Source organism: Primulina tabacum, chromosome 16 (genome assembly GCF_025594145.1).
Source record: "Primulina tabacum isolate GXHZ01 chromosome 16, ASM2559414v2, whole genome shotgun sequence".
NCBI classification, from domain to species: domain Eukaryota; kingdom Viridiplantae; phylum Streptophyta; class Magnoliopsida; order Lamiales; family Gesneriaceae; genus Primulina; species Primulina tabacum.
The window spans coordinates 30,133,207-30,202,091 of NC_134565.1; the positions used below are offsets into that span (position 1 = coordinate 30,133,207).

At 35.1% G+C, this 68,885-nt stretch overlaps 4 protein-coding genes and 2 pseudogenes across 7 annotated transcripts; 2 read left to right on the top strand and 4 right to left on the bottom strand.

Annotated features, from left to right (window-relative positions):
- The first annotated feature begins 501 nt into the window (after nt 1-501).
- On the top strand, nt 502-1,266 carry LOC142528479 (uncharacterized). Its single transcript, XM_075633528.1, has one exon. It carries the CDS (start codon nt 502-504, stop codon nt 1,264-1,266), a length of 765 nt encoding a protein of 254 aa, XP_075489643.1.
- A 29,203-nt stretch (nt 1,267-30,469) lies between these two features.
- Nucleotides 30,470-32,637, bottom strand: LOC142528480 (nuclear intron maturase 3, mitochondrial-like; annotated as a pseudogene).
- Nucleotides 32,465-41,889, bottom strand: LOC142529303 (putative U3 small nucleolar RNA-associated protein 11). Of its 3 annotated transcripts, none has more exons than XM_075634808.1 (9): nt 41,746-41,889; nt 40,227-40,289; nt 40,029-40,119; nt 39,833-39,924; nt 39,636-39,729; nt 39,461-39,540; nt 39,157-39,240; nt 32,849-32,948; nt 32,465-32,761 (listed from the first exon to the last, which is right to left on the bottom strand). In XM_075634808.1, exons 2-9 carry the CDS (start codon nt 40,280-40,282, stop codon nt 32,669-32,671), a joined length of 690 nt encoding a protein of 229 aa, XP_075490923.1. In that variant the 5' UTR covers nt 40,283-40,289; nt 41,746-41,889; the 3' UTR covers nt 32,465-32,668. The 3 variants fall into 3 exon arrangements, with proteins under 3 accessions (XP_075490923.1, XP_075490922.1, XP_075490924.1); XM_075634807.1 differs by lacking the exon at nt 41,746-41,889 and adding an exon at nt 40,499-40,649; XM_075634809.1 differs by lacking the exon at nt 41,746-41,889 and adding an exon at nt 40,499-40,614 and having other exon boundaries at nt 40,227-40,282.
- Nucleotides 41,890-43,270: 1,381 nt separating this feature from the next.
- Nucleotides 43,271-46,447, bottom strand: LOC142529964 (putative U3 small nucleolar RNA-associated protein 11; annotated as a pseudogene).
- Nucleotides 46,448-47,793: 1,346 nt separating this feature from the next.
- Nucleotides 47,794-52,070, bottom strand: LOC142528807 (triacylglycerol lipase SDP1). Its single transcript, XM_075633990.1, has 3 exons — nt 50,045-52,070; nt 49,038-49,181; nt 47,794-48,904 (listed from the first exon to the last, which is right to left on the bottom strand). The coding sequence occupies exons 1-3, from the start codon at nt 51,473-51,475 to the stop codon at nt 47,966-47,968; spliced, it is 2,514 nt and encodes an 837-aa protein (XP_075490105.1). The 5' UTR covers nt 51,476-52,070; the 3' UTR covers nt 47,794-47,965.
- A 6,456-nt stretch (nt 52,071-58,526) lies between these two features.
- LOC142529492 (protein EARLY RESPONSIVE TO DEHYDRATION 15-like) lies at nt 58,527-60,707 on the top strand. Of its 2 annotated transcripts, none has more exons than XM_075635047.1 (3): nt 58,527-58,752; nt 59,457-59,824; nt 60,321-60,707. In XM_075635047.1, the coding sequence occupies exons 2-3, from the start codon at nt 59,485-59,487 to the stop codon at nt 60,473-60,475; spliced, it is 495 nt and encodes a 164-aa protein (XP_075491162.1). In that variant the 5' UTR covers nt 58,527-58,752; nt 59,457-59,484; the 3' UTR covers nt 60,476-60,707. The 2 variants fall into 2 exon arrangements, with proteins under 2 accessions (XP_075491162.1, XP_075491163.1); XM_075635048.1 differs by having other exon boundaries at nt 58,625-58,770.
- Nucleotides 60,708-68,885: the final 8,178 nt, after the last annotated feature.

Below are 68,885 nucleotides of genomic sequence, written 5' to 3' on the forward strand. Positions count from 1 at the left end.
ACACGTGTTGCTCACCCGGTGTTGCTACACTTCGGGACAACACGTTGCCTTGAACTCCTGCACATGGATCTAATGTGACCAATAGAAGTTGAAAGCCTAGGCGGTAAGAAGTACTCATTTGTTTGTGTTGATGATTTTTCACGCTTCACTTGGGTAAGCTTCCTTAGAGAAAAATCTGAGACATTCGACGCCTTTAAAAAACTGCATGCAAGAATAACCAACTTATTTGATTTAAGTGTGGTTAAAATTAGAATTGATCATGGTAAGGAGTTTGAGAATTCCCACTTTTCATCCTTGTGTGACAAAAAGGGAATAACACATGAGTTTTCTGCTCCTAAAACTCCTCAAGAAAATGGAATAGCAGAAAGGAAAAATAGAACTCTTCAAAAAATGGCTCGGGTTATGCTTAGCTCCAAAAGTGTGTCAAAACGCTTTTGGGCCGAGGCTTTAAATACTGCATGTCATATTTCGAACCGAGTCTTTTTACGAAGGGGATCTACTATGGCCGCCTATGAAATTTTGATGGGAAGAAAACCAAACCTTAAATACTTTCATATCTTTGGTTGTGTTGGCTATGTATTGAATGATCGAGATCATCTTGCTAAACTTGACTCCAAAAGCGATAAATGTCTTTTTCTTGGATATTCTATGAATAGTAAAGCTTATCGTGTCTACAATTTGAGAACTAGAACAACGATGGAGTCAATCAATGTGGTATTTGATAATTGTGCTGATTTGACAGGGAAATCAAAAGACGATGATACTGAAGGACTGCGGGAAACTAATACTGGTGTTGAGACTGGTGTTAAGTCAAGTACGGCAACACCAAGCACAACACCATCTCAGGATCCTACAGAATCTGTGGAAAATGAAGAAGTTGAGGATGCAGTGATACTGAATGATGGGAAAGATATTCCTAGTAAAATTCAAAAGAATCACCCATCGTCACAGATCATTGGTGAGGTGCACGAGGATGTGCAAACAAGGAAAAAGGATAAGGTTGACTATCGAAAGATGATCGGTCTGGTATGTATCAGCTCCACATACTCTCAGGTTAGTCACTCCTGCTTTGTGTCATTAATTGAACCCAAAAATATAACCGAGGCACTTAAGGATGAATTTTGGGTAAATGCAATGCACGAAGAACTTGAGCAATTTGTGCGCAACGATGTGTGGGATTTGGTACCGAGCCTCCCAAATACTAATGTTATTGGAACAAAATGGATTTTTAAGAATAAGACTGATGAATCTGGTAACATTTGTTAGAAATAAAGCCCGGCTGGTAGCTCAAGGGTATACACAGGTTGAGGGCGTGGATTTTGATGAAACCTTCGCACATGTAGCCCGTATTGAGTCTGTTACTTTGCTATTGCTTGTCATATGCATATGAAATTGTACCAAATGGATGTTAAAAGCGCATTCTTAAATGGGATCTTAAATGAGGAAGCCTATGTAAGTCAACCAAAAGGATTTGAAGATCCACACAACTTCGACCATGTCTACAAACTGAAAAAGGCTCTGGATTGAAACAAGCTCCTCGAGCATGGTACGGTAGGTTGGCCGACTACTTGATTAACTTGGGCTTCAAACGAGGTGAGGTTGACAAAACCCTCTTTATTCAAAAACTCAAGCATGATATTCTGATTTGTCAAATTTATGTCATGTGGATGACATTATATTTGGTGCATCATCTCAAAATCTGGTTGATAAATTTGTAGATCGCATGTCCTCACAGTTTGAAATGAGTATGGTAGGGGAGTTGAATTTCTTTCTTGGATTACAAGTTAAGCAATTGCATGATGGTATTTTCATATGTCAATCCAAGTATGCAAAAATTCTGATCCAAAAATATCTCATCTTAAAGCTGTGAAACGCATACTGAGATACATTGCTGGGACTCTAGAGTTAGGTTTGTGGTACACAAGAGAAACAAACACTAATCTAGTGGGTTTTTCTGATGCTGAATGGGCTGGGGATCTAGATGATAGGAAGAGCACTTCAGGAGGATGTTTTTATCTAGGAAACAATCTAGTGTCATGGTACAGTAAAAAGCAAAATTGTGTGTCACTATCCACAGCCGAATCTGAATATGTCGCAGCAGCATGTTGTAGTTCGCAACTTGCTTGGATGAATCAAATGATAGAGGACTATGGCTTTCATAGTGACATGATGATAGTTTACTGTGACAACTCAAGTGCGATTGACATCTCTAAAAACCCTGTTCAACACTCTCGAACAAAACACATAGATATAAGACATCATTTCATTCGAGACTTGGTTGAAAAAGGAATAATTCGACTAGAGTTTGATAGAACTGAAAACCAGCTAGCCGATATATTCACGAAACCTTTAGACTTTGAGAGGTTTTTCAACCTTCGGAAATCTCTCAGCATGTGCATACAATAATCACACACATGTTGTCCCTGGTGTTGCCAACACCAAGGACAACACCTTTTTGCATGTCTGTTTTTAGAATACTAAGGCATGCTGCATGATCATAATCATCCTATTTTTGTGTCAAGTCTAAACAGTGAAGGCAATTTCTGGAAGGCACCCTCTGAGTGGTCATACTTCCAATCAACTGTTGAAGAGCAAATTATGTTTAATCCAAGGAATCGAGTAGTTGAGGATATTCATGGAAATCATGATTTTGTCCAATACGACAATGTGACTTGGGAAAAGTACGCATAAGGAGAAAAACAGAAAAGAGAAATATAATACGAAAAAGATTGGAAGAAAATGGAAAAAGCTACCTAGAAGAGTCCATTGAAGACCGTTCTTCTAGTGTGGGAGCTACCACTTCTAAGGCAAAATGGGAATGGAAAAAGCTACCTAGGAGAGCCCATTGAAGGCCGTTCTTCTAGAGTGGGAGCTACCATCCCTGGGTCAAATAAAAACTTTATGGAAGATTGACTTAAACTCAGTGGTGTTGCCAGGAGGTGTTGACCAACACCAAGTTTAAACACATCACATTTTATACATTGCCTGACATTTCGCTACATTCATCATATAAAGGCATAATTAGGTCATGCATATTATATTTTGTTTCGTGAAGTCATCAAAATAAGCTGGAGATCAGTATTGACAAATAACAGTTGATTAAAATCCTTTGAACCAAAATTTTGAAGTTTTGATTGTCTTGTGTTCTGTGGGTTACAAATCGAAGTGGGTCATCAGTGGTTTCTTTAAAATTCTGAAATTGAATCCGGGATAGAGGCAAACTGGATCCTTGTCGAATTTTTACCGTTGTCCCATGGTGAATCGGTTACTTTTGTTACCGTTACTATTGCGTCCCTTCGATTCAAATTGTTACCGTTGTTGCTAGGGTTTAAATACCCTGTTATTTGATTTCTCGTGAATTAATTTTCCCTCAGCCTTCACATTTCTCTGAACACTGTGTCTCACGATGACTCACTAATATTTGGTACTTCTCTGATTGTTTTTGTTCCAAAGCAAAATCATAATCGTTTATTCTCTCGTTTATATCCACAAGATATCCGGAGTGAAATGGAGGCAAGTCGTAGTGTTTCCCAACGGGAGACAACACCACCACCAACACCACCGCCTGAGAACCCTACCGACAATCCTCTGCAAATTGTGCATGTTCTCCCCCAGCCTGCTCCGCTTGAGGAAATTGCTCCAGGAGAACCTGGGAATCCATGGTACCAAGGCATGCCAATCGACTACGAAGCACTTAGACGGGCTTTTCCTCCACAGCGCTCAACCTTTCTTCGATGATCAAAAAGGCAGGCAGGGTATAGCCCCAATTTTGATGCCCCAAAGAAACCGCGGATGGCCACATACTTCACTCTGGACCCAGATTTTTCGTCCGGAGATGATTCGAATGATGATTCTTTTGAGTTGGTACATTGGAAGCGCTCTGCCCGTGTGAAGAAATCCGCTGCTCCGTCCATTTCCTCTGCTCCACCGCCTGTCGAATCTTCGGAAGTCAGGTTTTCCTCAGAGGACGAACAATCCCTAGCTGACTTCCTTAACAGCTTACGAGATGCAAAAACCAAGCGTGCTTCAGTACCTCAAAAGGATGAAGACCAACCAGAACCCTCTGATAATTCTTCATCTGAATCCGTAACTGAGTCTGAATCTCAAGAGTCTGGTGCTCCCTCTGGTAATTCGTTGACGTTGAGGCAGCTGCTGACGATGTTGGCACTGGTGCTGCACCGGGTGTTGACAACACTGTTGATGAAGACTACAACCTGGCCACTTCCTTCGCTCCTCAATTCTATTCCGAGACTGCTGTGGGCCAATGGTACCTGTACGCAGATAGGAATTTTGTTGAAGAACGCAACATTGATTTTGAGGCGTATGGAAGGTACAATCTCACCACGTTTCTCAACATCAGCAGGCTGAGTTCCACAGTGAACTCTGTAATGCCTTATGCTCGACGACCTGTTCTTGAATTCTATTGCAATCTGACCACCAGTGTTGGAGATAAAAGGTCAGTTAAGTACGGGCGTGTCTTTGTTCGGGATGTCATCTATGATTTTTCCCCGCACACTATCAATGACTTCTATCACACTCCTACCGACGACGATGTGGATGACCTGCCGCATATTGACTACATCACTTCGGTCATTACAGGAGGACTGATGACTCAGTACCCCCATCTCCCCGAGCGTCTAGCAGCCGCTAAACTGACATCCTTCTACTCAGTTCTCCACAAAACTGTCATACGCAATTGGACCCCATCTACAAATACTACAGTGGTCACTCGTCTTCAAGCTGTCACCCTCTTCACCATAGGCACGGGCCGGAATTTCAACTTTGGGCAGTTAGTGTTTTCTACTGTTATGTAGTTTGCTGAAGGGCAGTTGAAGTCTGTGACACTCCCGTATCCATCCCTAATTTTTGGTATCCTTGAATCCCAGGGATTTGTGAAAGCAGAGGATGAACATCTTATCGAAATTAGAGAACCCTTGAAAATTGCCTCCGCATATTTCAGAGAGACTAGGGTCCTCGATCTTCCCTGGTCCGCCACTGGGGTAACTACTAATGTTGGTTCTTCCGCTCCCTCATCTGCCACTGGGACTGCCCCTGCTATGGTCCCGGACATCGATGTTGGCCCAAGTGTTGGCCACACCGGCTCCTCTTCCTCTACACCAGCAGGGTTTATCAAGCTCACAACTGCTGATATCCATGCTCAAGTCGCCTTCGGTATTACACAGATTCAACAAGCCCGTGACACCATTGTTCTTGCCAACCAGCTGATCTCCCAATCAAATGCCACCATCTCCTATTTCGAAAATCAAATTGCTGCTTACAACATGTTACTTGGGGGAGGCGTGCATTCTGACCAAAAAGGGGGAGTATCTGATGATGATGATGATGATAGTATGGGTGGTGAGGAAACCAAAAGTGATGGTGCCGATGGAACTGCTGACAAGGCAGACTAAGTTTTTTTTTCTTTTGAATGCTAGTGTTTAGCTTTCGTATTTGCCTAGCTCCGTGTTTAGGTTGATTTTGTTCTCTCCATGATGTTAACACAAATGCAGGCATGTTTGTTTATCTTGTCTCCGCTTGACACTACCTGAGACTGTCATATGGTGTTGTGTGACAGTGTTTGCCAACACTAGCCACAACACTGTTACCCAGACGTAACAAATTCAGGGGGAGTTACACGAAAACAACTAAGGGGGAGTTATGCACTGTTGAATCATCACTTTTGGAAGTTTTGCCCAGAAATGCAAAAAAGGGGGAGATTGAAAGGAATCTGATTCCACACTTTTATTGATATGTTTATTTTTGTATTTCTAGATTATACAAATGATTTGTTTCCTTAGACATAGATTTTTTATTTTATGGAATGATTATACTCTGGGAAAATATCTATAGGATAGACCATATCTTGATAAGTGTTTGATACCTTTTAAACATTTTTGTTTCCTCGATTGTAGAGATAGAGGATCAAGGAAGATTGAGATGGAGAAATAAATAAGGAACGAGATCAATCAGTAGAGTCACGACCGCAAGAGAGAAAGAAGGAGGATCAGGCCGCAATATATGAAACTTCTTGAGCAGCTGCTTTGACGGATTGACGAGTTGCAGATAAAAGGACTCCTTGTGCTTTGGTTTATTTAATATATGCTCAGTCATAGCATCTAGTTTCGGTGTTAAACATTCAGTTGATACTGTTTTAATTCCTTGGTGTGTCAAGGAATTTAGTTTTGTTATTTCACTAGTATTGTTTTATGTGTCAACGATTTATATATTTTTCTAGTGAATTTGTTGCCTTGAGGCATCGCACAAGTATTCGTACTTGTGCATAATTGAATTCTGGTCTCTGGTTATTTTACTTAATTTATTCGTATTTTTGATCAATCAATTTCCGCTGCAGTGTTGTGTGACAGTGTTGCCAACACCGTAACACAACACCAAAATTCTGATTCATATTTAATCAATATTTCCTGTGAACTTATGCGCAACAGCTCTTACAGGGAGAAATAACCATGTTACACCAATTGATTCCCACAAGTAAAAGTAACAGTGGGATCATATCCTGCCAATTGATTAACGAACCTCAGATTTTAGATTACTTTGAGAATCAGAAATACCACACATAAAAAGTATCATTTTTTTTTCGTATCCAAAACGCTCGAAAGTTTTAAATTTTTGTTTTGACATTTAAAACTGTTCTTGAGCGTCGTATGATTTAAAACTATTCATAGGACGTTTAGAATATTTACCTTTGTGTTTTAAATACTGGACACCAAACTAATCTGGATTTTAAACGGAGACAGTCCTTCTTTTTTTTTTACGAGAAATCTACTGGAATCAACTACCTTCTTCAATCGCTTGGATCGGGTTCACGACCAGAAATTGGGTTCATCATATAAATCGCATTAGATATCTAAACAAAATTTGCGTCGAGAGTTTGTAGCCAAAATTCCCAAAATTCCGTCGACGTCGGGACAGCGGTGCAGTGGAAGAGGGCGACGGCCAATGGTGAGGGAGAGAGAGAGCGGACAAAATTTTGTGTGTAAAATATTTATAAGTTTTAATTCATGCTCAAATCAGGAATCCTATTTGAATCAGATACTGTAATTTCATTATTCAAAATCTATCATTTATTTATATTCTACTCTTGAAAATTCATTAAATTATTATCAACTTTTGATAATAAATATATTAATTCTTTAAATTAAATAATTTTTATTTAACTACTCAATTAAATAATTAATCTATTATAGACACTTTTAAAATGTTTCATGATAATTTTGCACTTATCAGTCATCACTACTAATATTATTATTTATTTAGTATGTTTTAAATTTACTAAATTAATAAATTCGAACTCATTATAACCTCAATTGACTATCAGAAAACACTGATACATCGATAGTACAAATCTCGTTCACATAATGAAAAATAAAAATTTCAAAGGACAAAATTTTTACTGATCCATATTTGGCAGCTGCCAGTTTTGTGAACTATTTCGCTAAAACATAAGGTTCCACTCTTCTCACTTGATTAGCTGTTAAGCTAACTTCCACATGGAATCAATTTATAAACTCTTTTATAAGTCATCTGTTTAATCTTCATCAAACTACAGTCGTCAAATTTAACTCATTGAACTTGACTATCTCAACGGAAACACAAAATCAAATACTTGTGTGACTTTCACTGGTTTAGGTATACAAATAGTCATTGGTTCACAATTTCATGTGTTCAGAACAACATTTGTTCTTATTCGAGCTTACTTTAATTAACTTCATTCTTTTCATCAACCCATTGAACAAGAATGTCTGAACTAAAGTCTGATTGCATCAATCGGATCATGGTAAGAGCTTCTAGTAGCATCGCCTCATTATCCCCTAGGTATCACTGATAGTGCCTGCAAAAACCTTAAGTTATGGTTTGCATACACTACGGTCTCGTCCCTTCAACTCATATATCCCAATCTAGTTTGAAACAATTGGTATATCGAGAGTTGCAAATGAATTAGATAATGATATGATATATCTTTGAGTAATAATAGTGACATCATATGTGAAGCTAGAAAAACACATTTCCCTAAATCACATATCATCATCTGACCAGAGACTCCTTGCACAATTAACTCATCAGATCACATATGATATCTTAAGTCATAGGTGAGCGGTGAATTCCCGACTACAATGCATTGGCTCCTGTGTATTTTGAAATTACGCACAACCTCGCTACACTATGACCCTCAATAGAGTGGGTAAACAGATCAAAGTGCATACTAGTACGTAGAGTCTCTACGTTGTGCTGTGTCAAATGACTAATGGTGTAAAACAATAACCGTAAATTATTCCACTGAATAAGTGATAACGACTTGGAAAGTTCGAGTGAGAGTTGTTCAGTGTATCATCAAATGATCACTCATCTGTATAAATGGATATCTTTACGCCCTTACTAATGAAACATGTCTTTTACATCACAAATGCTAGTCTCAAGCTCAACTGATATTTATCTTTATTTTATGTGGTTGAATCAACTAGAAGCATGTTTAGAATATATGGTACATTTCCTAACGAGTTTCATTATCTTACGTTGTGAGACAGACATCATGATACATATTGTATATTCAATGATTTTATCTATGCAGCTTGCGTTAGTATACAGATAAAATAAATGTCACAATTGGATTAAAATAAAAAACTGTTTTTACATAAAAGTCCTCGCTGGACACCTACTCTAACTATACTAGCTACCTACCATATGTGATCGCTAGACACCTACTCTAATAACATATGCTACCAATGAAGTCTCATACCTCATCCTATAGACATTTCATTATTGAAGCTCATACAGTTTTGACTTGTTGAAATGATGTCTGAAAGACAACTAAAAAGAGAAGAAAATAACGTCGACCAAAAAAATATAGGTATTGATTGTATTTATGTTTTAAAAAAGTCTTGAAATGATGTCTTAATGCTAAATATATTTCAAATTCACCACTTATTAATCTATATAAATGTAATAATAATTAAGATAAATTTGGAATACAAGATATGTGTCATTATGAATTCATCATTCCAATCAATTTCTCATCCAAGAAAAACCTTAATGAAATGTTGATAACGATTTCAAAATTATTTTGAGGGAGAGACTATGATGCACCAGAAATAAATCTCCAGTTGCAGTAAAATTCTTGGATTAATGTGGGCCCCGTATATTTTTATGTAGGGCCTACTAATCCAAGTGTCTGTTGTCCATCGGGTGTGGGCATAGTCTATATTATTTTGAGTTGTCTTCCATATGCCACATCCAAGATTCTCAAAATATTATCTTTGTTTGAATGACACTTAGGTATTGTTTGGTGTACATGATAAGAGTTTATTGATTTTTAATCTTTCACTTATCATGTGTTTGGTGTGCATGATTACGATTGTGATAAACCCGTTCAGCCCGCATCCGGCCCGCACTGTATACATTATTATCCTCTTGTTGGTGGTTATATAATCTTTTGGGGAGAAGGGATGATGTTTGATTAATTAAAATTTTCATTTATTAACCTAAAATTTAAAATAATTATAAATTCAACAAATTTAATAATATTTAAACATAATTTTTAATTTGACTATTATTATAAATAATTTAATTATTATTGATCATATTTTAATTATTATTATATTATTTTTAACCGTAATATTATAATTGTTATTAACCGTTATTTAATATTCAAATTGTATTACTATTTTAATTATCACAATAAATGCATATTAATATTTATGTTATTATCAAATTTTAATTATTTTCTATAATATTAATCGATTTTTTTGTTTTTTCCGGGAATTGAAATTAATGAAAATTTAATAATTAATATAATATTTAAATTTTATTTATAATTTTTTAAATAAATTAATTTTAGAAATTTTATTTATTTATTCAATCATTTTAAGAATATATATCTAATTAATATATGATGAGAGCATTTTAGTAATCATAATATAATTAACAAAAATAATCAAGCAAGTTAAAATCATGTCAAACATCATATAATTTATCATATGTGTTATTTATCCTTACTTTTTTATTTTATAATCACTCTTATTACATATTATTTATTTATCTTATCACACGAACCAAACGATGCCTTAGTGTCGACGTTGACATTTGGGATTCTCAAGTTATGCTCAGTGAATGAGTAACCTTATGAGTTTGGCAAACTTCTCTTAAAAGCTCGGACATATGCACTTGTCGGTCTTGTTAATTACTTAGCTTGTATAGGAGGCTGGAAGACTTTGGTAAGTATATATCCTCATATATATGTATCTAAGCTAGGGAAATCGGCGCGAATGCTATAATACGATATTCTTTTGGCCCGAGTGTTGAGGTCTGGAACACTCAGATTAAAACTCCACCAACTCGAACTGAGTGAGAACATCAAGTGGACAATTTGGAGTGACTAAGAATTTATTGGGTATAATAATTGTCTCTGTTTGGTATAACAATCGAAACGTGGTGTTTGTGTTGCACGGTTTAAAATGTTTGAGTTGCACCGTTACCACCAGCTATAACTTTTGATAAAACGGGAAACAAGTTCTCATGCGTCAAACTGTCTGTTGAAGTTACGCCGTTTGATTTTGTTGGCCAGGTGGACCGTAAAAGAATGATGTCAGATCTTAATGAGTAATAATGTCTCTGTTGGGGACATGCCGATGATAAGAAAAAAGTAAAGATATGAGATAACATCAGCAGATAGACATGCACATCCTCACACTCATGGGCCTAAACAACTTGATCCATTATCACTTACGTAATTGCATTTTGCGCTGTCATAAGTATTAAAAAAATAAAATTATTTTTTGACTAACCATTATAACTTTTGACCTAATAATATACAGTTATTCTTGACTTTTGGTCTGGTGGAAACTGAAGCAGTAAATTCATGGGTTTCGCATTCGGACTCGGACAGAACATATATATAAAATTTGGCACCTTTCGCTCCCGAGGGCCCTATATATTAATGTTATTGCACGAGGATTCACTGCAACTGAGCCAGGATCAGGTTTCTGATATTTATTATTGTGAATATAGATGAGTTTCCTGTAGACAAAATTTTAGTGTTGATCATTTTTTTATTGTAAAAGATTTAGAATACTAGAAAAAAAATTAGATATAATATTAAAATTTAAAACTTTAAGTATGTAATTTCAGGTTTCTTAATAACATAATAAAAAAAATGAAATTTTAGTCTTTATATTTTTTTGCGATTCTAGTTTTTCTATATTGTCTAATTTATGTCTTAATTCAATAGTTTGATTGTTCGTTTTTTTTTTTTTTACGATTTTGATCACTTTTTAGATGTGGTGTAGACGTGTCAGTGTAATATCAGCACTATCGAGAAAAAAAAAACTAAAATTTCCCGAAATTGAAATATACATGAGTAAAACACAATTTTAATAACATAAAGAACCAAAATTACCAAATGTGAAATTTCAGAAGAAAGATTATAAATATTTCCTAAAATAATTAACGAAGTAAGATAATTGTTTGTTGTTTACAAGATGATATATATCTTTAAATTGCATTTCTATTTAGTAATGCATTGATTAAATAAGTATTTAATGTCCATTAAGAGAAGGATAACCCTAATCAGTTTTCTATAAAATATGTTAACATATTATAATTTGTTAATAGATTTGTATCGATAAAATTATTGTAAGAACATAGCTGAGAGTTTGATAACCCTCTAATTATTATTTGAAAATAATTATTGTTTAAAAAACTTGTGTATGGTGTTTGTTGGTATGTGGTATATTGTGTTTTAACATAAAATGTATAAAAATATAAAAGGTTGTGTGTATCAGTTTTAAAAAATGTTGTCCCAAATGTTATAACACCTAGTCACAACACTCAGCGGAATAATATAACACACAAATAAATAACTTAAACCAAAATAAACAAAATTAATTGTTTATACTTGTGCGATGTCTCAAGGCAACTAATCATTACAAAACCAATTTCAGTTACAAAAACCAACACTAGTTATTTTAATGAAAAACCAATTTTCTCAACATGTTAAGAAAATAAACTGCTTTCTAAAACAATCAACAATATTAAAATGTATTCAAGAAAGCAAAGCACGGTGCCAAAAACTGGAGCAATAAAACTTGATCCTCGACCAACACTTCCACGCGTGTTGTCTGTAGATATCTCCAACAATCACGGCAATACGTGAAACAGCACTCTTCAAAACAACAATGTCATTGTGGATTATTTTTCTCTGAAAAACACGACGTGCAGGAGTGCAAAAGTAAGCAGCCACCAAACGTCCAAGCTTCAGTCAAAACGCCAAAGGTCAAAAGTCTTTTTCCTTAGCTTAGTTCTAATATTTATAGTTTTCTTCTCTCCTAGGGTTTATCTCAAAAAAAATCTTACAAAATATAAAAATCAAGAGTTTTATTATAAGTAAACTCTTTTTAAACAATGATAACATATCATAAAATCTTTATCATAAATATCATTATAGAAAAGTAAAATCTTTAATTCAATATTCCGCACAATCTTATCAATAAAAAAATTATATTTGAGAAAAAGATTATTTCGAAATAAATTATATCATGGAAATCAGGACTAATTTATTGTTGTCACTTTTAGGTTTCCTAATTGGGGAAAAAGCTGGGAAATCTCTATAATATTTTATTCTTGTTGATCAAATAATAATAGTTTAATATTATTAGCTAGCTAGCAACGTACATTAAAAAAAAGGGATACAGAATAAAATTTTTTATTTTTTTTTATGTACGGGACTGATTAAATAACCTTATATTTTTGGGGTAGTTATTACGACACTGGAGCATAATTTGTAAAAAGAAAATAAAGCGACGACATTTTAAGGGACAACCTACCAAAAGTGGAATTTTAATAACGTAAAGTATAAATATTAACAACAATGTTTCAAAAAATACAGAAATATTTAATTTTTATTCTTTTGGGTTTATATTTTCCTCTGTTTTTTTTTATATTGAGGATAAAAAAGAATTATTGTATAGACTTAAACTTTTTGGAAAATAACATTTAAAACTCAATAATTTATTACATTTTGGTCTCCCGCTAGGGATCTCAAAATGGGATGGCAAGATGCCAACTGCAACCCTGCCTCAATCCACCCCACCATTTTTGCATACCACTTAAAAATTGACAACTCAGCCAACCTATCTTCGATTGCAGGTTAGACGGGCCGACCCACCTATTTTTAAATAAATTGTAAAATATTAATAATTTTTTTTAATAAAAAATACTAAAAACATTTGAAATTCTAAGAAAATAAATAAAAATTCTTCATCAAATAGTTAAACCAATATTTAAATTTATTTTTTTAATAAATTAATAAAGTATAAATTTAATTTGTTTAATAAAATATGAAAAAAAAACTAAAGAAATATTACAAATTTAATTATCATTAAAATTCATTAAAATTAAGTCAAATAAAACTTAAAAATATCTATATAAAAACACTTAAAATCTCATCCTAACCCACAACCCGCGCGAGCTCATTCTGTTTGGCCCGCCTCCAAATGGGTTTAGATTTCCCAAACCTTGCTCGCCACATTTTTATGGCGGGGTGGCCGACCTGGCGAGCACAGCTCAACTTGACAACTCTGGTTTCAGCTTATTAAGTCGTCAAACTTTGGTCTTGATGCATTGACTTCTATGTTTTGGTTATTTTGGTCCAATGGCAGATGTGACACTCGATGCGTATACATTTTTTTCACCCAAGCATATCAACAATTTTCGATGTTACGACAGTATTGTTCAACGCTACGCCAGCACATTTCGGTGTTACATCAACAATATAGTGAAATAAGAGTAAAGACAAAAAATCAAAGTTATTTCACCAAATCTAAACTTTGATTATTCATTTGACTAAAACTCAAAATTGGATAAGTTAATTGACTAAAATATTTATCTTTTAGTTACATATAGTTACGTTAATGTACACAAATAAGCTAAACAAAGATAAATATCGTTCAAATATAATTGTAAATGAAAATTCTAGTTAACTTGGGATAAATTATGTTATTTAGGATTTGAACTTAACTTAAATTATTGTTTTAATTAAATTATCGAGTATAACATAATTTGATTTAAGATATTTTTTTATTGATTTACTAATCTCTCTTTTTTATAGGAACTTTATTTGTTTTTAAAGCTTATTTATTGTGAAACAATTGAAAAGAGCAAGACATTATAATTGAATCTCTTCAAAATCTTGCTAGCTTCAAGTAAAATAAGCACAAAGAATAAGAAACTTCATGAAGAAATTTCACTTTCATAAACACACACACACTTATTTTTATTATATTCTCCATTGACTCCCTATTATGGAACTTGAAACCCTACCAATATATGAGGTTCAAAATTCTTGTTTCCGATCCCAATATCTTATAGTGGATCTAGCCACTAAGCACTAATCCATATATATATACACAATATTATATATATGTCTTTTGTGAAGTGGTCTCACATATCTTTATTCGTGAGAAAAATCAACCATACCGATATTTATAATAATAAACAATATGTTTGACATAAAAAGTATTATTTTTTATGGGTCACATAAATAAGATATATGTCTCACAAAATTGACTTACGAGACCGTCTCACAAAATTTTTTGTGTAGATGTGTGTGAATATATTAATTAGTTGTTGGTATAAATTTGTGGGTCATGTATTGTAAGAATATATAGATTGATTGATCTTTAACTTAGTGCAACTTGAATAATAGTAGAAAAATACCACTATATCAAATCCATCATTTAATAGTATATAAATAAAATGAAAAAATATGTAATCCAGAAAAAAAAAATTGAAGATAATTTTTTTTTAAAAAAAAAAGTCATGATAAGGACATCATTTTTTAACATGGGGAGGAAGCACTTGCAAGCTAGGTGAAACATAATCGCTTTCAGATCTTATGGCAAAAAAATTTAAGATAATTTGTAGATATGTAGAAGAATGAGTACGGATTCGATGGATTGATAATAAATTTCATACTTATTATTTTTATTATTAATCATTTTCCTTAACCTATAAGGTTTGACATAATATATGGATGTAGAAAAATGTCAATTTAGATCATATCGTAACTCAAACATTATGATTTAATTGTCATAATTTGATGAAATGTCATGCATTATATGGTTTGTCACAATCCCGGAAAAGTAATATCGGTCTTGCATATTTATATTTTCTCAACTTCGGTTTTCACATTATCAAATTTTAGACGTAGACCGCAATATCTTTGGTTTTTTTCTTTTTTACAATTTTGATCATTTTTACATTGTGAATCTAACGTGACAACATGACATTCATGTGTGTAATGTCATGTGTGCAATGTCACATCATTATTTTCCGTAAAAGAAGGATTGAAATTGTCAAAAAATAAAGATATCATATTAAGACTCAATTTCGACAAAATAAATGATCAAAAATATAAACATAAAAGACGAAAAGTATACTTCTATATCACAATCCAAATCTTAAATCCAAAAATACAGCCATAACCTATTAATCATATATATTAAGAAAAATAAATTATCAAAGAGATAACAACGCTTTGATAAACATATCATTCAAAAATGTATATCATGGCCGGTCTTAATTTATTTGGAGTTTAATTATGTTATGTTTTTCTTGCAACCATTAATTATAAGGACAAAATACAATCTATAAAATCAATTAAATGAAGATACACTATAACGGACATCAGCGTCATCGTATATATATATATATGTGTGTGTGTGTGTGTGTGTGTGTGTGTGTGTGTGTGTGAGTGTGTGTGTGGGGACCCGGACGCTAATCATCTTTTTACTCATCATTAGGATCAATATACTAATCAAGTAATTAGGGCCATAAAATTTTTTTCTTTAAAATGCGGAACTTAATGAAATCAATCTAATATACATACCAGTATATAAGTACAAGTCTTGTACAACATACATTCAAATTAAACTAAGGTTCAACTACTATATATTCAGTGCTGAAACATATCTACAGCAAAGTCCGGAATCATCACTCTAATCTCGATCTCTTATCCTCTTCATGACTCTGATCATGTCCCACCTGTTGTCATGCACACATACAAATACGACAACAGCCGGATAACTCCGGTGAGAATAAATCTTAGTGTAAACATGTATACATGCAATCATATAAAAACATATATAACAGCATGAAACAGATATCAATACATGTATCATAATCTAAAAACATGAATCGATATAAAAATGTAATAAATACATGAATCGTAATCTACGAATACAAATCTGTAAATCAAACTCTTGACTCGATCTCTTAGACTCGACTCATCTCTCATCTAGGGATCCCGATCTGAATAAGAACGTAACAAATCTCCCACCTACTCTACCGTTCGCGGTGGCGGTACGTTCCTATTCCTGGACTTTGGTCTGCTCTATATCGAATAGTCAGCAATAAGGACTGTTCTGCCTCTTAAGCACATCGATATACCAAACGTCCAGTGTCTTGCCACATCCGCCAAAGACTTGGCACTTCAGCCAATCCTATTCTGACAATGTGCAATGGGCCAGTGACTAATCTGTCACAATCTAGCCCCTCTGTCAGTGACTCTCACTCCATAGCTATCTGCTATACACTGCTTTTCTATACATCAATAGAATAAGCATACTCAGGTAGAGAATACAAAAGTATGCAACCAATCAGCCAAAGACTAGGCACATCTGCCCATGACTCAATATATGCTCTGCTATAAATCAATAGATTAAGCACATCAATTTCAGGAATCACAAACATCCATGCAATAAGTAAAGTATGTGGTTTAGGGAAACTAGAGTCCAATCTGACTCAAGTTAATCTCCCGGTTAACATTGACTTATACCTTTCTTTCTGTCGAAGTCTCGAACTCAAAGCTTGTCAATACTCAATCTGGAAATGACAATATCGATAAGTATAATATCAATACACAACTCAATCAATATGAGATATAATCAGAACTCAATCTAATTATGTTTCAACGGCATAACTGCACAATCTCGATATACCCAGCAATACAAATATCAACAGATATCAATCTCAGCTCATAATCGATCGATAAACATAATCTGATACCAAATCCGTATATTCTCAAACAAATCAAATCTGATAATTCATAACAGTTCCATACGATATCTGTTCTTCAATCCGGTTTCGATTATACGATGTCTAATATCTCAAGAACAACATATATCAATCATAGCTGATTCCTTCAATATCATATTTTCAAATCATATCAAAACATAAAAAAACTTACGTCCAGTTGTAGCTGTCGACGAGAGGAACACGGTACCGTGTCCGGATTCAAAATCGGATACACGGATATTGCACAATCACAATTCTAGCACATAAAGAAACTTCGAGGGAATTTCAGAAAGTTGCTCGGTTTCCTTCAAAAATGGCTGAATGAAGGAAATATTAGATATAGCTCGTGCATGCCAAGAACAAGTGGCGAGTTTTCATTTTGCATGCCGCGCACATATGCGCGTCCAAGGCCCGCGCATATGCGCCGGAAGGTCTGCCCGGCATTTCTGCATATAAGCACATCGCGCATATGCGCGCCCCTTCACCGCGCACATGTGCCACAAGTTCTGTACCAAAGTTTCATTCGACGCGCATATGCGCGCCTTCCTTCGCGCACATGCGCCAAAAGTTATGTAATTATGTTTATCCCTTCGCGCATATGCGCGCTCAGTCTCACGCACATGCGCCCAAAACTCTGTCTATGCACTCCGACTACTGGTCTCTTCGTGCATGTGCGCGCACATCGTCGCCCATATGCGCCGAGAACTCTGTCCCAGCAATTGTCTTCCCGCACAGCTCGCGCATATGTGCGCCTCATCTCCGCGCATATGGGCGAGGTGTTCTGCCTCGCACTTCAGCAAAGCTCCCACTATTTTCTTTGCCACATCTTTTCTACTTCCTTTCAACTTTTCTACAATCACAGCAGGAATTCATTGATGATTAGTATCTAATTCCATTGCTAATAATTCCAGGCCTTACATTTCTCCCCCTCTAAGACATGATTTCGTCCTCGAAATCTCAGGAAATTCATATCACAGGCAATCAAATCAAATGTAATAACAGAAGGACAGAAATAACAGAAGGTAAAATAAATACTCACATCAGAGAAATAATTCTGTGAACTCATGTTTCATGTCTGATTCAGTCTCCCAATTAGTTTCTTCAATGTCATAACGACTCAATTGAACTTTCATCAGAGGAATAATCTTCATTCTTTGTTGAATCAGTTTCATTTTCTATGTTATATCTCGAATCATATCACAGTCCAATATCAAGTACCTCAGAGATATTATCACAATAAAGAGGAAATCTGCACTTCTTGCCGTACAACGCTTCGAACGGTGTCATCTCTATATTCGTCTGATAGCTATTGTTGTACGAAAACTCGCATAAATGCAAAGATTCTTGCCAATTAGTGCCAAAATCCAGCACTACAGCTCTAAGTATATCCTCCTATGTCTGAATATTCCATTCTGACTGTCCTTCTGTCTGAGGATGAAATGCAGTACTAAAGTGCAATATAGTACCTAGAGTCTGCTGCAAATTGTGCCAAAAGTGAGAAATAAACTGAGGATCACAGTCTGATATAATAAACTTTGGCACATCATGCAACTTGACCATTTCTCTGACATAAATCTATGCCATCTGGTCATATCTATACGTCATCTTGTACGAAAATAACACGTACTAAGTTAGTCAATCTGTCCATACGATCCAAATCACATTGCAATCTCGGGAGGAATGCGGTAGCTTCATCACGAAATCCCTGGAAATGTGATCTCATTTCCATCCAAGAATCGATGAGCCATATCACACATCTCCTGGTTTCTTCTTTTTTGTCTTCATCTGTCGGCAATTCAGACATTTCAGTACAGACTCTGTCAAATCTGATCTCATCTGTTTCTACCAAAATCTGTCTTTTCACTTCATCATACCTCGTTTTGTCATCAGAATGAATGTTGAATCGATTATGGTGCACTTCTGACAATATATGTCGTTTCAAATCTGAACATCTGATACAACAAATCGATTATTCAAATACCATATCGATAGTTCTGCCTATTCTGATCATGGCTTCAACTGTGCTTAGATCAATTGCTATACTATCTTCAGATATAACATGCCCAAATAAATCTGTCTCAATATACAACATCTCAGTTCTCAGAATATTTAATATCATCTTCAAATGTTCGATTCAATCAGTCATATGCTTCGAATATATCAAAATATCATAGATAAAACGAGCATAAAATCATCAAAATACGTCTGAACATAAGGTTCATCAACTTACCATGAGTTTTCAATTCTTTCAATTCAATCAGTATTCTTCTGTACGGAGTTCTAGAAATAGGAACAGTACCTGGCATGAGGCAACCCGGAATCTCATCTGGGAACCAATAGCACTTCTCATGTCACTGGCAAATCAGCCTTTAGCGATTTCAGTACATCAACTGACTACATAAGGAATTCCCTCTGTTCCTTTCTTAATCATCGAGTCAGAGAGGATACGGATATCAAAGGAATTCCAAATCTAAAATCCTTACTATAAAATGTTCATTTTTCGGCCATTTCAGGTCCGAATCTTGCCATCTTCTGGAATCAGTCTACGGTAACTTTGTACTTGATCAGCATAGCAATATCAGTCATGCAATCAGAATCAGACAACACAAGTACAACACAAGCTAACTCAATCGCATTCCCATCTTACTGCAGTATATGATGTTTCACAAAATTCATTACTATCAAAACTCTCCCCAGAAAGGTAAAGAGATAAATACTACAGCAAATACGGACTCAACAGACAATGCATAAATCAATGCAATTCATTCAAAATAACATATAGGATGCGCTAGGTATCGATCAATACATAAACAGAATAACCACAAGAAAGCAGTCACCTGTCACTACCTCATTGGTGCATCCTGGCCTGTTCTTCGGTCCATACAACCATTCGAATTTACCGTCTTGGAGGTTGGCTACTAGTCTGGCTTCCTCCTGGCTTCGGCTATGACGGAGTAGTAGTCGGTGAGGACTGGAAAGAGTGAACACCAGATGATCGTCTCTCACTCTGACTTACTGATCCAGATGATTCAGCTCCCTGGGATCTTTGAACATCTCTCTGTGGACATACTCTAGCAAAATGCCCCTTCTGTCTGCAGATATGGCAACTACCAAGCACTCCTCGGCACTGCTCCGTGGGATGTCTCTCCCCACAGGTGTTATAATACACTCCAGTATAATCCTGTCTGGAATCACTGGAGCTAGAAGAACTGCTTCTCAATTGCTTAAATTGTCTTCCTTTGGTTTTCAAATAGTTTTTCTTTCCACCATTGCGGCTACCACTCTCAAATCTGGGAGGGGATTGTTGTGGTCTCGATACTGGAGGAACATACGAAGCTCTCTTCTGTCTCATCAGAACTGCTTCTGCTCTTTTAGCTCTATTCAGAATATCAACAAAAGTATGAGGTCGCTCCACATTTACCAATGAAAATATCTCAAGATTCAATCCCTTGGTAAACTGATCAGTTACAGCTTTATCATTCTCAGCCACTTGAGGAGCATAACGTAGCAAGGTCATGAACTTGGCCACATATTCTTCAATATTCAACTGACCATGTCTCAGATTTGTAAACTCTGCACTCTTGTCTTGTTTGTATGATACAGGGAAAAATCTTTGATAGAATTCTGTTTTGAAGATTTCCCACGTAATCACTGTACCACGCTGTTCTAAGGCTTCCTTGGTTACGAGCCACCAACTCTTCGCGACTTCGTGTAACTGATGTCCAATCATTTTAACTCTACGTTCCTCTGTACAATCAATGAAATCAAACAGCATCTCTATCTCATCTAACCAATGCTCACAATCAACAGACGTCTTGGTACCCTTCAAAATCGGCAGTTGAAATGACTGAAACCTCTGTAATAATGTTTCCATCAAAGTTTCTGATACATCCATCTGATTAGTCAAGATACTATCCTGTTCTGGGATTCCTTGAGCAAGTCAATCTGATTATCACAAGAGTTAGCAATCACAGGAGACAAATATGTCTCAGTCTCTTTCTGATCAGTTTACCTCTGATCAAGAATCGGTTCTGATTCATTCTCAATAATACACATTACCAAATCAACTCAGATATTCAGGTAATCGTGTATTACCACATCCACTCAGATATTCAGGTAAACATATATCTTCGAAAACAGTAAAACATACTGTAATACTAGCATATATAATATAAGTCAACATTCTAATAAGTCACATGCTAGCATTGCAAAAACAGGAAAGAAAACTCAATCTACTCCGCTCATTCTATCTTCTAATTCCATCTAAAGGATCTATCGCTCTAATACCACCTATTGTGGGGACCCCGACGCTAATCATCTTTTTAGTCATCATTACGATCAATATACTAATCAAGTAATTAGGGTCATAAAAAATTTTTCCTTTAAAATACGGAACGTAATGGAATCAATCTAATATACATACCAGTATATAAATACAAGTCTTGTACAACATACATTCAAATTAAACTAAGGTTCAACTACTATATATTCAGTGCTGAAACCTATCTACAGCAAAGTCCGGAATCACCACTCTAATCTCGATCTCTTATCCTCTTCATGACCCTGATCTTGTCCCACCTGTTGTCATGCACACATACAAACACGACAACAGCCGGATAACTCCGGTGAGAATACATCCCAGTGTAAACATGTATACATGCAATCATATAAAAACCTATATAACAGCATGAAACCGATATCAATACATGTATCATAATCTAAAAACATGAATCGATATAAAACTGTAATAAACACATGAATCGTAATCTACGAATACAAATCTGTAAATCAAACTCTTGACTCGATCTCTTAGACTCGACTCATCTCTCATCTAGGGATCCCGATCTGAATAAGAACGTAACAAATCTCCCACCTACTCTCCCGTTCGCGGTGGCGGTACGTTCTATTCCTGGACTTTGGTCTGCTCTATATCGAATAGTCAGCAATAAGGACTGTTCTGCCTCTTAAGCACATCGATATACCAAACGTCCAGTGTCTTGCCACATCCGCCAAAGACTTGGCACTTCAGCCAATCCTATTCCTGACAATGTGCAATGGGCCAGTGACTAATCTGTCACAATCTAGCCCCTCTGTCAGTGACTCTCACTCCATAGCTATCTGCTATACACTGCTTTTCTATACATCAATAGAATAAGCATACTCGGGTAGAGAATACAAAAGTATGCAACCAATTAGCCAAAGACTAGGCACATCTGCCCATGACTCAATATATGCTCTGGTATAAATCAATAGATTAAGCACATCAATTTCAGGAATCACAAACATCCATGCAATAAGTAAAGTGTAAAGGCCCGTATTTAGTATTCATAATTTTGCGGAATTATTAAAATTTTTCTAAATAAATAAATAACTTGCCTAATAAGTATGTAAATAATTTAAACTTTAAATATAACAGCGGAAGTCAGCATAATATTTCAAACAACAATTTAAAAATGATCCAACATATTAAAATTGAGTTTGAACGATAAAAGGTGCGTAAACTAAAACATGAGGTCATCGGGTTTACTACTGCTGTCCCAAGATCGATCATTGGTCTTCGCCTGCAGTCTCGACCTCATCAATACCTACAACAATCAAGTCTAGTGAGTCTAAAGACTCAACATGAATATATCGTGAATAACAAGTAAATATATCATAAAATCGCATGCAACGTAAAAATAAAGTACCGTGGAGCGTACGGTGAAAATCGTATCATGAATAATTATAACTACGTGCATATCTGAAAATCATACGTAAAATCTTTGCTCCATATAGCTCTGTCATAGCATACCATAATTTTCTGGTAGAGATAATGTTTCTAAGCTAGTGGCCCATAACATAACGTGAACGCCTGATCAGACTAAACCACAGTATACTGGGCGGTAGAGATCAATAACAGCCCTTGGACTGGATGTCCGTACCCATACATAATCATAAACCGGTCGTAAGTCATCGGGTGGAGAGGTCCTCGGTTGCGCCTACCGACTTCCAAACCCATAAACATAAGGTGACCACAAGACATATAGCATATATCTCGAAAATAAACATTTTATATTTTTTATGCACGTAATATAATTATAACCTTATTTTACCGGATGAGTTGGATCGCTCCCAGGCTTGCTGCGACTTAATTCTAATATGTGACACTTGCAAATAATATTATCTTGACCTAAACTTGACAATAGAACCAAAACTTAACAATAGAACCAACAATGAGACTATTAGGACCAACCACTTGATTTTCAATCATGGTATTGTACCAACCCGAACCAACATTAAACCGACGTCTAATCATGATTAAAAATACCCCAAAAATACTGAAAAATATGCATAAGAACTGCAAAACACGAAAATAGGTGAAAGGAATCCAAAAACATAAAACACTCTTTCGGGAGTCATTTTGGCACCTTTCACCGTAAATTCTCGTATGACCTCTAAACTCGACCAAATCACGAACGGCCAAAAACATGACCTTCCTAACTCATTGAGGTACTGTCCAGTCCAAGGCCATGGGCTAAAAGCCAACCAAGAACTCAAACCACCTCCTAAACCGCGACGCAAAGTTGCTGTCAAAAAGGCAGCAGTAACAGCTTGTGTCTTTTGTAGTGTAAATCCTGAATTTTATGAATATGGGCTTGGACCACCGCCCAAGGACTCTTACCAACATCCTAAGGCATGGCTTGGACCATGGCTAAGGGCTAAAAGCCAACCACAAACCAAGCAAATACTTATGTCATTCCAAAGCTCCTACCGAGAACCGAAATTCTGTGCATTGTGATGTGTTTGTAATGTTTGCTGTCTTGGCTCGTTCCAGTGGCTGTATGGTCAACCATGGCTCAATATAGACATGATGGAGTGTTGTATGAACCATGGCTATGGGCTACAAGCCAGCCACAGCCCATCCCAACACCTTAAAACCGAAGTTACTCACACAAACCAGAAACAGAAATTTTTCTGAGTGATGCTTGTGTTGTTGTTTTAAAAATCTGATGGAACCATGAACCAAGCTTTGAAAGGACACCTTGGTCACGTCCTAGACATGATATGGAAGGGTTCTAACCGTGGCTACAGTCCATAGGACAGCCATGATTTGAACTCTCACCCTAAACAACCAAATGATAAAACCTTGACTCCAATTCTGCACTTAAGGGAAAAGTTGCTGTCATTTATTTGTTTATGCGTGTATGGGCTTGAACCATTGAACCAAAAACACCCCTAACACATTCTAATTCATGCCTAGTAGCAGCCATGTGAGCCTGGAACCGAAGCAACACCCTTGTAATCAACAAAACATCTCAAACCGTGAAGTTGGAAACAAAAGAGTTTATAAAAATCTGTGCAGATTTTGCTTGGGAAGATTGCTGTCAATTTCGTGATTTAGCTTGAATCATGGTTATATAATGGTTTAAAAATATCTATAGGAATTGATTGAAGAGAAAAGAAACAACATATACATGCCTGGAATTTGTTTTGACAAAAACAAATCAATACAACGAATACGACGCAACGGAGTTGGAGTTGGAACTTCTTTTCTTTCCTACTTTTCTGCTACTGTTTTTTCTCGATTTTTTTTGCTGGTATTTTCTGCTGTAATTCGAAGGTGAGAGTGTGTAGGAAATGTAGATAATGAAGATGAAGGTCTAAGGGGTGATAAATGGGTATTGAAGTGTATTAAGGTGGAAGTTACAAGTAAAGGAGTTGAATGGGTTTTTGAATTTCTTTCTTATTCTCCTTACTGCCGATTCTTGCTCTCAATTTTACTGCATGTTCACTCTATTTTCTTGACTCATAAGTTGAGGAGAAATGTGGTGTATTATTGCATTTGAATTTACTACTAATTAGAGAATTAAAATGAGGGAATGAGTTACACCATAAAATACAATTAGGGGTGGCTTGAATGGGGAGTTATTAACCATTTGAATTTGTTTTAAATATTGGCCCCAACATTATTACTAATTTGTATGGTATATTATTATTTAAACCTTACATTTTAAATTATTAAGATTTTAAATACCTATTATACACTTTAGTGAATTTACTCATTAGTTTAGAATAAACTCTTGCATGGCATACATGACTTCGAATTTAAATGTTTAAAGGCTATGTTTAATTTCTTGAATATATTTGACCTATATTAGTTCATCCCCCTTTGTTTATATATATATATTTTTAAGCTTTAATAAAATATTGAACTTAATAGAATTTATTTACTAACTTGACTCCAATTTAATAAATCCTAAAACATTCTTTTTCTTTAAATTAACTTATTCCTTGACTTAAATTAAATTTAGGAATATTTTTCTTATTATTAATCTTATTTCTAATCTCCAAACTCCGGTCCGGCCTCGCGTATTTATCCCGAAAAGATAAAACTAAACATCTAATTTTAAAATAAATAATCCTGATTTAAAATTATTTAAAATGACTTAAACACTTCATATATTTAATTAAAAATTCATTCTTAATTTAAATAGTAACAATTATGCATGGCTTATACGTAATCTGATTTTCGGGTTCTACATAAAGTATGTGGTTTAGGGAAACTAGAGAGTCCAATCTGACTCAAGTTAATCTCCCGGTTAACATTGACTTATACATTTCTTTATGTCGATCTGACTTTGTCGAAGTCTCGAACTCAAAGTCTGTCAATACTCAATCTGGAAATGACAATATCGATAAGTATAATATCAATACGCAACTCAATCAATATGAGATATAATCAGAACTCAATCTAATTATGTTTCAACGGCATAACTGCACAATCTCGATATACCCAGCAATACAAATATCAACAGATATCAATCTCAGCTCATAATCGATCGATAAACATAATCTGACACCAAATCCGTATATTCTCAAACAAATCAAATCTGATAATTCATAACAATTTCATACGGTATCTGTTCTTCAATCCGATTTCGATTATACGATGTCTAATATCTCAAGAACAACATATATCAATCATATCTGATTCCTTCAATATCATATTTTCAAATCATATCAAAACATAAGAAAACTTACGTCTAGTTGTAGCTGTCGACGAGAGGAACACGGTACTGTGTCCGGATTCAAAATCGGATAGACGGATATTGCACAATCACAATTCTAGCACATAAAGAAACTTTGAGGGAATTTCAGAAATTTGCTCGGTTTCCTTCAAAAATGGCTTAATGAAGGAAATATTAGATATAGCTCGTGCATGCCAAGAACAAGTGGCGAGTTTTCATTTTGCATGCCGCGCGCCCGCGCATATGCGTCGGAAGGTCTGCCCGGCATTTCTGCATATCAGCACATCGTGTATATGCGCGCCCCTTCACCGCGCACATGCGCCACAAGTTCTGTACCAAAGTTTCATTCGACGCGCATATGCGCGCCTTCCTTCGCGCACATGCGCGCACATGCGCCAAAAGTTATGTAATGATGTTTATCCCTTCGCGCACATGCGCCCAAAACTATGTCTATGCACTCCGGCTACTGATCTCTTCGTGCATGTGCGTGCACATCGTCGCGCATATGCGCCGAGAACTCTGTCCCAGCGATTGTCTTCCCGCACAGCTCGCGCGAGGTGTTCTGCCTCGCACTTCAGCAAAGCTCCCACTATTCTTTGCCACATCTTTTCTACTTCCTTTCAACTCTTCTACAATCACAGCAGGAATTCATTGATGATTAGTATCTAATTCCATTGTTAATAATTCCAGGCCTTACAATATATATATACACACACCTTTTTTTGTTTTGTAGCATGAAATTTTAAATTTACATTAAAAAAAATTCAAAAAACTTATTAAAAATCCCAAACTTTTGAGAAAATAAATTTAAAGATTTCGTGGGGTTCTATAATGCAAACAAATTGAAAATATTTATTTGTTCAACTCTCACCTAAAATGTCCTGTCAAATTGAAAGACAGACAGATGCATTCAACGATCAAAAATGGCAGAAAATCATCAACACGTGTATCTTGTCTAAATTTATATCTACGTACGTGAAAATTCATTAAAATTGAGGAAACAAAGCTCACCCAGAATTATATTTTGTATAAACAATAAAAGAATATTGTTTGTGAACACACACAGAAATAATTTAGTTGAATTAAAAGTAACGATCTCTACCTATTAGAAATAATTTAGTTGAATTAAAAGTAACGATCTCTACCTATTCATTGTCTTACTTACGTTGTAGACTAGTAAGTGTAACTAGACCAATTTCAATAGAGCTTTGTGACCAACTTCATTCACAACCGCAATTTTCGGCACGCGATGAGTTAAGCAATCGGACTAATACAATAATGTAAAATTCACATTAATCAAATAAATCACATTAAATAAATTTTATATGACAAACTCGTTTGTAAAATTTAAAAAATTGAAGTAAGAGGTGAGAGTTCAAAATTAAGAGTTTGTCTCTTGTTAGATGATCTCACGAATCTTTATATGTAAGACGGGTCAATCTTACCGATATTTACAATAAAAATTAATATTCTTAGCATAAAAAGTAATATTTTTTCATGAATGATTCAGATAAGATATTCGACCCGCAAAATTGATCCGTAAAATCGTGTCACGGACTTTTTTGTACAAAATTAATTGTAGATGACTTTGTCACTACCATTAGTGATGTGATGTGACAATTCCATAAATACATGTGGAAAGGATTTGACAAGGACTCTTGACCATGACCTCTCTTACAGACACGCAGCAACGCCTATCAGCCGTACGATCGCGTAACCTAAACCCTGCATCCGAATGACACGTGTCTCCTCAGAGTTCAAATTCTGTCAGAAATTAGTTGATCCCTACTGTGTATTATAGTTACATGACAATTATACGTACGTTTTTTTTTGACGTAGAACTTCTTTTTCCTCTACAGATTTTCCGACGGGGCACTGATTTTCACGTGCCATTTTGTAGTAATAAATATTTTTTAACGGATTCAATAAATATTTTTTATTATGTAAAAGTTGAAAAAAAAAATGTATAGAGGTAAAAAAAATTGTTTTATGGTACGTATATATAATAAGGTTTTAAATTTTGTTAGGCGTTACTCAACGTCCTGATCAGTGCTAAGTGTTTAGGTCGTCTAGGAAAGGATCAAAGGTCGTTAGACGAATTCTACGATATTAATATAATAAAAACTAAAGTTTGATGCGTGATGGAAAACAAAAAATCGTATTTTTTGTTGGAATTTGATTTAGAACTTATAAAAAATTATTTTAAATTAAAACTTCAAAAAAATCACTAAAAAAATTTAATTTCGGCCGCCTAAACTGGTCGACTAGCATTTTTTCGGCATGATCGACTTGCGCCTAGACCGATTTGTAGAACATTGATAATGACTGAGCTATGAATAATCAAGGGGTTTAATTAGAACGCGCATGCACTCTCAAACGCCTAGGCCGAGTTTTTAAACACTAATAATGGCTAAACTATGAGTGATCAAGGGGTTTAAATTAGAAGACATGCAGAGTCATTTCTCAAACATATTGCTTTTTCAAACAAAATTACAAGTTTATAATACTACGATTTTATATGTTTATTTTCTTACGATTTTGGTCGTCCGTGTTATAAGATTTTAGTTTGCTTCGTTATTTATGTCAGTCCTTTTTTATGCGACTTTGATTAATACTGATATATACATATATACACTTTCATTCACCATTAAAAAAATATCTTCATTCTCGCACAAATAAAGTTAAAATAAAAAACTTATGCAAAATATTTTAAAAAACGAAATTACGATTCTGATGTCACTTCATTCTACCCATCAGTATTTGGCTAATTCTTTTTGCCTCTCTTTTCTGAATAAACAAACAACTGACTGAAGTTACTGCTCTACGTACAGTTAAAAAGATCTGCTGCATGGTCCCCGGCCCGGCTCGTTTATTTTTATATAATAATAATAAGAATAATTTACAATTTTTTCTCTCCATTTCTGATAATTACTTACGACAAATTATTTTTATCTTTTATGGTTCATTTAATGAGATTAATTAACAATGCATGTGCGAACAAGTATATCTAGTCAAAGAGAAAGAGAGCCCCAAAATTTCCGGTTTGCCAAACAAATATTATATTAATATTTTCTTTTCCACATGTACTCAAATAATACATGTAAATTTTATGGGATAAATTTAGATTATTATTTTATTATTTAATAAAATCAAAAAAACAAACTTAAATTTATAATTTATTTTTTGTATTTTCGTGATTTTGATCTTTTTTATATCGAATTTACTATTAATCAATTGTTTTTTGGCAATTTTAGTTCTTTCTGATTGGAAATGTTGATGTATAACTAAATATGTCAATACTACATTATCGTGGTACTAGCACCATGTCAATGTCACGTCAAAAAAAATTAAAATTACGTTAAAAAAATAAAGTTTGCATATTAAAATTGAAATCTAATAATATACAAGATCAAAATCGTAAAAAACACAAACATATAAAAACAAAAAATTATAATTTCTCCTAAATTTTCTAACAAAATTCACGCATGAAAATTTCGAATTTGTTATTTTTTATATTTATTTTTGTTTTATAAAAAGAAAAAAAAAAACCAAATATGCAAGTGAGGAAGAGGACAAAGGAGTTAAACTAACCAGATGCTATAAACGAGGGATGAGGTATGTGGGTCCCTTATCCCCGACAAGCGTGGGGTTGTCTGGTCTTGTCATCTTTAATTATTTTTTAATAAAACATAATATATATATAATATTTATTATAATTCTTATCAAAAAAAATATATTTATTATAATTAATTAATTAATTATTATTATTATTATTATATTAACCACATTTAACCATCCCCACCAATAAATGTTACGAGTACATTTAATGCATGCCCCACCATATCCAACATTTACTAGCTTGACTAGATTTTTTCACGAACTATCTGTCAACGTTGATTTAAGTATTTTGTGATAAGATTTTACGAATTTTTATCTGTGAGACGAGTCTAATTTATCGATCTTCACAATAAAAAGTAATACTCTTAACATAAAAAGTAATATTTTTTCATAGATGACCCAAATAAAATATCAGTCTAACAAAATATGACACGTGAGACCGTTTCACACAAATTTTTGCCTACATAATATTAACATAAAAATTTGGGTGCATAAATTTAAAATTTATATTCCGAATATTTAATTTTAAAATACATATTTTTTGTAATTTTATTTCGAAAATTGTGGTACATATTTTATTATCGTCCTTCTTGTAAAGTTTTTGAATTAAAATATAATTTAATAATAAAACGAAATTAAAATAATTAGACAATGCTAATTGAAGAATTTAAAATTTATATGAATATGCTAATTTAAATATTCCAAAGAACAAAAATATTTTCGAAAAATATAAACAGACGAAAGGAGGCATAATGAATCTTAAAATTTTAGTCGCTTTTGGGTCAAGACAAATGTATCTTTTCAAAATGGGTCAAACCCAGATGATTGAGCCCGCTAGACTCTGCCCTGAGTCCAGCCCAAATAGTATTTTGACATGGCCCAATGAATCATTTCTAAATAGACACTATTGATTGCTTGATTGTCTGAGGCTTGGTGGCTTCGTGTTTTTCTGCTAAAGTCAGGATACAAGAGAATCGAAGATGGTAAGTTACGATGATTTTCACTGTTCGGAAGTTGTGGCAGCAGCAATAGAAATCAAGCCATTTTCTTCCCACCCCGGTATATCATTTTATGTCGATATCTTCAAGAACCATAAGCAGAGTCAGAGGCCTAGGACGACCCGTGCTATTGGTTAATCCAACCATCTTGACTGCCTTCCGAATGAGTTCTATGGGTGCGTCGACTTTGACGTACCGTCTTGTCAAAACCTCGATGGTTCTTTCGTCATATTTCCGTTCTTCTTCCTCTTCTGCTCTTTTCACTTCTTCCTCCAACACCTTCTTCTTAGCCTTCATCGGTTTCAAATACCAATCAACTTGATGTTGGAAGTTGTCATAGGCATCAACAAGATCATGTGGAAGAGAATTTCGAATCTTTTTCAAAGAGAGAAAATCACCAGCAGACAATGTCCGGTGCTATGCAGCTTATTCATCCACAGATCCAAGAAACTCTTGAACCACTTCCTATCCCAAGTGTGAAAAATATGTCTCGCTTCATTCTCAATCAGGAACTCGAATTTGAATCCATTGCTCTGTTTCAACTTCCTGAACACATGCTTCAATAACTTCATTCCTAACATCTTCCTATATCTCTCTTTTGCATTTTTCAACTCCAATAGCTTTCTCTGTCTTAGGCGGACGGAACATCAAAGGTTCAACTGCCTGAAGCTCCATTCCCATGAAGTCTATCTTCTCATCAACCACGCTGAATGACAGTTGTAAGTTTATCCACTCTCAAATCCAAATCACGTTCTAATAACTTCACTATTCTGTTCTTCAATTCTAAAGCCATCAATCTTTGTTCCTGAAGTAACAATCAATATCTCATCCAATAATTGGACAGCATAAATCTTCAATGGCTTATAAAAAAACATGGTCTGAATCTCTTTCAGCCGATACAAGATCATTTTCCACGAACTTAGGAATCTCTTTATTCGTGTTTAATAGTAATTCTTGAACTTCCTTATCAAACCCATTAGAGTAAACATTGATCAACATCGAACTCAAGGCAGATTCTTGAGGCAGACCCCTGCCTAAACAAACCCCACCCAATTCAATGTTGACTATCTTACATTCAAACAACCTTTTTATCAAATCTAGAAATGTCTTATCTTCAATTTTCTCACCCAGTATAAAAAACAACTTATCAATATGGCCAGAACTAAATAATTCACGATCAAATTTAACAATAAATCACCAACTTGGGTTCACCACCGAATTCTTTAAATACCAAATCGATGTGTGGCGGCCCAAGTTTGCTCGCTTGTCATAGCAAAAGGTAGCAAACCTAAAAACTTATGCATAAACCATAAAACTTGTTTGAACTCTCTCCAAAGTAACTCTTTTATTACACATATATCTAAATAGAACATATTTTTAAATGTTAGTTTTCTAAATATATATATATATATAATATATATATATATATATATATAAACATTCAAAACAACACTCTATTTTCCCACTTTTTTCTATTATATTTTTATGGAAAAGAATTTCGACAATGAAAATATAAGCTATAAACTTTACACACATTATTGTAGTTCTTCGCAGTGAAATTTGATGGATCTGACTGCTCTAATGGCAGAGCATTTTTGGGAACTTAAAAGCATGAAATATCACTATATCGATAACTATATCTTTTTCATTATTTATAATATTATATTATTATTTTATATAATATAACAATTTTCAGTCACACCATAAATTCAACATGTGTTTTTCGATTCCGGTCCGGTTATGAAGGTGATCCGGTTATGAAAACATTGAAGTATACTTTTGTTTCCAACATCAGTCACAGAAAAATTATGTTTCAACGTTTACGGTTGTTCCGATTAAAAAATCACGCAGTTTCCACACAGTTACGAAAATTGTGCTTCCCAGATGACTACAGGATATTGTTGCACGTCCCCTCCTCCGGTTCTCATTCAAGAAATCTTCGTTATATAAGTATTCTATTCAACGTTTCCTTTCCTGTCGCCATTTATACACGGGTCTTGAAGTGGGACTAACCATTTCATCTTCACGCAGTTTGCGTTTCTTACCCCTTTTCTGCACCAATGATGCATTAAAATGATTACCCTACAGCGAAACAAGGAAAAAATGAAGCGTATAACGTACTCTCTGAAATATTGATACCTGTAACTCTTTCTGCATAGACATATCCGTGTATATTTTCTCTAGATCTTTTAACCGTTTCTTTCTAGCCTCTAGCTCTCGATATGAAGAATCTGTCTTCCTGCATGTTGACCATGTTTGTAGAACCCGAAAATTACGTAAAAGCCATGCATAATTTATATTATTTAAATTAAAAATGAACTTTTATGAAAATATGAAGCGTTTTATTTATTTTAAAAAGTATATGTTTAGTTTCACCTTTTCAGGATAAATACGCGAGGCCAGGACCGGAGTTTGGAGATTTGAGATAAGATTAATAATAAGACAAATATTCCTAAATTTAATTTAAGTCAAGAAATAATTTAATTTGAAGAAAAAGAATGTTTTAGGATTTATTAAATTAATGGGAGTCAAATTAGTAAATAAATTCTATTAGGCTCAATATTTAATTAAAGTTTAAGTAAAATGTATAAACAATTGGGGATGAAGTAATATAGGGTAAATATATTCAAGAAATTAAACATATCATTTAAACATTTAAATTGAGGTCATGTATGTCATGCAAAAGTTCTAAGCAAGATGCTAAACTAAATTAATTTGTTAATGCATTAAAATAAATATAATGAAGTTTTAAATCTTAAACAATTAAAATGCAAGTTTTAAATAAAAATATACAATGCAAATTAATAATAATGACCAACATTTAAAATATTTCAAAGGTTGATAACTCTCCATTCAAACTATCTCTAATTATACTTCATGGTGTATTCATGTCCTATTCTAATTCTCTAATTAGTAGGAAATTTAAATGCAATAAAGCACCTCATTTCTCCCCAACTAATTACCTAGCAAATGAATGAGACCATGCAGCAAAGAAATGAGAAAAACCAACGGCAATAAGGAGTGAAGGAGAAGCAATTCAAACCCATTCAAATTTACCACTAAATGTTTTTTTATAGTGCATTCATTTCCCACTTTTAAACTCCATAATTAGGGGTAATACATGCATCATAATTCTCTTTGAAGCTCTTCAACCCCTTTATGCTAGCAAATAAACGTGAATAACAAGAATAAGAACAAGTAATCGGCAGCAAGGGGAATCAAAAGCATTTCAAAATCCATTCCACTTCTTGACTTGTAACTCCCAAACTAAATGCATATTATAGCACCTTTAACATCTCATTTATCATTCACCTTCATCATCTACACTTCCTATACCCCCTTACCTTCAAAATACATCAGCAAAACAGCAGCTAGGAATCGTGCACAGCAGCAGTAACACAAGGAAGAAAAAAAACTCAACTCCGTTCCGCCGCTCGTATTAGTCGTTTTGATTTGTTTTCTTCAAAACAAATTCCAGACATGTATATATTATTTATTTGCTCTTCAATCAAGTCATATTAGATATTTGAAACCATTATATATTCATGATATAAGCAGCAATTCGAAATTTGACAGCAAACATTCTGAAAATTTAACACAGCCTTCTCGGCCCTTGGTGTTCTGCCTTACGGGTGAGTTGTTTTGATGAATCTAGGTGGTTGCTTCGGTCCAGGCACACAGGGCTGCTTCTAGGCGTGATTTAGAGTGTCTTAGGAAGTTATTGGGTCATTGGTTTCCATCCATACACACACAAATGCAGAAATGACAGCAACTTTTTATTTGAGTGCAGAATGAGACACGGTTTCTGCCATTGAGTTGTTTAAGTGGAGTGTTCAAACCTTGGCTGTCCTAGGGACTGTAGCCATGGTTAAAACCCTCCCTTAACATGTCTAGGGTGTGACCAAATCGGTATTTACAAGCTTGGTTCAAGGAGCCATCAGATTTTTACATCAACAATGCAAGAGTCATTCGGTTTTTCCCTTTTCAGATTCTGTGTGAGTGTGATTTCGGTTTTTGTGTGTTGGATGAATTGTGGTTGGCTCCTAGCTTGTGGCCATGGTTCATACAACTCTCCATCATGTCTAAATCGAGTCATGGTCGCTCAAATGGCCATTGGAACGATACAAGACAACAAAACAATGCAATACATCACACTATACAGAAATTGGCTCTCTCGGTTTTGAGCTGTGATTGTCCTAGGTGTTAGCTCGATTTGTGCCTGGCTTTTAGCCCTTAGCCATGGTCCAAGCCATGTCTTAGGATGTTGGTTAGAGTCCTTGGGCGGTGGTTCAAGCCCATAGTCATTTATTTCAGGATTTTCACCACAAACAAGTAAACTGCTACTGCTGCTGCACTTTTCCAGCAACTTTGAGCTTCGGTTTTGGTGCTCGTTTGAGTTCTTGGTTGACTTTTAGCTCATGGCCTTGGACTGGACAGTACCTTAATGAGTTAGGAAGGTCATGTTTTTGGTCGTTCGTGATTTGGTCGAGTTTAGAGGTCATACGAGAATTTACGGTGAAAGGTGCCAAAATGACTCTCGAAAGAGTGTTTTATGTTTTTGGATTCCTTTCACCTATTTTCGTGTTTTGCAGTTCTTATGCATATTTTTCAGTATGTTTGGGGTATTTTTAATCATGATTAAACGTCGATTTAATGTTGGTTCGGGTTGATACAATACCATGATTGAAAATCAAGTGGTTTGTCCTAATCGTCTCGTTTTTGGCTCTATTGTCAAGTTTAATTCAAGATAATATTATTTGCATGTGTCACATATTAGAATTAAGTCGCAGCAAGCCAGGGAGCGATCCAATTCATCCAGTAAAAATAAGTTTATAATTATATTACGTGCATAAAAATATAAAATGTTTATTTTTGAGATATATGGTATATGTCTTGTGGCCACCTTATGCTTATGGGTTTGGAAGTCGGTAGGCGCAACCGAGGACCTCTCCACCCGGTGACTTACGACCGGTTTACGATTATGTATGGGTACGGATATCCAGTCCAAGGGCTGTGGTGATTTCTACCGCCCAGTATACTGTGGTTTAGTCTGATCAGGCGCTTACGTTATGTTATGGGCCACTAGCTTAGAAACATTATCTCTACCAGAAAATTATGATATGATATGACAGAGCTCTATTGAGCAAAGATTTTACGTATGATTTTCAGATATGCACGTAGTTATAATTATTCATGATACGTTTATCACCGCACGCTTTCTGATATGATATTTTTAAGTTGCATGCGATTTTACGATATATTTATTTGTTATTCACGATATATACATGTTGAGTCTTTAGACTTACTAGACTTGATTGTTGTAGATATTGATGAGGCCGAGACCGCGGGCGGAGACCAGTGAGCGATCTTGGGACAGTAGTAGTAAACCCGAGGACCTCATGTTTTAGTTTATGCACCTGTTATCTTTCAAACTCGATTTTAATATGTTGGATTATTTTTAAATTGTTGTTTGAAATATTACGTTGACTTCCGCTGTTATTTTTAAAGTTTAAATTATTTACATGTTTATTTTATAAATGAGGCAAGTTATTTATCTATTTAGAAAAATTTTAATAATTCCGCAAAATTATGAATACGAAATACGGGCCTTTACAGTTGGTATCAGAGCCAATGTTCTTGTAAAGGGTTGTACTACTACTGATCTCGAGAAGCTCATGAAGTCACGTCTTCGGTCTGTAAGTTTTACATTTCAGCATTTTACTTAAAGTATGAATTATTTTAACAGCATGATTTCATGAAATATTCTACGTTCAAATTTTAATTATTCAATAATTACTTAGATTTAAAAATAAATTATGGAATTATGCATGTTGGTTAAGTATGGGTTATGTATGGAACAGTATGCCTCCTAGACGCCTTGTTGGACGCCCGAGGGGTGGGGGTGGGCGCCGTCATGAGGACGGTGAGGATCAGAGACAGGAGAGGAACGCACCACCACCACCCCCCCCACCGGACATGAACGCTCAGATGTTAGCGGGGATGACTCAGTTCTTCGCACAGTTCGCGGGGAACCAAGCTGCTGTAGCCAGACCGACGGGACCGGAGGCAGTCTATGAGCGGTTCGTGAAGATGAGACCGAAGGAGTTCACAGGGACGACAGATCCCATGGCTGCCGAGGACTTGATTAAGTCCCTCGAGGTTATCTTTGAGTTCATGGGGCTTGAAGATGGAGATAGGGTTCGATGTGCGACCTATCTGTTCGGAAGAGACGCTCGCCTATGGTGGGAAGGAGCATCAGTGGCTTTGGATTTGACTACTTTGAGCTGGGAACGCTTCACAGAGGTATTCTACTCTAAATATTTTACTGAGGAAGTGCGTTCCAGGTTGACCACGGAGTTCATGACCCTGCTGAGGCAGGTAGACATGACTGTTACGGAGTTCGTCCGTAAGTTCGAGAGGGGTTGTCATTTTGTATCCCTGATTGCAAATGATGCGGGAGCCAAGATGAGGCAGTTTCTGAATGGTCTACGGCCGATCTTACGCCGTGATGTTAGGGTGGCTGGCCCTACTACCTATGATGTCGCAGTTTCCAGAGCTCTAACTGCAGAGCAGGACCAGCAGGACATTGAGAGGGATCGCAATGGTAAGCGACCATTTCAGGCACCGTACCGCCCTCCACCGCAGCAGCACCAGAATAAGAGGCAATTCCATGGCCCACCCAGGAACAGAGGGCAACATCAGCAGCAGGGACGGGCAGTCCCGAGGACAGTGGAGTATCCAGTCTGTGCCAGGTGCTCACGTCGTCATGGGGAGGGTCTCGGGTCTAATTTTTCAGACCCGTCTGGGTATGGGGCGGGTAATGGGTCCTATAATACCCGCCCCATATTTGTGGATATAAATATTATAGGGTTTTAGTTTTATTAATTTCATTTTTTAGCAACCCACTTCAAGGTCAATCATAGACATATTTGATTCTTTAGGTTAATTGAATTTTTAATTGGGCTGGGTTTTAGTTTATTTTACCGTTTTAAATTACAATTTATTTTTTCAATATAAATTTTTCTCTTTAATTTTGTAGGTAATTCTTCAAATAGTTTGCCAACTTGTCCTACCATTCTTGATGAAGAGGAAGATGATCCTGAAGAATGTGTCTGAATTATTTCATACTCGCTGATTTATATTGATTTGTTTAAGTTCTGTTATGACTTATTTTTGGGGATGTCAAGATTTTTTTTGAGAGCTAATCTATTTTTTATGTAATTCTTTATGTCATAAAAATACTTTGTTTTTTATTATTAAGCGTGGTTGAAAATATGAATTAGTTTTCTATTGTATTTTATTTAAAAACTTTTTAGTTTCATAATTCAGTCATGTGATAAGAATATTATTGTTTTAATTTAAAAAAAATTCGGGTCTCACGGGTCTCACGGGTCTACCTAACCCCGTTTCGTATTCGGGGTGTGGCGGGTCCGAAGAATATTTAACCGGGGTGGGGCGGGTAATGAGTCGAAATTTTCTTCATGGGGCGGGTCTTGGATTTAGCCAAACCCGCCCCATTGACATCCCTATGCATGGCGGACAGATAACCAACCATTTGATTCGATAAAGTTATGTTCTACAAGAAACAGAAAAGTCATTTGAAATAAAACTAAATACCCAAAATCAAAGTAGAAAGATACAGCATAGAAAAAGGATTAAATTTTAGGAAAATGCAGCAACGATTGCCAACAAGCAAGACCCTTTAGAGAATATGATAGATAGTAGTTCATGATACAAGAAACGTCAGTTGGGTTTAAATGCTCTAGCACTTGTGCATCAATTCGATTTCTTGAACCAAAGTTCGTCAAGTGGCAAGGATAAATGATGGAGAAAAGTATCATCCCCTAATTCCCTTAATATTTATACAAAGATACAGCACTCACAATGACGGGATAGTATTGATCTCTGGGAAGAAATAGAAGCCCAGTAGAAAGTCCAGACAAGACAAAAAGGACACACGGCCATAAATATTTATCATGCACGCATAAATGGAATTATAATTAACTCACATAGCATGCGATTGATATTCCCAATTGGTATATATTTGTGACCAACAAATCCAAAAAAGTTTTTGAAGAGAAAACTCGAACAATAGCAGGGAATACCAAAGAAGTAGAAATTGAAAACTAAATTCAATAAGAAAAATAAGATTATGACAAGGCGCCAAATATCAACATATTCAATCAACAAGTGAGGTATTGATAACTTAAAGGGGGTAAAGTATAGGTGATGAAGAGACAAATGAAAGAGCTGTGAGGACAGGCAGACTAGAGCAAATTATTTGTAGTCCACTTCGTTTTTGCAATATAGCTTATGGATTGACGGTAATGATATCATTCGGAACTCGGTAGGGATCTTAATTGTGGGGAGGCAAGTAGAAACATGTTATCAACCTGGCAATCCAATTTCGTAGGAGGCAATTGACTAAAAAAAATAGCTTTCAGTACCTCAAAATAACTTTAGGCAAGTCTTTAAAAGCTGATGGGTTCCCTTGTTCTGAAACTTTTTGGCATATTTCTCTTGCCTCCTCCCTAGAAAGATAATCAACAGACAGTCAACATACTTCATGAAACACAAAAATATCTACTAAGCTCAAAATGCTATACTACTGAGCAATATTTGCCCTGCACCATTTTATGCATTAATAATTTGTGTGACCAGTACATAACTGTTATAACATGAAATTGACCACTCTAAAAAATGGGTATGAAAACTATCAAGAATCAGCAGAAAAAGGGCTTGATCACTCACCTGTTGTCGGCATAATAAACATGTTTGGATGATGACTGATTGTCAAGAGAATGCAGCATACCATTAAGTCTTTCAATTTTCTGCATCCAAAAAGTTAAATTTCAGAATAAAGAACCTGCATGACAGCTATCTCGAGAATCCGAGACCCAAAAAACCAGAAACTCTAAAATAAAACCTTTTTTTCAGTTTGAAGCTTCTGCAAAATATATCCAATGTCTTGGGTCTTCATCAACATCAGCTCTTCGTTAGTGTACTTATTAGCCTGGCTCCTTTACAAAATCCACATTCAACAGCTAATATTCAAATTATACTCAAATAAATATCCTCAAAAGAGAACAGATAACCTCATAAAAATAAAATTTTCCAGCTTACTCAGGTTTATGAACTCCGCCAACCGTTTTTGTTTTAATCATCTTGAAGTAAAATTCATCTGGGTTCCTCAATGCTGCTTTTTCCTTAAGTTTCTGTTATAAACACGCAGAAGCGACTTACCATAAAATAAGAACTCGCCAAATTTCGTTCATAAAATGCTACCAAAACCAACAAGACGCAGGGTAGTAGAAATTACCAGTAAAGTCTGCTCCTTCTGGTGATAGGCTCGTGCACGAATGACATAATCTTTATGTTTTTCGAGCAGCCCAAATTTCCTTCTCAAATGCCTGGTACACACAACAAATCATCAATTGAGTGAACCGGATATATACGTCAAAATATTTCAAAACGGGCAATAAAGAAATTAATGGCCCCAAAAAATAATCACACTTACGGCTGAGCACGCTCCTTGTGAGCTTTTCTTGAAATAGCATTCCTTAAAGACGACATCTTTATGCTAGCAAAAAAAAATCACAGAACTTTAAAATCAATTGACGCACTTCAGAAAGGCAAAAACCATTACAGAAAACATAAAGGGCTAACAAAAATCTTGAGTTGAAATAATTTAACCGTGAAACAGCGAAGATTATCGGTACAGAAAAAAACAACGGATTTCTTTCGTATTTACACCAAATTCAAAAGAATTATTAAGCACAGAAGACTCGCCTGTGGAAAGCGGTGAAGGCTTAGGGTTTAAAGGAGACACCAATGCAGAGAATCTTGATTTGATGAAAAGTATTTTATATTGTGGCAAAAAAATTATTCTAAATAAACTAAAATTCAATCATGCAAATTGGCTTCCGGATTTAGTGCAAAAACTTACGTGGGACAATATCACGAATTGTATTTTGTGAGATAGATCTCTTATTTAGATCTTCCATGAAAAATATTACTTTTTATGCTAAAATTATTATTTTTTATTGTTAATATCGGTAGAGTTGACCCGTCTCACAGATAAAGATTCGTGAGACCGTCTCACAAGAGACCTACTCCTGATTGAGTATACAAATACACACACAACACACAAAATTATGATATCACATAAATAAAAAAACAAAATCTTGATATTATATTAAAAAATTTAAAAATAATTTTTATATGATTTTCTTATAATTAACTAGAATAATTACTTAAATATGATAGTATTTTATTATTTCAAATTTATGAAATTGCTAGAGATGATATCATATTTTAAAAGATTAATTTGGTTTATAAACATAAAGAAATATTTATTAGCATATGATAATTATAGACGAACCACAAATTTTATAAAAATAGGCTTTGGCGATATTTTTTATTAAACAAAATAAAATATTTTATCATTTGTTTGAGCTGATTTTTGTTACATAAAAATTAGATAATGACATTAAATTTAATTACTTCAGGTCTCTTAATGTTTGTTTAATAATACTAATATCATTGTGCATGCAATTATTTGATTAGAGTTTCATTAATTTTTAGATTAAACTATTAAGAATGATATTGAAAATATTGATGATTCTTTTGTTATAGTTTGGAATTATTATTTAGATAATGAAAAGGGTAAGGCGACGGTTTTAACGACGGTTTCGCGATCCGTCATCGGAGGCTGCGTCGCATTCTAGAAGCGACGGTTTTTCAACTCCCGTCGCTTAAAGCGACGGTTCTTTGGAAGAAGACCGTCGCTATTTTTGCGACAGTTTTAAGAAACCGTTGTAAATATTAAGCGACGATATATTAACGACGGTTTTAAAAACCAGTCGCTATATTTAGCGACGGTTTCGTAAAATCCGTCTCTATATTTATCGGCGGTTTTTTTAAAAAACCGCTGTTTAAGAAGCGACGGTGTTTATCAATAAAATCCATAAAAAATAACTACTGCGCAAAAATTAAAATTATGTATTAAATTTTCTGTAAAAAAAAAACTTTAAAACCTGATTTGAGCGAAGATATGCAGCTTCACGTAACGCAGGAAGATCGCACCGACGAGGAAATTTACGAAATAAATAGAAAAAAAATGTTAGTACAAAATAAAAAAAATCGAAACTTCGAAAAATTTGATAGCGTTTCGCTAATACCTGAGATAGATGAAAAATCGTTCAAGTAAATGTTCGCGAACCTCGGTATATATAGAATCATAGCGACGGTTTTTGCCCAAACGGTCGCTATATAGCGTCGGGTTTCTCGAAAACCGTCGCTATATGGCGACATATATAAAAACCGTTGCTAAAGTAGCGACGGTTTAATATATACCGTCGCCGATCTAGATCGGCGACTGTTTAGTCATAACCGTCGCGGATCTAGATAGACAACAGTGACGCATAACCGTCGCTATTATTACGACGGTTAGCTTGAACAGTCTCTATATAGCGACGATTTCATGACAACCGTTGCTTATCAAATTAAGCGACGGTTTATTTAAACTGTTGCTCTATAGCGACTGTTTTTATAAAACCCGTCGCCTTTAAAATTATGCGACGGTTGATTTAAAACATTCGCTAATATAGCGACGGTTGAATACAAGACTGTCGCATATTGGCGACGGTTTGTACAGTTGTCGCAATATTAGCGACAGTTATCAAAAATTTGTCGCTAACGTAGCGACGGTTATAATAAACCCGTGGCTATTATAGCGACGGGTATTAGTAATTGGTCGCTAAATTTAATAGGCGACGGTGTTAATTGAAACCGTCGCTATATAGCGACGGTTTATGATAACCCGTCGCTACGCCTTCCGTTTTTTTGTGGATTAATTAATTACAGCGAAAAACGATTTAAAATTTTCTTTATAATGAACCCAAAACATATTATTTGAATACTAAAAATAGTATTTCATCTCACATCATAAAACATGCCCACACGTAATCAAAACCAATTGAATACAAACAAACAATCATATCCTCGGGATATGCCATCACATAATTACGAAAATACCATTGACATTTTAGCATCGGTATATCATTTTGGACCAGTCAAACGATCCAATTTTTCAAAACTCAAAACATGAAACTTCTATATCTTTGAGTTTTCTTCCTTATATCCAAATCTCAAATCATTTGGATTTCATATGAAAAAGATATGTCACTATTTACCATTTTACTCTTAAAATTTATTCATTATTTTTCGACTTATATTTTTCAACTTATTTATCAAAATTACATCAAAGCTATTTTTCAAGTGTTTCATTCAAAACAACACTCTATTTTCCCACTTTTTTCTATTATATTTTTATGGAAAAGAATTTCGACAATGAAAATATAAGCTATAAACTTTACACACATTATTGTAGTTCTTCGCAGTGAAATTTGATGGATCTGACTGCTCTAATGGCAGAGTATTTTTGGGAACTTAAAAGCATGAAATATCACTATATCGGTAACTATATCTTTTTCATTATTTATAATATTATATTATTATTTTATATAATTATTTATAATATAACAATTTTCCGTCACACCATAAATTCAACATGTGTTTTTCGATTCGATCACCGGTCCGATTATGAAGGTGATCCGGTTATGAAAACATTGAAGTATACTTTTGTTTCCAACAGCAGTCACAGAAAAATTATGTTTCAACGATTACGGTTGTTCCGATTAAAAAATCACGCAGTTTCCACACAGTTACGAAAATTGTGCTTCCCAGATGACTACAGGATATTGTTGCACGTCCGCTCCTCAGGTTCTCATTCAAGAAATCTTCGTTATATAAGTATTCTATTCAACGTTTCCTTTCCTGTCGCCATTTATACACGGGTCTTGAAGTGGGACTAACCATTTCATCTTCACGCAGTTTGCGTTTCTTACCCCTTTTCTGCACCAATGATGCATTAAAATGATTACCCTACAGCGGAACAAGGAAAAAATGAAGCGTATAACGTACTCTCTGAAATATTGATACATGTAACTCTTTCTGCATAGACATATCCGTGTATATTTTCTCTAGATCTTTTAACCGTTTCTTTCTAAGCCTCTAGCTCTCGATATGAAGAATCTGTCTTCCTGCATGTTGACCGTGTTTCTATACACGATTAAACTAAACTCCTCAACCACAAATTCTAGTCTAACTTCCTCGATGTAGAAGAGAAACAAAAGTAATATGAAGGCCTAAAGCCAAGGAGAGACTGAAAAGAAATTTGGAAATCAACCAAAGCAAAACTCATCAAAAGGAAAAGGATTTGTGCACGGCGGACAGATAACCAACCATTTGATTCGATAAAGTTATGTTCTACAAGAAACAGAAAAGTCATTTGAAATAAAACTAAATACCCAAAATCAAAGTAGAAAGATACAGCATAGAAAAAGGATTAAATTTTAGGAAAATGCAGCAACGATTGCCAACAAGCAAGACCCTTTAGAGAATATGATAGATAGTAGTTCATGATACAAGAAACGTCAGTTGGGTTTAAATGCTCTAGCACTTGTGCATCAATTCGATTTCTTGAACCCAAAGTTCGTCAAGTGGCAAGGATAAATGATGGAGAAAAGTATCATCCCCTAATTCCCATAAAATTTATACAAAGATACAAGCACTCACAATGACGGGATAGTATTGATCTCTGGGAAGAAATAAAAGCCCAGTAGAAAGTCCAGACAAGACAAAAAGGACACACGACCATAAATATTTATCATGCACGCATAAATGGAATTATAATTAACTCACATAGCATGCGATTGATATTCCCAATTGGTATATATTTGTGACCAACAAATCCAAAAAAGTTTTTGAAGAGAAAACTCGAACAATAGCAGGGAATACCAAAGAAGTAGAAATTGAAAACTAAATTCAATAAGAAAAATAAGATTATGACAAGGCGCCAAATATCAACATATTCAATCAACAAGTGAGGTATTGATAACTTAAAGGGGGTAAAGTATAGGTGGTGAAGAGACAAATGAAAGAGCTGTGAGGACAGGCAGACTAGAGCAAATTATTTGTAGTCCACTTCGTTTTTGCAATATAGCTTATGGATTGACGGTAATGATATCATTCGGAACTCGGTAGGGATCTTAATTGTGGGGAGGCAAGTAGAAACATGTTATCAACCTGGCAATCCAATTTCGTAGGAGGCAATTGACTAAAAAAAATAGCTTTCAGTACCTCAAAATAACTTTAGGCAAGTCTTTAAAAGCTGATGGGTTCCCTTGTTCTGAAACTTTTTGGCATATTTCTCTTGCCTCCTCCCTAGAAAGAGAATCGACAGCCATCCAACATACTTCATGAAACACAAAAATATCTACTAAGCTCAAAATGCTATACTACTGAGCAATATTTGCCCTGCACCATTTTATGCATTAATAATTTGTGTGACCAGTACATTACCACCAAATCACTGTCTTGGATGAAAAAAAATATGTCATTTGCAGACACACAAGTGTAAACATGGAATTCAAGTGATTCAAACAGAAGTTCCAGAGAAGACAGTCTCATTGCCCCTTGGTCATTGAACTTTTGAAATTGGCATTCGGATAGTTTTATCTTAATTGCCTAGATTACATATTAGACGTTCTTTCTAAAGCAGAATGGAATAAAATGACTTTGAAGAAATAAATTAATTGAGCTATCAGAAGCGACCATATCTAATAATGAGAAAACAATAAACTTTGGTGGTGACATAACTGTTATAACATGAAATTGACTACTCTAAAAAATGGGTATGAAAACTATCAAGAATCAGCAGAAAAAGGGCTTGATCACTCACCTGTTGCCGACATAATAAAATGTTTGGATGATGATTGATTGTCAAGAGAACGCAGCATACCATTAAGTCTTTCAATTTTCTGCATCCAAAAAGTTAAATTTCAGAATAAAGAACCTGCATGACAGCTATCTCGAGAATCTGAGACCCAAAAAACCAGAAACTCTAAAATAAAACCTTTTTTTCAGTTTGAAGCTTCTGCAAAATATATCCAATGTCTTGGGTCTTCATCAACATCAGCTCTTCGTTAGTGTACTTATTAGCCTGACTCCTTTACAAAATCCACATTCAACAGCTAATATTCAAATTACACTCAAATAAATATCCTCAAAAGAGAACTGATAACCTCATAAAAATAAAATTTTCCAGCTTACTCAGGTTTATGGACTCCGCCAACAGTTTTTGTTTTAATCATCTTGAAGTAAAATTCATCTAGGTTCCTCAATGCTGCTTTTTCCTTAAGTTTCTGTTATAAACACGCAGAAGCGACTTACCATAAAATAAGAACTCGCCAAATTTCGTTCATCAAATGCTACCAAAACCAACAAGACGCAGGGTAGTAGAAATTACCAGTAAAGTATGCTCCTTCTGGTGATAGGCTCGTGCACGAATGACATAATCTTTATGTTTTTCGAGCAGCCCAAATTTCCTTCTCAAATGCCTGGTACACACAACAAATCATCAATTGAGTGAACCGGAAATATACGTCAAAATATTTCAAAACGGGCAATAAAGAAATTAATGGCCCCCAAAAATAATCACACTTACGGCTAAGCGCGCTCCTTGTGAGCTTTTCTTGGAATAGCATTCCTTAAAGACGACATCTTTATGCTAGCAAAAAAAATTCACAGAACTTTAAAATTAATTTACGCACTTCAGAAAGGCAAAAACCACTACAGAAAACATAAAGGGCTAACAAAAATCTTGAGTTGAAATAATTTAACCGTGAAACAGCGAAGATTATCGGTACAGAAAAAAACAACAGATTTCTTTCGTATTTACACCAAATTCAAAATAATTATTAAGCACAGAAGACTCGCCTATGGAAAGCGGTGAAGGCTTAGGGTTTAAAGGAGACCAATGCAGAGAATCTTGATTTGATGAAAAGTATTTTATATTGTGGCAAAAAAATTATTCTAAATTAACTAAAATTCAATCATGCAAATTGGCTTCAAAAACTTATGTGAGACGATATCACGAATCGTATTTTGTGAGATAGATCTCTTATTTGGATCTTCCATGAAAAATATTACTTTTTATGCTAAGAGTATTATTTTTTATTGTTAATATCGGTAGGGTTGATCCGTCTCACAGATAAAGATTCGTGAGACCGTCTCACAAGAGACCTACTCCTGATTGAGTATACAAATACACACACAACACACAAAATTATGATATCACAGAAATTAAAAAAACAAAATCTTGATATTATATTAAAAAATTTAGAAATAATTTTTATATGATTTTCTTATAATTAACTAGAATAATTACTTAAATATGATAGTATTTTATTATTTCAAATTTATGAAATTGTTAGAGATGATATCATATTTTAAAAGATTAATTTGGTTTATAAACATAAAGAAATATTTATTAGCATATGATAATTATAGACGAACCACAAATTTTATAAAAATAGGCTTTGGCGATATTTTTTATTAAACAAAATAAAATATTTTATCATTTGTTTGAGCTGATTTTTGTTACATAAAAATTAGATAATGACATTAAATTTAATTACTTCAGGTCTCTTAATGTTTAATAATACTAATATCATTGTGCATGCAATTATTTGATTAGAGTTTCATTAATTTTTAGATTAAACTATGAAGATTGATATTGAAAATATCAATGATTCTTTTGTTATAATTTGGAAACTATTATTTCGATAATGTTTAATTTTTTTAATAAAAAAATGATGCAATAAAAACTAGACAATATTACTCTTGTATCTCCTTATATTATAAAATTTAGATTTACCTTAAAAAACACAAATGCAATTTTTGTATGCCAATGACTAAAACTTTATTATTTTAGAAATTTATCATAATTTTTTGTCGCACAAAAAAAAGTCTTAATTTAATATTAAATATTTTATCTCTGTATTTAATAGGGATATACAAGATATTGGTTAATTATTTTTACAATATACATAATATTTTTTATTTATCAACATTTTATTAAATCGTAGAGTAAGATATTAAACATACTACAAGTTAAAATTAAAAGTATGATTATGCACTAGTTTGTATTACTTGTATGCATTATATATAATACATCAGCGAATGGCAACATAATTTTTTTAGTATAAAGTTTTATTTGAACTACATTTACAAGTCTAAAAGAATCAGTAACCTGACTACGGAGCCATTGCAAAAAAATTCAACCTCCCAAGAAAGAATTCAGATAATTCTGCAAAATACCAGCAGATTCTTGAACTTTGCTCACCACGGTGATCAACCATCCATAACACGCTCGTCACAGATATCTTTGGCGATACAAGTATTTCGGGAACCGCCTGCTTCAAATTCATCTGTGTACATGTCTTCTCCAACATCGTCTCCGTTTTCAGACACTGAAACATCGTCCATCTCCTTATCAGGCATTTCAAGTTGTACGCACTCGGGAACTGAATCGTGTGGAGAGCTATTGTATTCCAAATCACGACTCCTGTTAGACGGCGAAAATACTTCCTTCCTCACAACGTTCAGAACTATACCGTTTTGAATTCTTTCCGGCTGTAAAAGATCGCCTTCGGTGACCATAATGCTTGAATTGATGGGGGCAGCTCGGTTACCATTGTCCCTCCTATCAAATTCTGAGCTGGGATTGTTTTGATCCTTGCCACTGATTTGGGTCGCAGACACTTTGTTGATTCTTGATTCAATCTCCAAACTCTGCACAAAATCGATAAATCTATCTGCGGAAGTTGTTCTCATCAAAGGACCACCAGACCTCGTCCAAGAATTCAGATCAGCCGTCTCAGAATCACTGTCGCTTCCTTCATGTGTGTATCTTTGTGCCCGCCAGTTTGTTGAAATCTTCCCGGTGGTGGAAGCACCAACTCCTTGATGAAGAGACAGATTGATCTCCGTAGCAAGGTCTTCGTCAAGGGATCCACTCGAATTTTCTCTGGCAATGACGTTCCAAGAAGGGATTCTCTTAGATGCGTTGAACCTAACGGTGGTGGCAAGACCTTGAGAAGCGGCGGCTGCTCTTTCGGCACTTCTTTTCAATCTACGGAAATGGTTCAGCACTGCTACACATTCATCGAGAGCAAGTTCGATCCCACAATTCGCTTTTATGGCAGAGAGCTTCTCCCAAGTGCAACGCTGGCCCTGGTACGCAGCCTTCTGAAGTTCGGTATAAGATGGGTTCTGAATTATCTTTGATAACTGAAAATCACAAAGAAAGAATCAGAAAAAGACTGTATTTATCTATCAATTCACTCATTTTGATACGAGTTGTCCACTTACAAAGAGGGGGTGTTTTCTTAGAATATAAAAAAGATTCAATCGTCATGTATACCTGAGCTAAAGTAGCAGGGATTACAATAGTTACATCGCCCTCCCAGTCCTGAGCAAACAGCTTTGCTAGTCCCCCAAGTGGAAAACCTAGCTCCAATATCTGGTTACACCTGTGTTTGACCTCCATCTCAGCTAGCTCAGCAAGCTGCATAGGTAAAACACTCGAGACTGGTTTATTCATCTTAAAAGATAATAAAAATAACAAAGATTTAGGACGCAAATTTGGCGAAATCCAGAAGGAAAAAAAACAGTAAAAAACTTCCGGACGGTGTAATTCTTTATCCATGATACATTATGGTTAAAATCACTCCATAAGAATTATCCACGACATTTAAATCACTCCACAATACATTCTAGCAGTTCTGAGTTATCTTGATTTCAAACATTAGACCATAAGCCGAGAAGAGAGTCCAAACCCAAAATACAATCCTCTAGACCGGAGAGCAAACTTACTAACTAGTTTTGTATTGTTAGTGGACTGATGTGAAACGTACCAATGACATTCAACCTTTGAGCGAATGCATTTTGTATGGAAAATATGTCTATTTTGGTTAGTGTAACACCATCAACAAGAACCTATGAAAGTTCCAAAAGAAAAGGACCAAAATTTAGAAAATATGAAGTTCTCTGTTTAAACACTGTCATTAATTCTATATCGAATTCTATAGTCTGAAAATGATGTTTCTAATAGTTTTTTCAAAATTTATATATTTTTCCCAGGAACAGAATGGTGAAAATATACAAGTTTTTATTCCAAAAAAAATAATAATGATGAAGCTAATTATCCAAGAGGGATATATTAACTGCAGCACAGGATAGAAAACTTCATGGAATTTTCAATGATCTAGTCAACGCAAAAACTTAGTAAAAAAACTCTATAAAAAAGTGAGATGTTGTCAGCATTAACCTAATATAGAGGGTAAGAGAACCTCTATTTGCTAAAGTACACTTCGAGATGTATGCTCAAAAACCGTATAATGGAAGAAAAATAATTCCTACAAATTATACCTTAGCAGCAAAGTTGCCTCCATAAGCTCGAACAATCTCCTTCAATCTCAGCAGAGGTGCAATATGAGGATTTGCTTGACTCACGATGAAATGATTCACATTGAAGAGTTCTTTCAACTGAATCATGGGCAGGTCTATCTCCAAGCTACCATCTCTCCAACGACGTGCAGAAGAAACGGAAGGATCTTGAGGTCCCAAATGAAATGGTGGATGGTAAGGCACAATTTCTCCAGCTCTATCCTTTGCCATCAGCTCTTGAGCTTCAAAAAGACCGGGGAATGCACAAGAAGCAGTCACAGCACTCCATATGACAACATGAGGTGAAGTCAAGTAGTTGAGGCATCTAGGAGGTTCATGCTTCCTCGCCGAGCAGACAGTGATCCCCAATATTCGACCTGTCATATCATAAGCTTCTTGGAAAGTAAGATTATTTGTAAGATGTCTGAGCATCATCTGCAGTTGTCTGATCTCATGAACTGCACCTCGGGTCATGACTCTCTTAAAAACAGTAAAAATTCCACCCATATGGTCGAAAAATTGGATAGAATGCCAAGAATCCTCGAAGAAACTTTGAAGCTCTGGCCATGACCTAGTGGCAACAACCGAACACATAATCGACCCTACACTAGACCCTGCAATTATCCGTGGCAAAAGCTTATGTTCCACCAATGTTTTCACCACTCCTACATGGAAAGCTCCCAAAGAAGCACCCCCACTCAAAAGCAAAGCTGTCCTACCGAAGGCATGCCTTGTTTCGTGCATAAAAGCAAGCTTCTCCTCTAACAGAATCTCCTCTGAATCAAAATCACAGACCATTCTCAATTGTGTTGTAACCTCATCTATATATTCCTTTATGAGTTTTGGCACCTGAAGCCTACCCTTATGGAGTTCAGGATTGCACATATTACCTAAATTTCTAACGAGGTCAGCTCTCATACAGAATATAATATCCCGAAAAGAACCCTCTTGCCGACGATGGCGAAGCTCTTGAAGTTTATTCCTTACAAGTTCTACATCATACAGATCCGCTTCATTCATTTTAAGAGTTTCCTTTTCTAACATTTTAGCAGCATGAGCCCATTCTTCATAGGTTAATGCAGCTCTCATCATATTCCTCCAAAATTTCCTCCTATATGCCATCTTTGCCCGTGTCTTAACATTAGTGTACCGCTTCAACAAGAAAGCAATCAATGTCACCATTACTAATATCCCTTGAGGATTTCGAGGATGAAACCATGAGATTAAAGGTGATAAGCAGTCCCTCAAACAACTCTTAAATTCGTTAAAGTAATACAGTAACATTCTAAAGACTTGATGCCTTAAATGTGATATAGACTTGCAGAATAAGATTCTAAATGCAATGGTTCTACCAATGAGAGTAGAAGGCCCGATGGAGAATGGATCAACACTAGCCTCATTACTTATATCCATGGCCTTGCCTACGGTTAAATCTTTCTCTATTAACAGCAACCAGAAATTATATACTTGACCAGAGAATGAAGATCGAGATAAATATTCCAGCTAATGATTTATTAAATGTAATGGAGAGGACGACAAATCAAAAGTCAAAAGGTTGGAATCGAGAAGCTAAAGTAGGAGAATCTAAACCTCCCCGCGTGAGCAAGAATCAGCTCTGAACTCACAAAATCGTGAGAAGAAGATCAGATATCCGTCTTCTCCGATGATCCTCGAAACAACGCAGGGTAAAAACCAGAAAACAAAAGTGCAAAATACCCGAAATTTAACCTCAAGATTCAATCTTGACAGTGCCCACTCGATCAAACTCCAAAAGCGTCTACAAATCAACCCCACAAAATCTATATAAATCCCACCGGATGTTAATTTTTCCAGAGCCTTATCTTTCTTCCGACTAACGAGAAGCAGACAGACATCATCATCTTTGAAGTGTGATCGAAGAAAACGTGGAAATTTGTATAAAGATAAGGATGCAAAATTTCAAATCGAAAGGGTATACTAAATTTGAGAAAGTCTGGAGTTTGGTTCAGATCGGATTACGATAAAGTTGTTGGCACGACACATCGGCTACGGAATTATATTTATATAAATATAATATATTTATATGTGTCGAAACCCATGATATTAAAATTAATAAATATGAATGTTTAAATAATTATTTAAAAATATATTTAATTAGTTTATAAATTTTTTATATTGAGATTATATTCAAATAAAAATAATAATTTTTTGTCAAATTGATTTATTTACGATTCAATTTGATACATGATCGAGTGAAACATTTTTAATAAAAAAAATTAAAAATATTAAAAAATAATATATTATTTGTCAATCAAAATTTTAAAAAATAAATAAATATTTTTCAAAGAAAAAAATCATTTATTAGATAAAAATTTTGATTAAAAATTTAATTATTTTTTGAATATTTTTTTAAAAAAAATTATACTAAAGTTATATCAAAAATTCATGATAATATTCTTTACTAAAAAATTAAAAAGCATAATATTATATAAAAATTTTATAATTTATTTGATATTTTAAAGAGTATAGAGAACGAATTATATAAAAAGAACACAAAATTGTAATCGAAATTAAATGAAATAATACGATAAGTACAAACATTTAAGAAAGTGTTATTTACATTTCATTCTTTAAAATACAATTTATTTTTATTTTTCATTCTAAAATACCTAATATGTCCTCCAAAGATTTTTTAAAATATTGATATAAATATACAATATCTTTTATATATTTTTTATTAAATATAAGAAAATATTAAAACTAATTCACAAAAACTCTTATGAGACCGTCTCATGAGTTAATTTGTGAGACGAATCTTCTACTCAACTCATAAAAAATATTGTTTTATCTCAAAATTATTATTTTCTACTCAAGATATGAACCAATCGACTCGTCTCATGAACATAGATCTGTGAGACCGTCTCATAAGATACTTACTCAAACTAATTTAGATAAATTTATTTTTTCTATCTTGAGTAATTTTTTATAAATATGTTGACAAAATAACTTAATTACACTATTAAAAAATTGTAAACACTTGTATAGTTCATAATTATTATTGATTTAAGTTTTTCGAATAAATTTTTCTGAAATAATAAATATTTTATTATTATATTTTAATGTAAATTATTACTTTAATTACATATATAAATATATTAATATTTTTTCAAAAATAATATATTTAAATAAATATATGAGAAATATTATTTTTTTAAAAATAAAGTAATATAAATATTAATAAATATATCATTAATTTATATTTATTTGGAATGAAGCTTTTTGGCGAGAACATGCTATATATAACAACTCTACATAAATGATTTGAAAAAAGCCGGGAATGGATAAGAATGTAAGATGGGATGACGATATACAATACTTTTGAAATTACGAAAATAACCCAATCAAATAATATACATTTTCTATTTTTATTTAATTTTGACATAATAGTTTTACACCGAATTAACTAAACTTCAAAAAAATAAATATCAACACAAAACCAATCGGTGCCGCAGAAGAAGTGCATAGTTGCAGTTAGTTTACATGCATCTCATACACCGACGACGGTCTGTATTTATCCTGAACGATCTCAAAAATTATCTGTTCTAACTCAACCCTAAAACTTAGTTCAATGGGCAGGGGCAGAGCTATATGCTCTTGTATCCGGGCTTTAACCCGGATGGCCCAAATTTTTAAAAAAAAAATTTGTGTAAATTTTGTATAATTTTGAAATAATATGATATTAGCCCGGATAGATCAATTTAAAATATTAAAAGATTTTAGAGTATAAAATTTTAGCCTGGACAAAGCCATATTTCTGACTCTGCCACCGTCGAGGATTGTCTAAGACCATATATACAACTCACAGGTATTTTATCCAACCGATATCGTGGGACAACTAATACACCCCTTACGCTCAAAAATGAACATCTGGAGCGTGAAATTTACAAATGATCCAATTATGGGCAGAACGATGGGTAGCCCAACACATAACGGTGGAACCTGAGCTCTGATACCATGTTAAGATTTGAACTTGAACCTAACTCAACCCCAAAAGCTAGCTCAATAGGGAAGATTGTTCAAAATCATATATACAATTGTTGGTATACGTAAGTAAACCATCAAAGACAAACTAAATTAATCGGGACTTGATTTCACTCGGAATAGAAAACACAAATCCTGCCAAATACACCAAGGAAGAGTATTAGGTAAAACTACAACTCGATCCTGCCTCCTAGAAAAGATGGGTACGTAACATCACAGAAGTCAGAAATTTTTAGCTGCAGTTTCTTGAATGATCATGCTAACTGAAACATGTGTGCGTGTTACTATACGAGTCCAGCTGTGCTAGAAGACGCGAGGGATATGCCGAGTTAGAAAAGACCATAGTTACTTTTGTTTTACATGTAACTTGGCCTGCATGCATGCATACACGCAATCGTGACAAAAGCTTCAATATTCTTTCCAGGGGATTACAATCCACGGCAATTTCGAAGGAAGGCCGGTTATAGTGGGGTATCTGATCAGCGCTGCAGATTGATAATATATTAAGACATTGTTTGGAGTGCATGATAAAGGATGATTGATTTTTAATCTTTCACTTATCATATGTTTAGTGTGTATGATTAAAATTGTGATAGGCTCGTTCAGACCTCACGCGGCCCGCATTGTATGCATTATTATCCTCTTGTTGATGGTTATATAATTCTTTGGAGAGAATGGATGATGTTTGATTAATTTAAATTTTCTTTTTATATCCTAAAGTTTAAAATAATTATAAATTCAACAAATTTAATAATATTTAAATATAATTTTTAATTTGACTAATAATATAAATAATTTAATTATTATTGATCATATTTTAATTATTATTATATTATTTTTAACCGTAATATTATAATTGTTTTTAACCATTATTTAATATTAAATTTTTATTAATATTTTAATTATCACAGTAAATGCATATTTATGTTATTATCAAATTTTAATTATTTTTTATAATATTAATCGATTTTTTAGTTGTTTACGGAAATATAAATTAATGAAAATTTAATAATTAATATAATATTTTAATTTTATTTATAATTTTTTAAATAAATTAATTCTAAATATTTTATTTATTTATTCAATCATTTTAACAATATATTACTAATTAATATATGATCAGGGTATTTTAGTAATCATAACATAATTAACAAAAATAATCAAGCAAGTTAAATTATGTCAAACATCACATTATTTATCATAATTGTCTTCGTTTGTAACCACACAAGAACGCTATTCCAAATGTTCCCAAAGGGGGGAAAGAAGGGATATCTTGTTCCACTAAGAAATATATCAACCGCAATATTTGACCACATTAAGTGCATGTGGAATGCAGCTTTCTCCGAAAACTCTACACATGTATGAGATCTGTAACATAGCAAAAAAAATGGAACATGAATATAACATATTCTTAAACATTGACTTCTTTGCGGAAATATGGTGGATATATCAAGTTTAGATCTTCGAATGAATCAACGGAAAACGACTTCCAAAGCTGCCACGCGAGAATTTCTCAATTCACCCGAAAATTCGTCGAGCATAGACAAATGATAAGGTCCAACAAGCGCAACTCAGTTCAATTGTATCTGTTTCCAATGTATTTCGAGTCTACGTTCTCTCTCTAAATGGTTAAGGAATCATTTTTGTGCTAAAATTTCAGGTAACTTAAAAAGGTGATATTTTCTGGTTTTTTACCTTGTATTCTTTAGCTTTATATTTGGCACTCATTTCTTCCCTTGTATCACAGCATATTTATGGCTTCACTTTCGTGTCCGTGGACCAGATTATTCTATGCTACATCTGGAGTATTTCTCTCATGTCATGTGGTCAAATATTAGCTCTTAGATCATCAACATATATGTCAATTTTCATAAAAATGTGAAGGACCTACATGATCTAGCGGTAAGAAATAAGGGCAAAAACACTCTCGATGTAGCATGAACTAAACCCTGTGAACTCGTGTCCTACTGAAGAAATGATTGTCCATATGGAATAGATATGATAAAAGCATGCAATTCGAAATAAGCCCGATAATGATTTTTGTGGAAACGGGCCTAAATAGCATGGTCTAACCCAACCCATAAGCAATTAAAGCTCAGTTTCTGTAAAATCTTTCATCAAACCCAATCTTCTGGGTTCAATATAATACAAGGCCCAAAATCAAAATTCGTTAATTTCTTCTAATAAAGAAAATAACAATGACACCTGGATATTGCATTCATTGTTTCTATCAATATTATTGTACGATGATTGTTTAACTCGAAAAATATTTGTGATAATAGTAAATTATGTGAAATTATAATCATAATCTATATAAGATTTTTTAAATGTAATTAATTGCTTAATTTTATGTTTATTTTAATGATAATTAATAGAAATAAGTGAGGGTCATAGTGCAATTTGAGAGAGGTAATTTTGAAAATAAGTTGTGGCAATTTTGAGAAAAAAATGTTAGTATAAAGGTAATTCGGGAAAAAAATAATGTCATCTCGGTAACAGATTTTTTATAGACAAAAACTTGTGTGAGACGGTCTCACGGGTCGTATTTTGTGAGACAGATATCTTATTTGGGTCATCCATGAAAAAATATTACTTTTTATGCTAAGAGTATTACTTTTTATCGTGAATATCGGTAGTGTTGATCCGTTTCTAAGATAAATATTCGTGAGAGCGTCTCACAAGAGATCTACTCTTTTTTATATAACCGCACAGATATATCGAGGTTGTCATTTTAAACATGCAACGTGTTTTCGTGTCCAATAATAGTTTCCAATAAATGAATATCAAATATCTTAGCACAATTTATTTCTTAATTGGAATAGTAGAATAGCATTAAGGAGACAAAAAATCGTGTACGAAGCTGAAGCTAGGTGTTGAGTGGGTTGGCCGCCAACCCAAGACCCATGTCACATGTATTTTAGCTCATGACCCGGGCCCACTATTAATCACTTTGGTATGTTTCCCCCTTCTCTTGCCGTCGGATTGTTTTTCCTATATTTTCATCCGTTGGATCACAATACCTCAAAACGACAACTATCAGAATATAAATGCTACGAGGGACCCACGATTCCGCGGTTCCAAGAAGCTGCCCTCTGGAGTATTTAAATTGAGGAAAACTATAATTTTTAATATTTTTAATTTAACCAACTATTATTTTTAGAGATTAAAACATTTTTAGTTTTGAATTTTTTTATCATGTATTATTTTAAATATATGTGTATTTAAGGGCGAACATTTATTAGAATTTATAGATTTTTTTAGATCCTAACATGTTTATTTATTTAAAACATTTGAATATTTTTAATACAAGAATATTATAAATTCACTCCCTCCGAAATTTAAGAATTCGTAATTATATACTTAATGGTTTTTTTTTAATCTACCTTCCCTTAAATTAACGACAAAAACTTGTGTGAGACGGTCTCACAGATCGTATTTTGTGAGACGGATCCTTTATTTGGGTCATCCATGAAAAAATATTATTTTTTATGCTAAAAATATTATTTTTTATTGTGAATATCTTGTGAGACCGTATCACAAGAGACCTACTCTATAAAAAATACATTTATCTAAATTAATTTGAGTAAATCTTATGTGAGACAATCTTATAGATCTATAGTAATGAGATGAGTCGACTATATCCATATCTTGAGTGAAAAATGATAATTTTGATATAAAACAATATTTTTTCATGAGTAGGTTGGGTACAAGATTTGTCTCATAAATTGACTCATGAGGCGATCTCATAAATTTTTCTTAGAAATAGTTTTATTATTTTTAATAAAAAAATATAAAAAAGACATTGTATATTTATATCAATATTTTAAAAAATCATTTGAAGTCATATTAGATATTTTATAGTAAAAAAGAAGAAGAAATATGAAGTGCTTTAAAAAAGTGAAATGTAAAAATTACACTCCTTTCAATTTTCGTATTTATCGTATTATTTCATTTAATTTGAGTAGGTCTTACAAGAGACCTACTCAAATTTTAATTCGAATCGAGGAAAAAATGAATGACAGTATGGTAAAACACTATAATATAGTAAAATAATGCTTAATTTTGTGTTGAAATGGAAAATGTGCAATTGGTAAAAAAAATAAAAAAAAAAAGTCATTTTCTTCCTACCAATCATTAAATTATCTGTGTGTAATAATAACAACAATAATAATTTAATATAATAATAATATCGTTAGGTTTTTCTAAATCTATCGTTATTCGTTGTTTTTCGATACACATTAATTAAATTCGAATCAATATAACAACCTGTAAATTATGAAGATCAGATAAATTTGACTTAACAAATCAAATATTGTACGGCATATTAGTTCGATAAAATATTAATAAAAAAATAATAACTCTTTGATTATTATTTAAATGAATATTATTCAAGTAGGTTTCTTTCTTAATTAACAAACAGTCGCACTATATAGCCTGTCGTGGGGACGTATTGTCGTGGTCAATCATGGAGCAGGTTCGGTCATTTTCATCTGGAAGGTCAATCATGGAGCAGGCTCGGTCATTTTCCAAGCCTGAGATTTCGATAGCCGACTTCACAGGCTCGGTCTTATTCCGCCCTATAAATTGCGTCGAACTATTACTCAGAGCGAGTCATTGATCTTTACGTGTACCCGCAAAACTCCTTGTAGTGTCTGATATCTTACCGAAGGGTACGTTTGGCAGGCTCGGTCTTTTCTCAAATCTCTGCTAACATTTTTCAAAGTTCGATCGATTGATTTTTCGAATTATATGATTTATGGATTTTCATTTGTTGTTGTAGACCTTTGATCGATAGATCTGAAGATTGTTTGTTTGAAATTAGTGGTTTCGATTCGAATTAGTTTAGTTGTCGCTGACCCTGAGTAAATTGTTCTCGGAATAGCGAAACTGTGCTCTGATCTGTAGGTTTTATGTATTTGGATGCGTGATTTTCTTCGTTGATTTGTATGAAGTTAAATTACAACATAGCAGTGAAAGATCCATAATTTATGTCGCTAGTGTTTTCGAATAACGTTAAATTCTTCAAAATTAATTCTGGAATTTGGTTTTGGACGTGAGGAAGAGATGGTTTAATTTTCTGCAGATTTTTTTCTCCATCTATCTGTTACACTTTTATCGCGCTCTGTTATCCGGGCCGTTCATTGCCCGTGCAGGTAGGTTGAAACAAACCCTCTGTTCGGGTCGCGAGAATTTGAAACGCGTTATTTTTGTTTGCTTAGATTTTACTTGTGCAAATTGGTTGCTACGTTTCTGTTTTTTGCTACGATGGTTAAGTTATTAATATTCTAGTTTTATCGAACTAAGTGTTAATTACCACTTTTACCATACTAAAATCATTAATAATTATGGGAAAAAAATTTTCTTAAACTTTCAGGAGATTTGGTTTTATCATCTCAACGATCATGGCTTTGGTATCTGGAAGAAGGTCATCACTCAATCCAAATGCACGGCCTTTCATCCCAGCCGCGGTGCGGCAAGTGGAGGATTTCTCACCAGAGTGGTGGAACCTCGTGAACACATCGACTTGGTTCCACGACTACTGGATCAGTCAACACCAAGGAGGAGAAGATTTCGCGGAGAATGATTGTTTCGTCGGGGACGATGTCATTGAATTGTTGCCTGATAACATTGACCTGGGTGTGGATGAAGATGTACTAAACATGGAAGCGCAGTTTGAGGAATTTCTCCAATTGGCCGAGTCTGGCCATGGGAACAAGGCGATCAAGGGAGTGTCTGAAAATGGTATGCTATTTCCCTTTTAATGGCTATAACCTTATAAAATCTTGTATAATCTTTATCATCACTTGATCTTTTCGTTTCCTTATTTGTCTGGCTTAAACAACTTCACACAAAGCATAGTTGCGGACTTATTGAAAAAATTTGTGGCATCGTCAAGTTTCTAAGAAGTCATACTTATTTTAGTAAATTTAATGACTAATCCTGCTGTTTCGAGTTGATTCAGGTTTGATCTCATTAAATGTTTAAATTTAAAACAATAGGTTAGGATGATATGTTAACACTCGTCATATATGCTGAAACGTCGTTTTTTTCAACCTTGAGTGCTTTGGGTTGTAGGTTTGTTTCCCCCCACCTTTTCTTTTCTTTTTTCACCAGTCTATGATAGAATTCGGGGATATACCTAGCTGAAGGCGAATGATTTTTACAAAAAGTAGTAGTTTTGCTTACGCCCGCCAAAATTTAGAACATCTATCTTATTGTATGTTAAATGGGTTGCTAGGTTTCATTTCAAATTCGGAGGCGCTTGTGAGGAGTATCGGCATGCCCAAAGAGAGAGACCTGAAGTCCCCGAGGGAGCCAATGAGGTTCTGGGAAAAAACAGCCAAGCATGTTAGCCCGAAACACAGCCCTCGATTCATTCAGCAGCCTCGCTGAAATGTGTAGGAGGTTGTAGTGTACCTTGACAGCTTGCTTAACAGAAGCCGTCTTTGTTTCATGTAACTTTCTGTATAAAAAGCAAGGTTGCAACTCTTTGTATTTAAGCCTTGTTAATATGTTCTGACGTCCCTTGTTTTAGTTTTTAACCAAACGAAGTCTTGAAATATGTACAAGAAGATGTTCGTAGTCTTGAAAAGAAAAGAATGGAAAAAGAGGCCAATTTAGTTAAGATGTTTCTTACTTTGTATTTTACTCTTTCTTACACGTTCCCTTAAAGCAGTCGACGGTAATGTCACAAGTAATTATTTCAGTACGGTTTGTTTCGCAAGGCTAAGCTAAAAAACCCGGTGTTAACATTAACCAGGCAAGCAAAATGTTTGGTTTTCATGCCCAATTAATGATCCAGATCCAGCGGATGAATTACAACTGATGGATCATAACCTTTCCTTGTTTTCAGTTTGAGAGTAGGTTTTTTGTGAGACGGTATCACGAATCTTTATATGTGATATGTGAGACGAGTCAACCTTATCGATATTCACAATAAACAGTAATATTTTCAGCATAAAAAATAATATTTTTCATATATGACCCAAATAAGAGATCTGTCTCACAAAATACGATCCGTGAGATCGTCTCACACAAGTTTTTGCCCTAGATTAAGTGATCGAGTCATGCGCATCGTTTCAAATACTCTTTACTCGGTGGATCCATAATTTTTTTTAATAAATTAATTTTTTTAATAAATTATGTTGCATTACGGTCCGTAAATAATGTATGATTAGTTATATATGAACGTAAAAGCATGTCTCATATATCGAATAAAAACCTTGTGTTATTCAATCCAAGTAACCAAATTTCCGCAGCCGTCCATAAAGAAAATAAATAATAACAGAATCAGTTCGTGTCATGCACACGGAAATGGACCATATACAATTGTGTAGACTAAAGCGGAGAATTTCAAGCTTCCTGCAATGTAATCATAAAGGTTAAAACTTATGTGAGACGGTCTCCCGGGTCGTATTTTGTGAGACGATCTCTTATTTGGGTCATCAATGAAAAGTATTACCTTTTATGCTAAGAGAGTTACTTTTTATTTTCAATATCGGTGGGTTGATCCGTCTCACAGATAAAGATTCCTGAGATCGTCTTACAAGAGACCTACTCAATCATAAATGTGTGCTCTTGTATGCATCATCTGGACAATTACTTTAAAGGTGGCACCTACTAACCTGTTATACAGATTACGGGCCTTGTTGGAAATTTAATAATCTGGAAGAAAATGATTGTATGAAGCATTTATTTAAAATCAACTGAAAAATATGTCAAATCATTTTTTTAAAAAAAATCATATATATTACATTATGAGAGTTCCACAAATTATCCCAAAATTCACGCTTTATCGAATTGTAGCTCCGTTGCTTTTCAGGCTTCTCGAGAATCGTTCGATGACAGCAAGTTTTACGAAGAACTCGGTTCTGTCTTTTTATTTCAGTTGTCATTTAAAAATGTGTTTCTTTATGTGACAGCTTGAGTCTGCAGTTGCACGATCAGGAGAAACTCGTTTTCAGTAGCAATGTTTTCCATGTATGAAATAATTGCATTCTCCATTTGAATGTTGGAATAGTGCTTCAACGAGGTGGTTGATGCACTCACGGACATTAAATATAAGGTGAAACGGACATAAAATCTTTCTATAAATTGTAAATATCTTACTAATTCACGGAAGCATAATTTATTTTTTTTTTAATGAAATGAGTTTCATTAATAAATGTGAAAAGATTCACGGAAGCATAACTTGAATTATCTGTGGCGAGTTTGGACGCAAAAGTGCAAATCTTAATTTAAAAAAAAATGAATTCTATGTTTTTTTTTTCAAAATGTTTTTTGGGAGTCTGAATGAATTCTATGTTTGGCTATGATACTTAAAAAACAATGAACCTGAAGTTGTCGAACGAATTTTTTTTGCCAGTTTTGGTTTAAATTATGTATATTATCTTATTTCTGCATGACTTGCGGACCATGTCACAGCATGCATGGGAAGAACCATTGGACTAACTCGCTTTCTAAGTCATAAAATAATAGTTTTGTTTTGTTCAACATATATTATGTCGCTCACTTGATCAAAATCCTCGGATTCTCCAATATTGTCATCCCGTGTATCAGGCAAAAGCTTGAGCATTCTAACAATTGTGAAAACGGTTGATACATAATTGTCTTTCATTTACAGGTGAAAGGAGTAGATTTGCTAATAAGATCAAGGCCCTTGATCGATTGAAAGCTGAATTTCTCATCCTTCTGCGAAACCAAGAACTAACGGGCGTAAAAATCATTTAAAAAAACGCTATTTTTTATGTGTGGACTCAAGAAACTCGTGGTACACGGATCTGAAATCCGGTATCCAAGTTCTCAAGTTGCAGGCAATATTAAATGGTAATTGGTGACACCCCAGGATGAGCCTGAGTCGTGGATAACCAGGAACAATAGATGAATAGCTTGGGTCATGGAAAGCTTCGAATAATATCGTATAAGAGACCAGGCAAGTGGATGCCCGGAGCATCATACCCCGGACTAAGGGAACCCTTCGGACAAAATCCGGATGATATCTCTTTGTCCGGGTTACCTCAATAAAAGCAGCGGACTCAAGTGCATAGGTATATGATACCTCAAATCGGTAATCATCGATGTAAAATCAGGGAACATAGTGGATGGTCAGGAGCATCCATCTTACCATAATTAGTAAGCAGACACTGAAAACAAGGTCATTATTGACTTTCTTTCTATAAATATCAGGTTTATTTAACATTTAAAGATCCATTCACTTACATATTGCATGCAATATTTATTACAAGATTCTCTTTAAAACCCTTCACTGACTTGAGCGTCGAGATGGTCATGCCGGAGAATCTTCCGACGCCCATTAATGTTCTTTCTCCCTTGAGAGTGCAGGTTCAAGTACCCAGGCAACCACCTCCACCTCATCACCCCGACTTGGTGTAATCACCCATTAAGCTCACACCAGATTCACCCGGTCATCATCATTGGTACCGTCTGTAGGAAGTCGTGATCTAAGACGTTGATCATGGTTTCTATAAGAAAATCTACTCGAAGAGATAATGCTGGGAGAGAGCCTTCTGACTCGAAAGTCCCTCAAGAAGGTCAGCCTCAACCAACATTTGAAATTAATCAAGAGCAGCTTACTCAAATCATAGCAGCAGCTGTCCAAAAGGCTGTAGCTGAAAAATTGCCCCCTGGTGATGGCTGGGCACAACGCAAAGAGGGAGCAGAAGAAGAAGAAAGTTCAACAGAATGCTCCATGCCCCCCACTATGGTCGAGGAGCTAGAAGACTTAAGAAAAAAGGTGAAGAAGTTGGAGGGGCCAGCTGGATCTCCATGTGTTCCTCGAGTCCAGCCGAGAGGATGCGCTTTATTTGCCTACATTATCAATGTGCCCTTGCCCGCCCATTTCAAGTCGGCGAGTATCAGGGAATATGATGACAGTTTTGATCCAGAAGAACACTTGACTTGGTTTGAGAATATAGTCATGCTGCACTGTCATGACGATGAGATTAAGTGTAAAACATTTTTAACCACGTTGATAGATTCTGCCCAATGATGATTCGACATAATGGAACCCCAGAGTATACGGAGTTTTAAAGATTTCAAGAGGGTCTTTTTGCATCATTTCAGTAGTAGTAAGAGGTACAAGAAGACTATTTTTAGCCTATTCGAGATCAAGCAGAACATGATGAATTACTGCGGGCTTACATCCGCAAGTTTAACAGGACGGTGCTAGAAGTACCATCCTTTGCACCCGAGACAAAAACTACTGCCTTCACACATGGGTTGCAGGAATGTGATTTTTACAGGTCGTTAGTGAAGAGATTACCATGGGAATTTGAGGATTTGTTGTCTCAGGCGGAGAAATACATTACATGGAGGAGGCGCAGAAACAAAAGCGGGAGGCTGGGAGAAGAGAAAGAGGCGAGAAACAGGGAAGACCAGAGGAGCAGGTCTCTAAAGAAAGTTCTTTGGGGCATTTCTCTCATTACGCCCTCACCAATAATTCAAAAATCCAGGATGTTCATCTTTGTGATGAGAATGAGGCCTATATTCCAACGCATCTGACTATTCAGGGAACTGCTGAGAAATTTTGTTCATTTCATTAAGAATGTCATCACGACACTAGTGAGTTTAGACAATTGAACAGGGGGTACCCTCGGACGAATCCTGAAGAAGCCAAACCAACACCCAAAAAGTTTAGGTAATCCCCTTGGGTGCCTCGGAGCTCGGGACCTACCTTTCCAACCCGAGTCCCAAGTTACAGACTGGCCTCATATAATAGAGACATGCCTCCCACATCAGGAAGGGCCCAGGAAGATAAAGATCGGAGGAAATCCCTTACTTTGGGGGTTATAAAAATGATTTCAGGAGGATCTACAGACGTGGACTCCAAACAGGTGAGGAAATCTTGGAGCATAAATATATTTTGGGAGTAAACAACCCCAAAAGAGAAGAGAATCCCACCATTAGCTTTGGGCCCAAGGATTCGAAGGGCATCTGTCTACCTCATAATGATGCTCTGGTCATCCATGTCAAGATCGCCAACTATGACATCATGAGGGTGTTTGTCGATTCAGGTAGTTCTGTCAATGTTTTATTTCAGGAGACTTTGGATCATATGGATATGAAGAATCACAGTTTGGAGCCAGTAGAGACAGCACTCTTTGGGTTTGCCGATCACACCGTCCATCCCCGAGGAGAAATCATGCTCTCCATAACGATGGGATCCCGGGAGCTAAGAAAGTCAGTAATGACCATTTTCACAGTGGTCAACACGCCATCCTCTTACAATGTTATACTGGGGAGGCCAGCTATGAACGCATTTAAAGCAGTAGTTTCCATTTATCATCAGAAGATAAAGTTCCAGTGAAGGGAAAGATCGGGGAGGTACGAGGTGATCAGCCTTCTTCTCGAAAATGTTATGCTGAAACAATCCGAGTTGAAAGGAAGAAGACAAGGAGGAGTGGTGATAGCAAGAGGCCAGTAGGGGAGGCTAGTGTGGTGGAAGAAGTACATGCCATCGTGGAAGAAGAGCAAGAGTAAGTTACTTTGATTCCCGAACAACCCGAGAAGACCACCAAAATTGCCTTGGATCTGGATCTTCCCACCTGGGCCCGATTGTTGGAGTGCTTACAGAAGAGTGTGGATGTTTTTGCATGGTCCCCGACAGAACATGTGGGCATCTCAACCCATGTAGCAGAGCACAAGTTAAATACTCTGCCAAGCGCTCGACCAGTGGTACAGAAGAAGTGGCACTTTGGATCAGAAAAAGATAAGGTAATTGCAGACCAAAGCTTTTGTAAGCTGTCCAGATTCAGGAAGTTCAATTCCCAACCTGGCTCTCCAATGTGGTGTTGGTCCAAAAGGCTACGGGTAAATGGAGGATGTGTGTTGATTTCAGAGATCTGAATAAACCATGCCCCAAATATTGCTATCTTCTCCCGAGAATTGATCAGATCATAGATTCTACTTTTGGTTATGAATTGATGAGCTTTATGGATGCCTATCAATGGTATCATCAAATTCCTATAGCCAGAGATAAGCAAGAAAAAGTTAGCTTTGTAACTTCTGGTAGTATTTTTTGTTATAATGTTATGTCATTTGGTGTAAAGAATGAAGGAGCCACATACCAACGTTTGATGAATAAGATCTTCGGAGAGCAAGCAGAAAGGAATGTTGAAGTCTATGTGGATGATATTTTGATCAAATCAAAGAAAAAAAACATTCCTTATTTCTGATCTTGAAGAAGCTTTCTCGATCTTGAGAAAATATGTGGTAAAGTTGAATCCATCCAAATGTACTTTTGGAGTGAGTAGTGGTAAATTTTTGAGTTTTATAGTAACAGAAAGAGAGATCGAGGTTAACCCTGAGAAGGTCAGCGCCATTACTGAGATGACATCTCCCCGATCAGTCAAGGAAGTACAAAAGTTGACCGAGAGAATTGATGTCATGTCTAATTTCATTTCCCGATCAGAACACCTGAGCTATCCATTTTTCCAAATTTTAAGGAAAGCTCAAAATTTCGGGTGGGACGACAAGGCTGAGCAGGCTTTCTAGGAACTAAAGAGACATTTAGCCAGGCTGCCCATCTTGGTAAAGCCCGGACTGGGAGAAAATTGCTGATCTATCTATCGGATACAGAATATGCTGTCAACTCGACCCTTATTCAAGAGAAAGGAGCATATCAGAGGCCGGTCTATTATGTGAGTCATGCTTTGAGAGGACCCGAGCTTAAGGTACACTGAATTGGAGAAAATAACTCTTGCTCTGGTGATAACTGCAAGGAAGCTGAGTCCTTATTTTTTTGTCACATCCAATTGTGGTCCTTAGCAGCAGTTCCTTGGGTAAAATCATGACTAACCCAGATATCTCGGAAAGACTAGTTAAATGGGCAATCAAGCTAGGAGAATATGACATCACGTATCAGCCAAGAGTTGCTATAAAGGCCCATGCTCTATCTGATTTTCTTATAGAAATGGCAGAACCAGGGAAAGATGAGGCATGAAGAGTGTTTGTGGATGGGGCGGCAAGTAAATAAGTCAGTTGAGTAGGAATTGTTATCGTTTCACCTACTAGGGAAAAGTGAAAATGACAGTGAAGCTGGACTTCTGGGCGTCAAATAATGAGGCTGAGTATGAGTCTGTAGTAATGGGAAGGAAGACTGTCCGGGAGGCTGGAGATCATATGAAATGCAGGAAGGGAGAATGAAAGAGTATATGGGGGTTATCCAGGGGTTATCTGAAAGTTTTACTGATTAGAACGTGGAGTAGATCCTTAGAGAGGAAATTGCTGAAGAAGATGCCTTGGTCAAAATGGTCTTTTCTTTGACAGGCGAGGAAGAAGGGGGTGTTATTCAAAGCGCCCGACTAGTTTCATCCATAGAAACCAGCCCGGTTGTTATCCAAGGAGACTCCTGAATGACCCCTCTACTCAATTACTTTCTAGTGGGCCAATTGCCCGAAGATTCCCAGCAAGTTCAAAAAATTAAGAAGCAAGGAGACCCTACTTCAGTGTTATCAGCGGAGAATTATATCGACGATCTTTCCAGGGTCCTCTGTTGAAGTGTCTAGCCGGAGAAGAGACTAAATATGTGCTAAAAGAAATTCACGAGGGCTGTTATGGGGATAATCTCAGTACTATAGCACTCACAAGGAAAAAACTATTGGTTGGATTTGGGTAGCCCGCTATGCCCGGGAAGTGGTTCGAACCTGTGAAGAATGCAAGAGACATGGTAATTTCAGCCACAACATGGCTTCACCCATGAAGCCTATTCGAGTATCATGTCCCTTTTATCAATGTGGACTGGATATCGTGGACTATTTCCCAATGGCCGGAGCGCAGAAGAAGTTCTTACTGGTGACAATTGATTATTTTTCTAAATCGGTGGAAACCAAACCATTGGCCAAAATCACTGAAACAGAGGTACTCAATTTTTTATGGAAAATCAATGTTTGCAGGTTCGGACTACCTAGGAAACTAATATCAGACAATGGCCAGCAGTTCCAATGAAGAAAAATTATGGGCTGGTACAAAGAAATGAAGATCATTCAGTCTTTCACATCAGTTGCCTACCCCCAAGCTAACGGACAAACTGAAGTTACTAATCGGGTAATTATCCAGGCTCTCAGGGTCAGATTGCAGGGAATCGGGAAGGATTGGGAGGCAGAGATACCCAACGTCCTATGGGCCTATCAAACTACTCCTCGGACTCCTACTAGAGAAACCCCTTATAGCCTGGTCTATGGATCTGAAGCATTGTTACCATTAGAGATTGGTCAAACATCTGCTAGAGTTCAGAACTACCTAGAAGGAAATGATGAAATTCGGGCCCAGGAACTAAACTTGATAGAAAAAAAGAGAGAAAGAGCAACCGTTCGAATGGAGGCTTATCGAAAGCGGGTCATGAGAGCTTATAATCAAAAAGTTTGACCCCGAGAATTTCAAGTCGGAGATATGGTTCTAAAGGAAGCTAACCCAGCCGGAGAAGTAGGGAAGTTAGAAGCCCGATGGGAAGGGCCTTACAAAGTAATCAAAAACTCAGTATATGAGCATTTTATTTTGAAGATAGTCAGGATTGATCTTTGAAAAGACCGTGTAATGCTTTTCATTTGAAAAATATAATGCTTGAAAGTATCTATTACATGGAGTATTAAAGAACTTTTTTTCTTCTCAAAAAGTGTGCGCAACGTTATAACCCGAGAGGCATGAGGCCCCGGTAATCTATGTAAACCCGGGAGGTAAGAGGCCTCGGTAATTTATCTAAACCCGGGAGGCATGAGGCCTTGAGGATATCCTAACACTTAGGTGGCCTAAACCCTCGATAACTTGTTAAACACAAATGGCATAA

Excerpts from the sequence above, each read along its gene's own strand:
- LOC142528479 (XM_075633528.1), top strand. The coding sequence starts at position 502 with ATGGCCGCCTATGAAATTTTGATGGGAAGAAAACCAAACCTTAAATAC.
- LOC142529303 (XM_075634808.1), bottom strand. The coding sequence starts at position 40,282 with ATGTCGTCTTTAAGGAATGCTATTTCAAGAAAAGCTCACAAGGAGCGT. Across the intron at positions 39,925-40,028 it reads AGAAGGAGCAGACTTTACTG|AAACTTAAGGAAAAAGCAGC; the intron begins GTAATTTCTACT and ends TGTTTATAACAG. Across the intron at positions 32,762-32,848 it reads CTATGCAGAAAGAGTTACAG|AAAAGGGGTAAGAAACGCAA; the intron begins GTATCAATATTT and ends TCATTGGTGCAG.
- LOC142528807 (XM_075633990.1), bottom strand. The coding sequence starts at position 51,475 with ATGGATATAAGTAATGAGGCTAGTGTTGATCCATTCTCCATCGGGCCT. Across the intron at positions 49,182-50,044 it reads GAGGCAACTTTGCTGCTAAG|CTTGCTGAGCTAGCTGAGAT; the intron begins GTATAATTTGTA and ends TTACCTATGCAG. Across the intron at positions 48,905-49,037 it reads TCCCTGCTACTTTAGCTCAG|TTATCAAAGATAATTCAGAA; the intron begins GTATACATGACG and ends TGTGATTTTCAG.
- LOC142529492 (XM_075635047.1), top strand. The coding sequence starts at position 59,485 with ATGGCTTTGGTATCTGGAAGAAGGTCATCACTCAATCCAAATGCACGG. Across the intron at positions 59,825-60,320 it reads CAAGGGAGTGTCTGAAAATG|GTTTCATTTCAAATTCGGAG; the intron begins GTATGCTATTTC and ends ATGGGTTGCTAG.